At 38.4% G+C, this 72,089-nt stretch overlaps 6 protein-coding genes and 2 pseudogenes across 8 annotated transcripts; 5 read left to right on the forward strand and 3 right to left on the reverse strand.

The window, feature by feature from the left end:
• Positions 1–16,062: 16,062 nt before the first annotated feature.
• On the reverse strand, positions 16,063–16,892 carry LOC143188738 (uncharacterized). The gene is made up of 2 exons (XM_076393162.1): positions 16,786–16,892; positions 16,063–16,672 (listed from the first exon to the last, which is right to left on the reverse strand). The coding sequence occupies exons 1-2, from the start codon at positions 16,890–16,892 to the stop codon at positions 16,063–16,065; spliced, it is 717 nt and encodes a 238-aa protein (XP_076249277.1).
• A 1,009-nt stretch (positions 16,893–17,901) lies between these two features.
• On the forward strand, positions 17,902–20,307 carry LOC143188739 (uncharacterized). Its single transcript, XM_076393163.1, has 6 exons — positions 17,902–19,022; positions 19,099–19,637; positions 19,677–19,826; positions 19,899–20,150; positions 20,196–20,216; positions 20,300–20,307. Exons 1-6 carry the CDS (start codon positions 17,902–17,904, stop codon positions 20,305–20,307), a joined length of 2,091 nt encoding a protein of 696 aa, XP_076249278.1.
• Positions 20,308–20,338: 31 nt separating this feature from the next.
• On the forward strand, positions 20,339–20,837 carry LOC143188740 (uncharacterized; annotated as a pseudogene).
• An 89-nt stretch (positions 20,838–20,926) lies between these two features.
• On the forward strand, positions 20,927–23,191 carry LOC143188742 (uncharacterized; annotated as a pseudogene).
• A 7,519-nt stretch (positions 23,192–30,710) lies between these two features.
• Positions 30,711–31,849, forward strand: Mrpl48 (mitochondrial ribosomal protein L48). 2 transcript variants are annotated; one of them, XM_076374833.1, is made up of 4 exons: positions 30,711–30,854; positions 30,953–31,036; positions 31,171–31,304; positions 31,373–31,849. In XM_076374833.1, the coding sequence occupies exons 1-4, from the start codon at positions 30,849–30,851 to the stop codon at positions 31,653–31,655; spliced, it is 507 nt and encodes a 168-aa protein (XP_076230948.1). In that variant the 5' UTR covers positions 30,711–30,848; the 3' UTR covers positions 31,656–31,849. The 2 variants fall into 2 exon arrangements, with proteins under 2 accessions (XP_076230948.1, XP_076230947.1); XM_076374832.1 differs by having other exon boundaries at positions 30,717–30,872.
• Frtz (WD repeat-containing and planar cell polarity effector protein fritz) lies at positions 31,813–38,720 on the reverse strand. 2 transcript variants are annotated; one of them, XM_076374831.1, is made up of 15 exons: positions 38,470–38,720; positions 38,160–38,289; positions 37,906–38,083; positions 37,627–37,820; positions 37,395–37,495; positions 37,186–37,300; positions 36,905–37,114; positions 36,669–36,832; positions 36,497–36,604; positions 36,278–36,420; positions 36,024–36,147; positions 34,007–34,176; positions 32,277–33,937; positions 32,020–32,152; positions 31,813–31,951 (listed from the first exon to the last, which is right to left on the reverse strand). In XM_076374831.1, exons 1-15 carry the CDS (start codon positions 38,550–38,552, stop codon positions 31,866–31,868), a joined length of 3,600 nt encoding a protein of 1,199 aa, XP_076230946.1. In that variant the 5' UTR covers positions 38,553–38,720; the 3' UTR covers positions 31,813–31,865. The 2 variants fall into 2 exon arrangements, with proteins under 2 accessions (XP_076230946.1, XP_076230945.1); XM_076374830.1 differs by having other exon boundaries at positions 36,212–36,420.
• Positions 38,721–40,750: 2,030 nt separating this feature from the next.
• Positions 40,751–44,798, forward strand: LOC143188745 (uncharacterized). The gene is made up of 7 exons (XM_076393169.1): positions 40,751–40,779; positions 40,984–41,005; positions 41,200–41,310; positions 41,380–42,094; positions 42,151–43,750; positions 44,156–44,635; positions 44,708–44,798. Exons 1-7 carry the CDS (start codon positions 40,751–40,753, stop codon positions 44,796–44,798), a joined length of 3,048 nt encoding a protein of 1,015 aa, XP_076249284.1.
• A 1,710-nt stretch (positions 44,799–46,508) lies between these two features.
• On the reverse strand, positions 46,509–47,151 carry LOC143188754 (uncharacterized). The gene is made up of 2 exons (XM_076393181.1): positions 46,596–47,151; positions 46,509–46,546 (listed from the first exon to the last, which is right to left on the reverse strand). Exons 1-2 carry the CDS (start codon positions 47,149–47,151, stop codon positions 46,509–46,511), a joined length of 594 nt encoding a protein of 197 aa, XP_076249296.1.
• Between the last annotated feature and the right edge of the window lie 24,938 nt (positions 47,152–72,089).

The raw sequence follows: 72,089 nt of genomic DNA on the forward strand, positions 1-72,089 counted from the left end.
TATTTCTCCACTATGACTCGAAACTAGACCATACGCCAATTCCAGCGAAATAATGCGTAGTTTAACGTTAAAGCCGACGTATGACGTGAAATTCGCAATATCTCATCCAGCGCCTCGATATTTCACCACTATGACTCGAAACTAGAGCGTACACAGATTCCAGTGATATAATGCGTAGTTTAACGTTAAAGTCGACGTACGTCGGGAAATTGGCAATATTTCAGCAAGCGCCGCCATATTCCACTAATGTGACTCGAAAATAGTCCATACATCGATTCCAGTGATATCATGCGTAATTTAACGTTAAAGCCGACGTATGACGTGAAATTCGCCATATTTCAACCACCGCCTCTATATTTCTCCACTATGACTCGAAACTAGACCATACACCAATTCCAGTGAAATAATGCGTAGTTTAACGTTAAAGCAGACGTATGACGGGAAATTCGCAATATTCCAGCAAGCGCCGCAATATTAAACTAATGTGACTCGAAACTAGGCCATACAGCGATTCCAGTGATATCATGCGTAGTTTAAAGTTAAAGTGGACGTAAGACGGGAAATTCGCAATATTTCATCCAGCGCCCTGACATTTCACTCTTATGACTCGAAACTAGGCCATACAGCGATTCCAGTGATATAATGCGTAGTTCAACGTTAAAGCAGACGTATGACGTGAAATTCGCAATATTTCAGCAAGCGCCGCAATATTCCACTAATGTGACTCGACACTAGGGCAGACATCGATTCCAGTGATATCATGCATAGTTTACAGTTAAAGTCGACGGAAATCGGTAAATTCGCAGTATTTCATCCAGCGCCTCGATATTTCACCACTATGACTCGAAACTAGACCATACACCGATTCCAGTGATTTAATGCGTACTTTAACGTTAAAGCCGACGTATGACGTGAAATTCGCAACATTTCATCCCGCGCCTCGATATTTCACCACTATGACTCGAAACTAGACCATACACCGATTCCAATGAAATAATGCGTAGCTTAACGTTAAAGTCGACGTATAACGGGAAATTCGCAACAATTCATCAAGCGCCGCAATATTTCACCACTATGACTCGAAACTAGACCACACACCGATGCCAGCGATATAATGCGTACTTTAACGTTAAAGACGACGTATAACGTGAAATTCGCAATGTTTCATCCAGCGCCACGATATTTCACCACTATGACTCGGAAGTAGACCATAAACCGATTCCAGTGAAATAATGCGTTGTTTAACGTTAAAGTCGACGTATAACGGGAAATTCGCAATAATTCAGCTAGCGCCGCAATATTTCACTAATGTGACTGGAAAATTGGCCATACATCGATTCCAGTGATACAATGTGTACTTTAACGTTAAAGCCGACGTATGAAGTGAAATTCGCAATATTTCAGCAAGCGCCGCAATATTCCACTAATGTGCCTCGAAACTAGGCCATACAGATATTCCGGTGATATAATGCGTAGTTTAACGTTAAAGTCGACGTATGACGGGAAATTCGCAATATTTCAGCAAGCGCCTCGATATTTCACCACTATGACTCGAAACTAGACCATACACCGATTCCAGTGAAATAATGCGTAGCTTAACGTTAAAGTCGACGTATAACGGGAAATTCGCAACAATTCAGCAAGCGCCGCAATATTTCACTAATGTGACTCGAAACTAGGCCATACAGCGATTCCAGTGATATCATGCGTAGTTTAACGTTAAAGTCGACGTGTGACGGGAATTTCGCAATATTTCAGAAAGCGCCACAATATTAAACTAACGTGACTCGAAACTAGGCCATACAGCGACTCCAGTGATATAATGCGTACCTTAACGTTAAAGCCGACGTATGACGTGAAATTCGCAATATTTCAACCAGCGCCTCGATATTTCACCATGATTTCACAATGATTATTATGACTCTTAGTATGATTGTGACGAATATTATGATCATCACCAAGATTATTATGGTGATTATGTTTGTTACGATTATTATGGTTATAATAATGGTTATTAAGGTTATTTCCATGATAATTCTGTTTATTATTACGATTGATACGATTATTATAGTTAGTATAACTTTTACTATGATTATTACGGCTATTATGATTGTTGCTATGATTATTAGGAATATTATTATGATTGTTATGATTGTTGTGGTTATTATGACGGTTACTATCATTATTATGGTTGATAGTATGCTTATTATGATTATCATTCAGATTATTATGGCTTTTATGCCTATTATAATGGTAATTACGATAGTTTCCACGTTTATTATTGTTATTGTTATAATTATTATTATTATTGTGTTTCTTAGTATGATTATGATGATTATTATGATCATCACTAAGATTATTATGGTGATTATGATTATTACGATTATTATGGCTATAATAATGATTATTAAGGTTATTCCCATGATAATTATGTTTATTATTACGATGTTATGATTAGTACAGTTAGTATAACTATTGCTATGATTATTTCGGCTATTATGATTGTTGCTATGATTATCCTGATTAATATTATGATTGCTATGATTGTTGTGGTTAATATAACGGTCGTTGTGATTATAATGGCTATTATGCTTGTTGCTATGATTATCATGATTATTATGATTATTGTAGTTATTATGACGATTACTATGGTTATTATGGTTGATAGTATGGTTATTATGATTATCATTCCGATTATTGTGGCTATTATGATTATTATGGTTTTTATGGCTATTATAACGGTAATTATTATTGTTTCCACGTTTATTATTGTTATTGTTATGATTATTATTATAATTGTGTTTCTCAGTATGATTATGACGATTATTATGATCATCGCTAAGATTATCTTGGTGATTATAATTATTAAGATAATGCTGGCTATAATAATGATTTATACGGTCATTTCCATGGTTATTCTGTTTATTATTACGATTGATACGATTATTATAGTTAGTATAACTTTTACTATGATTATTACGGCTATTATGATTGTTGCTATGATTATTAGGATTATTATTATGATTGTTATGATTGATGTGGTTATTATGACGGTTACTATAATTATTATGGTTGATAGTATGTTTATTATGATTATCATTCAGATTATTATGGCTATTATGATTATTAGGATTTTTATGGCTATTTTAATGGTTATTATGATTGTTTCCAAGCTTATTATGGTCATTATTATGATTATTATGTTTCTTAGTATGATTATGACGAATATTATCATAATAACTAAGATTATTCTAGTGATTATGACTATTACGATTATTATGACTATAATAACGATTACTAAGGTTATTTCCGTGACTCTTCTGTTTATTATTACGATGTTATGATTATTACAGTTAGTATAACTATTGCTATTATTATTACGGCTATTATGATTGTTGCTACGATTATCATGATTATTATTATGATTGTTACGATTGTTGTTGTTATTATGATGGTTACTATGATTATTATGGTTGAGAGTATGGTTATTATGATTATCATTCAGATTATTATGGCTATTATGATTATTATGGTTTTTATTCATATTATAATGGTAATTATGATTGTTTCCACGTTTATTATTGTTATTGTTATAATTATTATTATTATTGTGTTTCTTAGTATGATTATAATGATTATTATGATCATCTCTAAGATTATTATGGTGATTATGGTTATTACGATTATTATGGCTATAATAATGATTATTAAGGTTATTTCCATTATAATTCTGTTTATTATTACGATGCTATGATTATTACAGTTAGTATCACTTTTGCTATGATTTGTTACATTCCGGGTAAATCATTTCGAAACAAAACGCGCTGAAGTCGAATGCCCCGGTAACCTGGTATTTTGACAACCTCAGCAGTACGATAACCCGGGAAGGTGTCAAATGTGAACCGGCGACTGACCCAGTATAATTCGCGTTAGAATAAGATAGGAAATAGACAGCGAGAAGATTAGAAACTGCGACCTCGTTAGTATACATTACTTGAGGAATATCGTAGTCCAAAATTAATAAAAATGATAGATGGTAACCTCGCGACTACAGATCACGCGCTGTAGATTTCGCCGAGGTAAGCATCAATTGCTACAGGACTTTCGGCCCCCTCCATTTGAACAAATTCCAATCAACCCTTTAAAACCTGTCGGAACTTTCAACTCTTGCTTTCTCCGTCCATTAAACTCAAGTAAGGAATACGCCCGGAGGTCACAGTTTGTAATCTGTGTAGTGTAACGCGACGATAAACCGGGAAGCCAAACTTGTATGTCTCCTAGTAGCCGAGCCATTGGTTCCTCCCGATTTCGTATCTCCAAAATTAAGGTAATAAGACATTGTAATTTATATGCAACTTATAATAACGTTTCAGTCTCCGAAACGAGAACTCTAAATAAACTAATTGTACATGCATACGTGAGAAGTTAAGTGAACCCAATTCTGAATTTCCGAACGATCCCGAGGAAGGCAATCGAAGCCTAAACCTCACAAATACTGTACTATCCCCGGTAGCGCACCCGGGACGTAACAGAATTGGTGGCAGCGGAGGGATGCTCGAAAATTCATAACATATTGGGTTAAAAGTTCCTCACTTACCTGTCACGTATAGCAGTCGAACCAGAAACGTTATTGCATGATCAAAACCGTTTAAGTTTATAATTTGTCTCTCTCTATATATATATATATTGTTGCGTATTAGATAAATATGACTTCCGAAAACGTTACAATGTTCGGTTTAGCGTCAAATCTAAATACGACCAATACTATGATGCACTCGATGGCAGAGTGTTTTTCAATTTATCAAGCCACAATGCATATTCCTTCTTTCGATGGAAGCAGTATGGCTTTAAAAGATTTCCTACAAGATGTAGAAAACGGAGCTGCCATCGTGCCGGCAGAAAGCGAAGCTGCGTTTGTCAAAGCGATCCTATCCAAATTGCGCGGTGAAGCTCGCGATAGCGTTTATAGTAAAAACTTTCCGAAACTAGATGATCTAGTGAAACACTTAAAGGATAGATATTCTCCTCATAAGAATATGCAGCATTATCTTCGCGAAATAGATGCATGTCGTATGAAACGACGAGAATCAGTAAACGCGTTTTACGATAGATTACGTATGCTAATTGCTGGAGCCCAAGCTGCTCTGGAAGAAAAATATAATAAGTCCGCGGTTAAAGAGATGCTACTATTAGTACATGATTTGGCCTTGGATGCATTTATTTGTGGGTTACCGGACGAAATTTGTACATCGGTTAGATACAAAAATCCTAAAACACTGGATGAGGCCCTTAACTTTGCAATACAAGCAGAACGATATTTAGACAAAGATACTGTGCATTATGATGGAAATCTTCCACGTCACAACTCACCAAACTCCTCACACCCCAAATCTCTAAATTTGATAAACTCCCAGGCCGATGAATCTCCACCTCGAGTTAGTATTCTACGACGTCCGCTTACATCACCTAATTATCCGATGTATGATTTAAATCCATATCAACCTTATCCTCATTATCCTTTCCCTATAGCATACCCTTCATATCCTTTCATTCCAACACCTCCAAATTTTCCGACTAATCCACATAACTCACGAGCAATAGAACCCCGTCCCACATCTTCTCGACCTGTGTCTCCTTACCGAAATCAAAATAATCAATCTTTAAACTCCAATTTTGGCCGTCGGAACGACGCGACGATGAGCCAAAACCCGAAGTCGCGTCAGTCGAGAGTACAATTCATAACCGAACAGGACGAAAGATCCTCCGAGCAGGAACAGACGAAGAATCCCCCGTTATAAAAATCTCTAGTAAAACCTTAGCGTCGCGTCAAGGAAAATTTTTATTAGATACGGGCTCAGAAATTAACGTTGTAAAATTAAGATCGTTACATCCAGACACTCTAGTAACACATGATGAAATCCTGACAATTTCAGGTATTGCTAATGAAAAATTGAAAACTTTAGGTATCGTTTCTATAAATATTCAGGAGACCCCTGTAAAATTTCATGTATTGCGAGATATTCCGGCCCTTAAATCAGACGGGATTATCGGGAAATCCTTTATGCGAACAGAAAGAGTCGAGATATCATTTAATCACAATACCATGGTGACTCAGTCGCATCCCATAAAACCAATACATTTTATTGATGAAGAATCAAGGTCGGCAACCCCTTCCAAAAACCCTTGTAAGAAAATTTTTACGATTAAAGCTCGAATGCGACAACCCATACCGATAGAAGTAAAAAACAAGGACATACATGAAGGTTATCTACCTCTGATTGACATAGAGGATGGCGTATATATAGGAAACGCGGTTGTTACTAATAACCAAGGCACATGTTATGTTCTGGCCATAAATACTCGTAACACCGATATCGACGTAGAAATTCCCCCACAAGAACTTATTCCTTTCGATCATTGTACATTCTCAGACGAATCAGAAATGTATTCGGATGACTGCAATCTTGGAATTACATCTGCAAGTGATAGATATTCCGCAGTGGTAGACCGTCTCCGTTTAGATCATTTAAATACAGAAGAGTGTGAACAGGGTTTGGGTATAGTCAAAGATTTCTCATCACTATTTCATTTGCCTGACGAAACTTTACCTTCGACTTCGCTAACTCAGCATAAGATTCCGACCCGCGATGATATCCCAGTTCATACTCGACAGTATCGTTTCCCTCCTGCTCAAAAACAAGAAATAAAACGACAAATAGATAAAATGTTACATAATGGAATAATAGTCCCTTCGTCATCTCCATACAATTCTCCTTTATGGATCGTGCCCAAAAAACCTGATGCTCATGGAGATAAAAGATGGCGAATAGTTATAGATTTCCGCGCACTCAACGAAAAAACTATCGGTGATGCTTATCCCCTTCCTAATATTACTGATATTTTAGACCAATTAGGGCAAGCTTGCTACTTCTCAGTGTTCGATTTGGCAAGGGGGTTCCATCAAATCGAAATGGACCCGAACGATCGTCACAAAACTGCTTTCTCTACAGGCGATGGTCACTTCGAGTATTCTAGAATGCCTATGGGTTTAAAAAACGCTCCCTCAACCTTCCAGCGTCTTATGGATAACGCAACACGGGGATTACAGGGGGTAGAATTACTTGTTTATATAGATGATGTAATTGTCTTTGCCTCCACTCTAGAAGAACACGAACGAAAGGTTCGCAGATTATTCCAAAAACTGTCGGCAGCTAAATTATCTCTACAACCTGAAAAATGTGAATTTTTAAGAAAAGAAGTCACATATCTTGGTCATATAATAGGAAGCAACGGTGTCCAGCCAGATCCCAAGAAAATTTCAGCAGTTGCAGAGTTTCCTGAGCCAAAGCACCCCAAACATATTAAACAATTTCTTGCATTAGCGGGATATTATAGACGATTTATAAAAGATTTTTCGGGAATTGCACGCCCTTTAACGCGATTATTAAAGAAAAATGAACCTTTTAAATGGGGGCTAGAACAAACTAATAGTTTCAATACCCTTAAGCAAATACTTTGCAGTAAACCTATCTTACAATATCCCGACTTCAATAAACCTTTTACTCTTACGACGGACGCGTCTGATTTCGCAGTCGGTGCAGTTCTTAGTCAAGAAGTAGACGGTTACGACATGCCTGTATCATATTTCTCGCGAAGTTTAGGAAAAGCCGAACTCAATTATTTCACAACAGAAAAGGAATGCCTCGCAGTAATTTATGCCATCAGACATTTTCGACCTTATCTGTATGGACGACCCTTCACATTGGTAAGTGACCATGAACCCCTTCGATAGATAAGTTCAATTAAGGACCCGGGTCAAAGGTTGATGAGATGGCGGTTGAAACTTCAAGATTATGAATACACTTTCAAGTATAAGCCCGGAAAGTTAAACTCCAATGCTGATGCATTTTCGCGAAATCCTGTCGATGCCCTTAGAAACGATTCTTGCGCAAAATTATTTCCATTAACCCGTCGGGCTATTAACCAAAACATTGCATCAAATCCTTCACAATCGGTTGAACCTTCTGTACCTGCTAGACAAGGATCTTCGAAATCAGCCACATTCCAGGGTAACCCTTCGATAAACCCACCCATGGTTAAACGAGGCAGACCAATCGGATCCAAAACTCGTCCTAAGGTCCCTGTTTCTCTAAACGAAAGTTGTATAGCAAAACGAATTATTGACAGACGAAGACAGCAAAACGATAAGCCCCTTCTCCAATCACAAAATTCCATAGATATAAATAACAGTCCCGTTGAATCTACTGACGAGGATTCCTCAAAGGAACCACCGCCTATTTTGCGACAACGGAAAAGTGTTTTCCCAAACCTAAAACGTCCACATTTAACTAAAATATCCATTCCATCTCCACCTAAAAGCGTTTCCCCGATTGGTAGTTCCCAAGAAGTTATTCCTCCTACTACCACAGATACTGCCGAACCAGAACGTCCTACTATACTACAAGAAGATTTTTGCGTTATGATGAATCCTCCATCTGATGATTCATCTGACGACGAAACAACAAATTCGAAGCTAACGACAGACGAACTACAAGAATCTTTTTCAAAATTTGACAAATCTTTAAAAGACCATCAAGACTGGATTAATAAATCATCAGAATCTCGATCCGGTACTGAAGTTCCGTGTACCTTTGTATCAGATGGAGAAAATGATGAAGAACTTTTAGAGACTTTGGAAACCCTTGACCCTTTTACTGATGAGGACGGAGACAGAGAGTTAAACAATCGAATAGATAATCTTTTGAAAACAATAGGTAATGACACATCTCTACCTGGTTCAGACGCACCTCCTGACCATTCTAAATTACAACCAAAAGATAAGGATTCCGACGCTGGCAGCAGTCACTTTAAATTCACGATACCAAATTTGGGATCCTCTACTCCTTTCCCGTCCTATCAATCGAGAATGCGACCCTATATTAAAACCCCCGAACTTTCAACTATCATTCAGGAGGAAGAACCAGAAAATGAGGAAATCACCCCTCCTGATCAGTCACTAGTAATCGGAAAAAATCATACAACCTCTATTCCAGCCGAACAAGAACTCCCACCTGTAACTATGTCGACAAACAGTAGAAACTCAAATTACCCGTATATTACCCTAAATGAACATATACCTTTCAGCACTCCGCGTATGGATAGCACGTCTTATATAAACTCCCCATGTGAAGTTTCTAACACCCGAGAAGGAATTCTTTACCATAGAGATAATATTGTCCATTTCATATCCGCTGATGGTGAGATTTCCTCGCCAATAAGCAATCTTCTAGTAGATACAGGATTAATAGACTTTGAAAATATCCGTAGCACTCCATTAACCTTGGGTAAAATTATAATAACTCCTCGAGGAAAATACAAGATATTTAGTATTGTTGTGAAGCAAAATCACTTTGATGAAATGGATCCACTAATTCTTCGCGATTGTTTAGGAAATTTTCGTATGACATTATTAAATAACCATATAAATTCTTTCCGTATTTCAAGACGCGATACGCCATTTACCGACTTATCGACTCACGAACTAACGACGTTACTATTAGACACCTTTAATCAAGACGAAATCGCCATAACTGTATGTTACGGTAATACACAGGTTCCACCGGACGAGCTGAGATCAGAAATTATTTCGGAATATCATTGTAGTTTGGTTGGAGGACATAAGGGAATCACAAAAACTTACAGGCGTATACGTGAAAGATTCACATGGCCAAACATGAAAAACGATATACAAAATTTTATTCGCAAATGTAAAAGTTGTCAGGAGCAGAAATTAGTTAGAGCTCGCACAAAGGAACCTATGATTATTACAGATACTCCCGTTAATGCATTCGATAAGGTCTCTATTGATACCGTAGGCCCTTTACCCACTACACCAGATGGAAACCGTCATATTCTCACCTTACAAGATAACCTAACTAAGTATTGTATAGGTGTTGCAATTTCCGATATAAAGGCCGAAACCATAGCTGACGCAATGGCTCGAAATCTAATTGCTATCTATGGAACTCCAAAAGCAATCCTTTCCGATCGAGGCACATCCTTTATGAGCAATCTTATCTACCATTTATGTAAAACCTTCCGAATCAAAAGATTTAACTCGTCAGGTTATCGTCCCCAAACCAATGGCTCACTAGAACGTACTCACATAGTTTTATCTGAATTCAGAAAACATTATACCAAGCCCTATGATGACTGGGATCTCCTTTTACCTTTCGCCATGTTTTCCTATAATACTTCTGTACATGAAGGTACACAATTTTCACCGTTCGAACTAATATTTGGGAAACCTGCTAGAATTCCATCGTCCTTTGCAACAGATGAACAATTGAAAACTTATGGGTCATATCTTTACGATCTAGTTACACGCATGATCGAGTTACGCAATATAGCAGCCATAAATTTACAAAATTCTAAGGCCGAATCAAAATTACGTTATGACGCGAAAGCTCGTCCGTTTGCAGGAAAGCCAGGGCAATTCGCTTACGTAATCCAAGAACCTCGTATAGGAAAATTTTCTAAATGGTATCACGGTCCATACAAAATTATTGCGCTCACTCAGAATAACAGTACTATACTAGAATCCGAACCGGGTTCCAGGTTTCAGAAGCACGTGGACAAACTAAAGCTTGCGTATCTTTAACATCTATATTCAACGTGTAAGAAATGGAAATCAAGCTAATCGTCTGGATTATATGGGGCACCCGACTGGTCGCTGCGGGGAATGATTATGTGCTTACGAAATTCGACAACAATCCCGGATTATATTATGAAAAACTGAAGGACCTCCGTCTCACAAGAGCACATTGGCGGATCGTTACCTTTGTGAACGTAACGGTTTTCCAAAGGCAACGACCAGAAGGCATACAACACCTCGAGAGAATCTACGAGGATTGCAGGAAACATTTGGATACTCAATGCGAGGGTATCCTCCGCCCGCACTATTTCCAAGGACGAGCAAAACAGATACAGGAGAAGAGAGAAGAAATTCAAGAAATTCTCGAAGAACTCAGGTTAGAAGCAAGAGACCCTATGAAATTACCCATGTCCATAAGGATGAAACGACACGCACCCTTGTCAATAATTGGAGATATTGGACGAGCCTCGTTTGGTACCTTAACAGAAGACGATGCTGACTACATAAATCAAGAAATCGACAATTTATACTCCGATCAAAAACAAATAGCACATCTACTACAAAATCAGATGCATCTCATCCAGAATCAGTTTCAACATGTAGACAACGTCTCACAGCAACATGCTATAGCTATCAAAGAACTTTCGGTAACAGTTACAGAAATGGCGAGAAACCTTTTCTTAATAAGAGAAAAGGTAGACTTTCTGAAATATACAGCAAATTTGAGTCGATGGATCAGTATGATTCAGGCAGAGCTCGACCGATTCGAGGAAACCACAGATGAGACAATAGCCATAATACATGCCGCACGAGGAAAACGTTTGCACCCAAAACTTCTTACTTCTCAACAGTTACATGATATTATGAGCTCCATAATACAAACCATAAAGAACCTTGATTTTCCTTTATCAGAGTCTCATTTTACAATTAAGGACCTGACAGAAATCGCCGTAGTTGACATCGGATACCACCAGGGACGTCTCCTTCTTGCAGTCTACATCCCACTCTTGGATAGGCAGAGTTATCATCTTTATCGCATGCACTCCTGGCCACACCCACAGAAGCGGAATGGAACTGGATCGGCATATATATCACCCCGGGCACCATATCTGGCATTATCCAAGGAGTACCGAAATTATCTTTTAATTACTAATAATTATCTATCTGGATGCGTGAATACTCCGCACCATCACATCTGCCTAGTTGATCAACCTGTCTATGAGACCGCCACTACTACTTCTTGTGAGTATCACCTTCTTATACAACCATCCATGGAAGCTATTCGTCATTGTGACATCCGTGTAGTCCAACACCACGAACCCTATTGGGCTCGCGTGCGTACTTTAGATGGCTGGCTTTTTTCCTTTGATGATCCAGAACCTCTTCAAATTTTATGTGATAACCAAAAGAGCACACAAATCACCCTAAACGGAGCCGGTGTACTACAGCTTCGAAACGGATGCACAGCCCGTTCATCACACGTCAGTCTTTTTGGGATGAAAATATATTCCAATGAGCAAGAATACTTTTACGCTCCGAACATTACATTAAATCTCAGCATGATATCACCTGTTCTAGAAACACATGCCGAAATAATTCCATCTGTAACATTGCCTATAGGACCAAAGTACGGATCAACGGAATATTGGCACGAGGTTGGTTCTGGGAAATCCTTGTCTGATATTGAAAGGGATATCGGACAAATTGTGGAACACCATAGAACGCAAAGACAGCAACACGCAACCCTGTACACCGGCCTTGGCATAACAACGTTACTATTTATTCTGAGTCATACTTTTGTGTGGTATGCAGCACCTCGGCTAAGGAGGAGAGTATACAAGTGCATGCGACCTAAGGCGGTCAACGAAGTCCACATGGAAGAAGGAAAAGTATCATCACCGGAAGAGATCGTTTCTCCTGACAGACCTGGACCAGCGCAATACGAGGAGGTGCATCAAACATCTACGCGTCAAATGCCCCTTCAGTCCGTACGATTAGCATGAGTTTCGTATGTACCTCTCTTATAGAAAAACCACAATTTAGTCTAAGTAGCGAATTAACTAGGCCACGGGTCGACACACGAGTTGAGCATTATTTGACACAATTCTAACATTTAGATTTCATTCTTCACCTAACAAAATGGCTGAACCCGGCCTGTGGGCACAAACAAAAATTTCATTTAGTCAAAATACCACGTTACAGAGACATTACGGACATGGCATACAAGGCAAAATTTTCATTATTCATTCAAAACAGTAATTATATCACCGAGGACGGTGATTTCTTTTAAGGGGGGAGGGATTGTTACATTCCGGCTCAATCATTTCGAAACAAACCGCGCTGAAGTCGAATGCCCCGGTAACCTGGTATTTTGACAACCTCAGCAGTACGATAACCCGGGAAGGTGTCAAATATGAACCGGCGACTGACCTAGTATAATTCGCGTTAGAATAAGATAGGAAATAGACAGCGAGAAGATTAGAAACTGCGACCTCGTTAGTATACATTACTTAAGGAATATCGTAGTCCAAAATTAATAAAAATGATAGATGGTAACCTCGCGACTACAGATCACGCGCTGTAGATTTCGCCGAGGTAAGCATCAATTGCGACAGGACTTTCGGCCCCCTCCATTTGAACAAATTCCAATCAACCCTTTAAAACCTGTCGGAACTTTCAACTCTTGCTTTTTCCGTCCACTAAACTCAAGTAAGGAATACACCCGGAGGTCACAGTTTGTAATCTGTGTAGTGTAACGCGACGATAAACCGGGAAGCGAAACTTGTAAGTCTCCTAGTAGCCGAGCCATTGGATCCTCCCGATTTCGTATCTCCAAAATTAAGGTAATAAGACATTGTAATTTATATGCAACTTATAATAACGTTTCAGTCTCCGAAACGAGAACTCTAAATAAACTAATTGTACATGCATACGTGAGAAGTTAAGTGAACCCAATCCTGAATGTCCGAACGATCCCGAGGAAGGCAATCGAAGCCTAAACCTCACAAATACTGTACTATCCCCGGTAGCGCACCCGGGACGTACCAGATTATTACGGCTATTATGACTTTTGCTATGATTATCATGATTATTATTATGATTGTTATGATTGTTGTTGTTATTATGACGGTTACTATGATTATTATGGTTGATAGTATGGTTATTATGATTATCATTCAGATTATTATGGCTATTATGATTATTATGGTTTTTATGGCTATTATAATGGTTATTACGATTTTTTCCAAGTTTATTATGGTCATTATTATGATTATTATTATTATTGTGTTTCTTTGTATGATTATGATGATTATTATGATCATCACTAAGATTATTATGGTGATTATGGTTATTACGATTATTATGGCTATAATAATGATTATTAAGGCTATTTCCATGATAATTCTGTTTATTATTACGATGCTATGATTATTACAGTTAGTATAACTATTGCTTTGATTATTACGGCTATTATGATTGTTGCCATGATTATCATGATTATTATTATGATTGTAATGATTGTTGTGGTTATTATGACGATTGCTATGATTATTATGGTTGATAGTATGGTTATTATGATTATCATTCAGATTATTATGGCTATTATGATTATTATGGTTTTTATGGCTATGATAATGGTTACTATGATTTTTCCAGGCTTATTATGGTTATTATTATGATCATTGTGATTATTATGTTTCATAGTATGATTATGACGAATATTATGATCATCACTAAGATTATTATGGTGATTATGATTATTACGATTATTATGGCTATAATAATGATTTATAAGGCCATTTCCCTGGTTATTCTGGTGATTACTACGATTGATACGATTATTATAGTTAGTATAACTATTACTATGATTATTACGGCTATTATGATTGTTGCTATGATTATTAGGACTATTATTATGATTGTTATGATTATTGTGGTTATTATTACGATTACTATGATTATTACGGTTGTTAGTATGATTATTGTGATCATCATTCAGATTATTATGGCTATTATGATTATTATGGTAATTATGCCTGTTATACTGGTTATCATGATTATTTCCAAGTTTATTATGGTTATTATTATGATTACCATCATTATTATGTTTCCTAGTAAGTAGTATATATATGAGGGTTCTGAACAGGCTGTCGAGGGGGCTGACGTCACAGAGGGGGGACGGACGGAAGTGACGTCACACCCGATGACGTCACGACTGATGACGTCACGACTGATGACGTCACATCTGATGACGTCACGACTGATGACGTCACATCATTGCTATAGGTTGAGAACCATGCATAACTGTTTTACCGACGGAGAGTTGATCGATAAAAATGTAAAACTGTTTTACCAATAGAAAATCTATCGATAAACATGTGAATCTGTTTTATCGATGGAACATTAATCGATAAACATGTGAATCTGTTTTATCGATAGAAAATTGATCGATAAACATGTGAATCTGTTTTAAAAACGAAAAGAATTGGTCGATAAAATGCAAATGGTTGTTCAGCAAGAACATCGTTGTCAGTTGATTCAGAGGTGTTATATGAACATAAGGTATAGTTGGTTACAGAGATTGTTTCCCCAAGAAACTTCATCGAAGAACGAAATAGAAGTGTAAGTATAGATATGCATAAAACTTCTTATTCTAATATAATGTTTTATACAAATCAAATATTTTTATTTTTATTTTTATTTTTATTTATTTCTTTTTTTTTACATAACATTAATTTATTGTTTTTACCATTTATAGTGTTTGTGGAGAAAAGAAAAAAATGATTAGTGTCAGTAAATTTGAACATTTTACATACTTGGTATGTATAAACATCCACGTCTTTTTCAAATTTTGAGCGAACTTACGTGATGTGATGTTTTAACACTCTTTTTATTTTTAATCTTACAGAAGAAGCCATATCCCCCAGTTACAGGCTACATCAATTTAAATTATCGAAGAGCTATCAGTAGTTATCGATGGAGATGCCAGAGAGATTTAATTTTACATTTGTTGTGGATTAAGGGGGAAGATGCAGACGTTTGGAGGCTAAGAAGATTATTTGGAATGGATTATTATTATATCGATTGGGGAGAAGAAGAAGAAGAATGATAGATTGTATGCATGTATGAAATTATTCCATTTTTCAATAAATGGATTTAAAATATTTTAAAAAAAAAATGTTATTAAGTACATGAAATTAGTTATTTAAAATATAATAAAATTTAAAAAAATTATATATATTAGTTCCACTTATTACGAATTGATTGATAGAAATGTAAGCATGAAGTGGGAAGGTAGAATGTGATAGGTAATTAAATACATGAAATTAAAATTTAATGTTAATTTTTATTAAATGTTTTTTAATATTATTTAAATGCATAAAATCACAATAGAATTTTATACAGTATTAAATATTAGCAGTGTAGACAAGAATATTTAAAGCACACGCTAGTAGTTCACAATCAATCAAAGAATCGTCGTCGAAATATTTACTGTTACATATCATATTAGCAATACATGACAAGTTCGTTTTTGGTGTGACACCATTTTGTTTCAAAACATTTACAAAATTTATAAACTGAATATTAATACGATGTGTATTTTCAAATAGTTGTGACCGCATAAGATTAATACATTTTACATGATTGAATAAATTATTCAACGTTTCTATAGTGTAATATAAGGAGATATTAGCTAGACTAAATTTTATAAGCTTAACATTATGAATTTTGGTAAATTCTATTACAAATTCTTCAATCCATATTGGTGGGGAATCTGAACTCACGGATAGAACACATTCTTTAATTTCTGCACGTTTTTCAATGAGTGCATCCCATATTGGTGCAGGTAATAGAAGTTGAGTGCCCCGATTATCACCAAGAATAATTTCAACGGTTGATATGGGTCCAACTGCGATTCCAATTTCTAAATATTTATAGGATGTTGATGTCAGCGGGTACCTTCTTCCCAAGATACGAACAGGGCGTGGGTGTGACGGTTTGAAAGTAGAATTAGAACTAGAAGAAATCAATTTTTTTTTATAAGATACATATAAATTTAATATATATATATATATATATATATATATATTAAATATATATTTAAGATAAAGAGTAAGATTAATACATACTTCACATATTTAATTTTCTTAGGAGACGATGCATTATCTTTGGTTGATTCGTTGATTGGAGTATAAGACACAGATTCATTATTTTCTTCATAATATTGAGAACACATTTTGATTTAATTCTATTTATAAAAACTGTATTCAGGTATACAATTAATAGTAGTTAATACAATTTTTCGGTTCAAAATATTTCAAACACAATTAACTCACACGTGTGACACGAAGTTTACAGATTGAACTTTATATTTTAGCACAACATTTAACGAATAACTCAGGCAAGTTCCCGTAAGAAATGTTTTCAGTTGGCTTCCGACCATCGCAAATATGCTTTACTCCTTCCACTTCTATTTGTTGTTATGAGCTATGTGAATGGCTCATCACATCAATTGGGAGGGGGAAACTTCCTACTCTGATTCGTATCACACATGGAGCGCGAACGATCCCCCCCCCACCGCCACCACCACCACCACCACCACCACCACCACCACCACCATTGCCACACCCATTGAATTCAGTCTCCCCTTCCCTTACTTTACCATCACAACTATTCGTCAATATGTTCTACATCAATTATAATTATACATTTAGCCAAATTGTATAATAGATGTCTAATATTTCGTCGTAATTGATTAGCAATACATCTATATATCACTTGCAATCGCATAATGTAATATGAAAAAAATTTATGTTTAGTATTTATGTTCTTATAAATTGTATAAATGAATGTTTGATTCAATAACAGCTGTTTAGTCATACATCTGCATTGTATTTATAACCATTGCATAATACATGAAAAGAAGATGTAAGCATTGTATTTATACTGATACAGTAAGTGTTAAAATAATTTCTAAAAAAAATACATTTTTTCTTTTTTTGCTTAAATAATTTTTAAAATGCATTTGTAATATATTATATGATTTATTTAGTTTCTCGAATTGCATGTGACTTCTCGTCAGCATAATGTCAGCATAATCTAAAATCATCAGAAATTTTATATGAACAAACAGATGCAACGTGATTGCGACATATGACACCAGTTTAAACTGTGATCAGAATATATAAAAGTAAAAATAAAAGATTTGTGTGTAATGTGCTGTTACTTTCAAGAGTTAACAAATCATGGACATGGATGAATTTGTTCTTACTGAGCACGAATTGCGGGAACAAGCCGTTCGTTTGAATTGTCTGGATGAATACACTGCATGGGAAGAACGTTGCAACGAATATCTTGAGTCATTGGAACAATATTGTCGAGTAAAGAAACGCCCCCGATTATCAATTGGTACTCAACAATCTCTGATTGCTCGAATTGCACAATTTGAAAGTTTTAAACTAGTGACGCGTACTCGTTTCATATATGCAGGTGCAGGACATTCAAACAATGGTCTCTTGTGGTGTGAATTAGAAACTGCATTCGAAAATTGTGTATTGACAGGTGTTGTGATAAACTTAAATTATATCGATCCACGTAATTTCCTTCATGGTGCGAGAAGTATAGTGCTTTTACATGTAAGACATGCATTGGTGAAGCACACTACACTTAAAGTGAATACGATATTTAATGGGGAATTTATAGCAGGTGATAAATGTGAAAGGAAAAGCTTAAATACCAAAAACTGTGAATTATGTCGCGCATCAGATCTTGAAGAGTGGTATAAACGATGTATTGTTGAATGTACAATAACATTGTTGGAAGAATTTCAGGAACGTGATAGTGGATGGGCATTGTCACGAATACTGAATTTAATAATCAATTTAAACAAGTATAATCCGATGCATGTTGGATGTCATTTCAAGCTACCGCGAGAAATACTACTTAAAAAAGCAGTAATTTCTGTAAAATCCTATGACGTTGCATGTTTCGCATGGGCTGTGGTAGCCGCTTTGTATCCAGCTAAACAGGATACATCTCAGCAAAGTTCATACCCATATTATAGAACAGTGCTTAATTTTAAAAATATCGAATTTCCAATATCCATGAATGATATTAAAAAGTTTGAAACGCTGAATAATATCTCTGTGAATGTATTCAGCATCGAAGAAAACATCAAGAAAACAAAGAAGGATCTGAAGCAAATCATCGTTCCATTACATCTCACTAATCAGAAGAGGGATAGACATGTGAATTTGTTGCACATAGAGAATGATGGCATAGGACACTTTGCATGGATAAAAAATTTGTCTCGACTTGTTGGCACACAATTAAGCAAACATAAAGAAAAGAAGTTCATTTGTGATCGGTATGTATAAACGTGTAAGAACATTAAGATTTTAATTTTATGAAGAATAAAAGATTATATATGAATACTCTTACAGATGCTTACACTTCTTCAATTCCCGTGAAAGGTTAGATGCTCATCAGAATGATTGTCAGAATATGAATAAATGCACTGTTCTGCTACCCAGCGAGGACGATAAATGGCTCAAATTTAACAATTATTGCAGAAAGGATCGGGTTCCGTTTGTGGTTTATGCAGACCTCGAGTGTGTTTTAGAAAAAATTAAGGATAGTGTTGAAGATGAATGTATATCGCATGCATATCAACATCATAGGGTATTCAGTATTGGATATTGTGTGCATTGTTCTTATGATACATCATTATCATCATATCAATATCGTCGCGATATAGACTGCGTTTCATGGTTTATTCAGGAATTAAAGAATTTAGCACAGACTGTTAAATCTATATTATCTAATGATATCTCTATGGTGCACCTAACGAAAGAGCAGTGGGGTGAATTTCACAATGCTATACATTGCCATATTTGTGAGAAACCATTCGATATCAACGAAACACGTGTGCGAGATCATTGTCATTTAACAGGGCGCTATAGAGGTCCTGCACATGTTGATTGTAATATAAATTATAAAAATTCATTCCATATCCCGATAGTCTTTCACAATTTATCTGGATATGATTCGCATTTTATCATCATGGAATTAGCTAACGCATTTGAAGGTTACATTGATTTACTACCTATAACCAAAGAAAAGTATATTTCGTTTACAAAACATGTAAAAGATGTAACAGAAGAAGAATTAGGTTGTCGAAATTATATAAAATTACGATTTATCGATTCGTATAAATTTTTAAATACTAGTCTTGATAAATTAGCGTCTTTTCTCAGTAAAGATAAGCTAAAAATTTTATACTCTAATTTTCAAATGTTATCCAAAGAAAAATTTGATTTACTGACGCGAAAGGGTGTCTTTCCATATGAATACATTGATTGCTTTGAGAAATTAGAAGATTCGTGTTTACCATCGCGGGAATCTTTTTATAGTTCGCTGACTGATGAAATAGTATCCGAAAGCGATTACGCACACGCTGAGAACATATGGCATTCTTTCGAGATTAAAACTTTAGGTGAATACAGCGATTTGTATTTAAAAACAGATATTTTATTATTAGCAGATATTTTTGAAAATTTCCGTGAAAGTTGTATCAATAGTTATGGTCTAGATCCAGCTCACTATTACACATTACCTGGTTTTACATGGGATGCTATGTTAAAGCATACTAAAGTTAATTTTGAATTGCTCACTGACATCGATATGGTTTTGTTTATCGAGCGGGGTATACGTGGTGGCTTCAGTCAATGTTCTGGGAGATATGCGTAAGCCAATAATAAGTATATGTCATCCTATGATCCATTGAAATCATCATCGTATCTCATGTACTTTGATATAAACAATTTATATGGATGGGCAATGTGTCAACCATTACCATATGCAGGATTTCAATGGATCGATAGTGTTGAAAATTTTGATGTATCTTCAATTGTAATTGATTCATCGATAGGTTATATTCTTGAAGTTGATATAGAATATCCACAACATCTACATGATGATCATGCTGATCTACCGTTTTGTCCAACACGTGCCAAACCCCCTGGTAAAAAACAGGATAAGTTATTGGCTACATTATACGATAAGGAGCGTTACGTTATACATTATCGCAACTTACAACAGTGTATTCATCATGGTCTCCGCATTACAAAGATACACCGCATTCTCCAATTTAATCAATCACCATGGCTTCGCGATTATATAGAACTCAATACTCAATTTCGAACACATGCATCAAATGATTTTGAAAAAAATTTGTATAAATTAATGAACAATACAGTATTTGGTAAAACAATGGAAAATGTTCGAAATCATGTTGATGTAAAACTTCTGACAAAATGGGATGGAAGATTTGGTGTAGAGGCAATGATCTCAAAACCTAACTTTCATAGCAGAAGTATTTTCTCAGAAAATTTAATTGCAATTGAGTTGCGTAAACTTATGGTCAAATTCAATAAACCAATTTACGTTGGTATGGCCATTCTAGACATATCAAAAACATGTTTGTACAAATTCCACTACGATTATATGTATCCATTATACCAACGAAATTGTAAAATTATGTATACCGACACAGACAGTTTAATTTATTATATTCAGTGTGAAGATGTTTATGAGATGATGAAACGTGATATCCATAGATTCGACACCAGCGATTATCCAATAGACAATGTATATGGTACACCGCTTGTCAATAAGAAAGTGCCTGGTTTGATGAAAGATGAAAACAATGGTTCAATAATGACTGAATTCATTGGACTTAGAGCAAAGATGTATGCTCTGAAAGTGTTTGGTAAATGATAAATTTCGATGATTACAAACATTGTTTAGATGATGCATTTGAAATAACTCGTCGTCAGTCATGCATAAGGTCTAAATTGCATAAGGTATACAGGGTGTCCCAAAACTATGGGACAAGCCGAGACATGCATATTTTTCATGCAAATAGAAATCGAAAAGTCCTGTACCGTTTTGCAATCTGGAGCTTCATCTTCGAGATATCGGTGATTGAAATTCAGGTATTGGACTTCCGGGGCGCGCTGTTCAAATCCCAGTCAGCCGAACGTGTGACCACACACACGCGAGTTCGAACGCGAGAAGCACGCGTCGGTGAACATACACACGCGTATACTGCTGATGTTACAGATGTTAATGCACTTCCATGGTATGAACTGAACAGTTACTTAACTTTTTCACTAATTGTAAGTCATAATAAATGTTCCAAGAGCAAAGGCAACTCATTTTGTAAAAACTCCAAGTACGTCCTGGCTGGCTGTAGAAGTGTGAAGAACCGATATCCTGCTGTTTTACCGAAATCGCTGTATCTGGCTGTCGACTGTACACGCGCCTATTGTCCCTCGGCAGTGGACAGGGGTAACATAAGAATCTGGTCACCACGTGTACTAGCCGCCGACGCGCCGGAGTAACGTACAGATTAAAAAAAAATAGCTTATTGTTCAGAACGAAGACGTCTGAACTCTTAAAAGGTGTCCTTTTGGGGTGCTTTTCCAAATGAAGCAAGCTGATATTTTCCAGACACTCCTCGAGAAGAAATAACTGCATGTCGTGAGATAAGTGGGTCTTTACCTCGCTCGTACCCTTCTTAGATTCTATCAACCAAGACACTTGGCACCGTCGTAAATTTTCCACACAAACAGCTAATACTTTCTATGCTGTATTTTTACCATTTCTCTGCCTGCTCTTTTCAAGTTTCTCAACCAATCTTCGTTCATTTTCCAGCTTTCTTAAGTGTTAAAGGAACCAATAATGTTCTTTCGAGGTATCCCCTTGACTTGATCTGTTAACATGCGGATTCTAACAGTCAGAATCATTCTTTGAGCGAAACCGAGAGCATCGTAAAAAGATTTCTGAGGACAGACATTATTGGTGTCCAACTAACTATTAGCTTAGTTATTATCTAGTTTTTACCCTTAATTATTGTTTAGACTTTAGTTTAAAGTAGTGTGTGGATTTTAGTGTGTGTCATTGTGTAGGTTTTAGTGCGTTATTTTCTAAGTTGTAGTGTACTAAGATTAGTGTTTTGAACTTACGTCGAATTAAAAACTCGAACGTTAAACAATGTTCTCCAACGAAGAGTACTACGATATGATGCTTGCATTAGGTGAATTATGACTTACAATTAGTGAAAAAGTTAAGTAACTGTTCAGTTCATACCATGGAAGTGCCTCAACATCTGTAATATCAGCAGTATACGCGTGTGTATGTTCACCGACGCGTGCTTCTCCCGTTTGAACTCGCGTGTGTGTGGTCACACGTTCGGCTGACTGGGATTTGAACAGCGCGCCCCGGAAGTCCAATACCTGAATTTCAATCACCGATATCTCGAAAATGAAGCTCCAGATTGCAAAACGGTACAGGACTTTTCGATTTCTATTTGCATGAAGAATATGCATGTCTCGGCTTGTCCCATAGTTTTGGGACACCCTGTATACTATAACAGAAATGAAAATTGCTCTCAGTCCATATGATGATAAGCGATATATTATAGCTGATTCAAATGATACACTACCTTGGGGGCATTATAAAATAACATTGTAACGGATAGAAGTTTCACAATAATAGATTGAAATTATTTTATGAAAATTGATTTATTTGCATTTTTGTTTTGTTTTTTATATTAATATTGTAGTAAAAACATCTTTTTATGTTTACAATACATTATTTTTATGTATCCATGAGTTGTGTGAATTATCAAATCCTAACCATTTAACATATACTTTATCATCCCTCTTACGCAATACTTTTTCCACTAAATACACATCGGGGTTGATAACGCGCTGTAATTCATGTTCATAAAATCCTCCCGCAATAGGTTTTCCGCATGAATCTTGTAGCAGATAAGTTACAGGATTAGTTATCTGTACTTTGATTATCTTGAACACTTTAGCTGTCCAATTTGGTGTATATCCTTTGTCGAAAACGGTTTTGTATTTGCTGATGCGTACAGAGTCACCAACCTTGAATCTCGATGGAGCAGCAATCTTTATATTGTTATATACTGTGTTCAAAAGCTTATTTGCAATTGTTGGGGTAACATCACATAGCCGCATTCCAATAGTTCTATGTTTTCGCATATTGTATTCAGCCACAAGACTTGGTAATGCATCGATCCATCTATATGTTCCATTGAGTGTAAACAGTTTCCACATATGATGTTTTAAAGTACGATTAAAACGTTCCACGATGGATGCCTTCATCACTGAATATGTTGAATAGTGATTAATATTATGTTTTTTTAAGAATCTCTGCACATCTGCATTGTAAAATTCTTTTCCTTGATCGGTTTGTAAATTTTTTGGACATCGATCTCGAATTATTTTTGCGAATGCTTTGGCTACTTCGAAACCATTTTTTATTTTGAGTGGTACAACCCATGCATATTTGCTTAGCGCATCTATAACTGTGAGTATGTAATGATAACCTTCATTGAATCGTGAGTATGGACGCATCTCAACCATATCAGCTTGCCACAGATCATCATATCCATGTACGATAACACGTCTGCGGAGGAAATTTCTTCGAGCTGACGCATGCAACTCCTTTACAAGCTGTTGCTTTTCGAGGCTATGCTTTTCCTTAGATTTCATTGATTTGTACATTGTTGTTACTACTATGGTTTGTTATATAATCTTCCTCTTGAGAATGAGGGTTTAATACTTGCAATACTTGTCGAACATCATTTTGCAGTATTATTAAATTGTTCTGAAATGTAGCCAATCTTTGTTCAAATTCCTGCTGTATCTGTTGAACATTATTCTGTATTGTTATCACATTGCTTTGAAATGTGCTCAACTTTTTCTCAAATTCCTGCTGTTGAATCTTTAAGATTGATATGCATTGTTCCAAGTACTGTTTATTGACTGCATCTGTGTTGACCTCTGGCTGTGCAACATTTCGAATTTTGCAGTATTTTGCATTAATGTTGGATCCAATCATGCAGAGCGCATTATCGCGTATATAATTTCGAAACATGCTACTCCATTTATAGTACTCTACTGGTGAGGTCTCATACTTTCTAAGTGATACCCCAAACTTATTGATTGACATTTCGTTGTGAATAAATCAATTATCAGCTTGCAGTTTAATTTATAATGAGACCTGCTTAGCGAAGTTCTTCGATAATCGATAGAAACTCGTTGTCATGTGAATTGTTACCCGCTTGACGCGATGCTTCTAACAAACGCAGGCGATCTACTAATTCATTTGGATCATCCCAATGTATATACAGTAATGTTGCGGACGAGAGCCGCTCTCGGGTCTGGTCGCGACTCTCGTCCGCGACTGGTAGTCGATTCGGCTTCCTTTGCTCTCGGTCGCCGAGATAATTGGTACAGGACCGGGGAAGCAAAAAAAAGGGTCTCGCTCGAGCTCGATGCCCGAAATCAATGACGTCAGAAAAGACAAGGATAGCATTAGGGATTTAATAAGAAAAATTGAAGTTCCTTATTTGCAAACAGATTTTCACGTAAGTAACACCAATCGATTCCTTGTGCTCTCCCGATAAAAATGATGTCAAATACGACATGATTCCTATTATTTATAATAAAGATATTTAAATAATAAACGTTGGAACCCTGCGACGGTTACGGAGAATCGTCAAAGTTACTTTTCTATCAGTTCTTTACGAGCTAAAAATGACATAAACAGAATTTATGTATATTATATTTAATCGATGTCGGAAAGAAGATATTAAAAATAAAAAAATAAAAATTTCTAAACATTTAAAACGGAACTTATATACATACTTTTTGTATTACGCTTTCATTTTCTTAATAATTTCAGTCATTAAATAATTAAACACAAAAATATGAGGGAATACATAATAGGGAGTTAGCCCTACGACGAGAGCCGCGTTCGTCGAATCGACTACCACTCGCGAGCGAGAGTCGCGCTCGGGTCTAGTCGTGCCTTAGAATCGACTACCATTCACGGACGAGAGCAGCGCTCGGGACTGGTCGTGCTTAAAATCGACTACCACTCGCGGACGAGAGTCGCGCCCGGGTCTGTTTACGAGCATGACCTTTCGTTCTACAAACCAAGTTTTATGTATCTTTGTTAAAAATAATCGGAATCATGTCGTGTTTGACATCATTTTAATCGGGAGAGCACAAGGAATCGATTAGTGTTACTTGCGTGAAAATCCGTTTGCGAATAAGAAACTTCAATTTTTCCTATTTAAATCCCTAATGCTATCGTTGTTTTTTATGACGCCCCTGTTCTCGGGCGTCGAGCTCGAACGCGATGGTTCCAAGAATTGGTTTCTCAGCGGCACGTATCAAACGAGGTAGTGGGGATAAACCACGGCTCTCGTCCGTGTAGACGAAACGGCTCTCGTCCGCAACATTACTGTAATCGATTTGGTTATTGTTTACTGTCATAGCATTTGGTATCTGCTTGTTAACTGTTATGACATTTGGTGTAGTAAGTTCAAATCATCTACCTGTTCGGCTCTTAATTGTATGCGCAAGTAAAGGAGCAATTATATGTTTATATTTGTAACCTTTGTTACCCATTATGGGGCTTTGAGAGTTATGATCACGCTTGTGTGCATTGGTTGCCATCAATATGCTCTTATATTTTTGCTTATCAGTATCAGTGTACACTGCATCGTCAGGAATTCTCATAAAAATTAATTCATATAAACCTGGTGTACCAATGTATTTTACACCATCTATAAATATATTGTCATCCTTGTCTATATTGAATTGTTTGTCACCAAGCATTGCATCATTATCTTGGAAATGTACACCATATACATAATCTATGGCCGTATTTTTATCACTACTTAAAAGTGCACCCATGTATTTGATACCGAATGGGCCAAAATAGCTATGAAGTGTTTCTCGACCTTCAGATGTCTGTAGCTGCTGTCTAGCTGATGTTAGAATCGATTCATTAGTAGTTTCAAAAACATCATCATCGATAGTCGGTGATTGTACCACCGGATCTACTGATATAGAAGAAATCGATGACTTGGTTCGTATAACATTTTTTCGTTTCGATTGAATTGGTGTAGAGGTCATGAATGATTTATCCGATGAATATTTCCGTTTTATATTATTCACTTTTAATTGTACAGGTGTTACTGTATTATTCAATTTAGTATTCGAACTTGATAACAATGATTCATCAGCGTCCATTGCAGAGACATTTTTCACAATCTGTTCATCAGCGTCCATTGTAGAAGTATTTTCCACAATCTGTTTCAAGGGATCGACAAGTGGTTTAAAATATCTGTTCAATGCAGCATCTTCATCCATCTTGCCTGTTTTCAAAGCTCGATATTTTTTTCGAATTGATTCACTTGTGTTACCTATTTCCTTTGCAATTCTCTCACGGTCCTTAATATCTTGACTATCAATCATTGTTTGAACAGAAACGTTGTTCTCACACGGCGTGACAATTAACAATTGATTGTATTATGGTATTGCAAATTCATTAAATCCTCTCCTGTAACGTCCATTAGACATCGAGCTATCCTTATCAATCATAACAAAACCATACTTATGTTGCCAACAACTATGACACAATGCTTTAAAACCATCAAAAGACATGTCTGTATTTACATGATCATTATATACATGTTTTAAGTTAGTGCCATCCTGTTTAAACAAAATCAATAGATTCGCATTATCTCGTATAAGATGTTTGGGAATTTTTGCATACGTTTGACAGAGATAGAAACAGTCTACCTTTGAATGTCTCCCCATTGCAAAATACTCTCTTATCGTATCTTGTTTGTCACATGCTACGTCATCAAAAATAAAAATTGAATTTGGAAGCGATTCCTCTGGTGAAATAACATCACAATTATTTGAAAATTTAAAATAACCAATTTCATCTTTCGATGCCAATAAATTCTCCAAATACTGATATTTCGGCTGCTGCAGGGACTTTGAATACCCATAGACATTCTCAAATCGTACACCATAAGGGCTTTCTAATAAACTTATTAACACATTGGTCTTCCCACAATTGGATGGACCACAAATAATCCCACGTATAGTGTTTGGTAACATATTACCATGTCTGCATTCCATGTTCTTGCCAATTATTTGAATTCTATTGTCGAAATTTTTTACACGTATAATCATTGGTTGTCTCACGAACCGCATGTTTTCAAGATTCTGATACATACGCATTCATGTCGCTCTTATATATGCATGCATCAAATTAAAATTTGTTCAGTAGTCGAAATGTTTCTCATCATATCAGATGACATTAACATTCATGATTTAACCTCTGAACAGTTGAAATATATACCAAAGAATATTTTATTGCACAAGTTTGGTACATATATTGACAATTTGTGGGATAAGCTCCCGGAATGTATAAAAGCTGATAAGGAGGTTCAAGAATATCGCCGGTGTTTGGAACACTACAATCGTCCTTGGCAGCAAACACATATTGATGGTCCAGCACCACTGATTAAAGACTGTAGTGAATGTCTTCGGCAAAAGTAAAAGCTGGTAGTGGGTTTTTGAATCGAGCAATAAACGCTCTTCCCATTGAATTGCATATTCCTGGATATCAATTTTGTGGTCCAGGAACTCATCTTTCGAAGCGATTATCAAGAGGTGATTCAGGCATCAATCCCTTGGATGCTGCATGTCGTGAGCACGATATTGCATATTCGCATAGTAACAATCTAGGTGAGAGACATACAGCTGACGATATACTCGCTGACAAAGCGCAAAAACGTATCACTGCAAGAGATTCGACTCTGAGTGAAAAAGCTGCAGCTGCAGCAGTTTGGGCTGCTATGAAAACTAAGACGAAACTTGGAATGGGAATGAAAACAAAAAATAAATGTAAAAATAAGACTGGAACAAAAAGAAAGCGGATACTCCCAATTGCAAAACGTAGTGGTATTTTACCTATTTTACCATTGTTAGGTGGTCGAATAAGAAAAAAAAAAACGTCAAAAAGGCGCTAAGTATGACCATAGGCGTAACAACTGATGTACAATTAAGGGAACTCGCCAAATGTATACATATTCCATTCTTTAGAGGTGTTCATATGCGCAATGCTTTACCATCAAATGGCGTACATCGAAATGAGAGTGGTATCATAAAGGACAATGCCGAAGGACCTGGCACACATTGGGTAGCTTACGCAAAGAGAGCACATCGAGCTATATATTTTGATAGTTTTGGCAACCTTCGACCATCTAAAGAATTAATAGATTATCTTCAGAAAGATGTCGTGAAAATTGAATATAATTACACACCTCATCAACACTACAATCAACAAAATTGTGGCCAATTGTGTCTACAATTTCTACAAATGGTTGATAGCAAATTTAATTCTGAACTAGAAAGGGTTAATTCGATAAAAGCAGTGTTTTTCAGACTAAATCGCGTTACGTTAACTTTACAAATGAAAATCTTTATCTTCCCACCTAATAGTAAAAAATATATGTGTAATATAAATATAATTATAAGAGGTAAGTATCATAATGCATGCATCGATTTTGCTCTAAATCTAATAAGATCTTGAGATGTGAATATAAAATTTAGATATAAAGTTTCATTGAAATTCATTCAGTCGTTTGAATGTAATTGGGTTAATAAACATATGCGGTTTTTAAAAACAAGTTCTTTTTTTATTAGTTAAAACGTAATCAGAGGGTCTTAAAATGAGTTTTTCTGCAGAAAAAAATTTTCGAAATTTTTTTTCATTAGAATATTTTTCTAAGTTGGAAACTGAAAATATCCGGGCAATCGGAAAGCTCGCGCAAGGTGCGTGCCGCTTGCCGCTTGCTAGCGATTAGGATGTAAATATTTCATAGAATGAGACAGTGCGCATCACGATCCACCTTCTTCTCTCGACCTCTCGAAGCTGCCCGAAGCTGTCCGAAGTGCCGAGCTCACGGATACGCGGCCCGTGCGTTAGTATGCGTAGTGGAGGGGGTAATTCTCAAGATTTGCGTCCTCAGTCTGGCAGCACAGCCCGAACCCGATCCTCACACGAACGGTGTTGCCACGTTGTTCAGCACGGCTAGTACTAGAGTCGGCTGTAGCTCAGTGTCTAACCCCCTTAGAGTTTTCTTTACCTATTTTTTCTTCCTAGTAAAGTTCTTAAACATTTAAGCCTAGGCTAGTTGTGCTTAAAAGCAGCTAAATTGCAGCGTTTAAGGCTTAAAAAACGCCAATACTGAAAATAGATATTAATTGGGGTTTCTTCTGCATTTTTTTTCACTTGATAAATTTTTTAACGTTTGTAGTGTTGGTTCTGGCCTACGTGACGCGATTCTAGGGGCACGGAAAATTACTGTACACTTGGTCTTAAGTGGAGTTCTCTTTATTTCCTCTGCTCGTTGCACTCGCTTGAGCTTGTTGCGTGGCCTTCAGGGATTTTCATTTGAACCCGGGAAGGGTTCGTGCCCGTGGAGCGCTAAAGCACTCTGCTCGTAAAGAAATGAAACAATTTTAAACTCAAACTAAACTGTTATATTTGAACCAAGAGAAAACACGTTTTATTCGTTCAAAGGACTGGGGCGAAGAGAGCGTACCAAAATAGTTTCTCGCTAAATCCAATACATGTTTGTTAATTTTTGGTATCTTAGTAACAAGGAACCAATTACATAATTATATTATAATTAATAAACTCCAATTCGTTAAAACTATCATCAGCATTTATCGATTTCTAGCTTTCGAGTCTTTTACATCTTGGCGCTGGATATAATTCCTTAGAGAAGGGGAAAATGGGGAGATTTGAATGTTTAAATAAGTGTTTCTAAGGAGATATTGATTTATTCTTTACTCTGAAATATTCTGTAGAGTAATGTTTATAACTGGTTTCAAGCATATAAACTTATTCCAACTTCACCTTTGACGCCTTCTCTATTACATTCAATTTAAACTTCGCGCCTTGAAGTTAGTGTCACACGTTGTCACACAACACTGAATACTCCGGCCATTAGCTTTAGCATCACTGAATAGAGTATGAACTGAATGAAAACTACCAAAACTTCCTCATTCTACCGCCGATGGCGCTGCAGTTGAAAATCTTCGCAACTTACACCTCTGTGTGAATCCTGATCAATGCTGTTCTGCTATTCAGTACTGTTACTGGAATCTGCTGCATTCAAGTTGAATAAACGATAGTCGAAGTTACATATGATAAACATTAAAGCTATTTGTACTGGAACATTGAATATCAATTTTCAAGTTTTAATTTTACTTAATATTAAATGGCGGTAAATAGAATTAGACAAGTAAACAAATTTCTTTTAATTAGCTAAAAGTTATGTTGATCAATACAATCAATTACAATGCAATAATATTATATGTACAGGTTATAATGTGTAGCCGTAGCCATCATGCATTAACAAATAAAACTTTCAGGTATTACACCATATATATGCCACCTTATTTACAGGTTAGTATACAATATATTCATAGTATTCCCTTGTTTAAGCTCATTCCTATATTTATCATTGCTTGAAAGTATATGAAGTAAACAAGTTTTATTTTGTATTGTACATTATTATACTGTCATTCTAAATATTATAGGTGAAAAAAACCGAAGTTCCTCTTTATCCAACATTAAATATACAAATTAGGGGATATGTATTCCCGTTGCTTGAAAGTTATCAAGCTTTTATTTCTAAACTTACAGATGTAATGGATATTGATGTTGAAGGCGGGTAATGTTATAATTTGTTTCAGACTTATTGTTTTATATTTTAATGATAATATGTATTTATTTTCATAGTTTTGCATTTCCTCATCAAGAATTTAAGATAAAGAAATATAAGACACGAAGTTCAGTAGTCGAGTCTGAATATAATCTCAAATTGTATGAAAGAGATATGCAGGTGTCGAATATATCAGCTATAAAGTGCCCTATTTTCATTAGAATATTAGAAGCAACTTTACCAGAAGGAATATCTTTACATATAAATATGTATGATCCTGAAATACAGAAGAAACGTTACATACCAGATAAGGAATTACTTGATCTCAAATCTGAATTGGATAATATGAAGAAGAAATAATATAAGATTTTTATGTATGAAAATTGAAACATTTGAGTGATAAAAATATGTACTACAATAGATAAGTTATTTAATGTCATAACAAAAATAATTTTTATTGTATAAAAATTATATACAAAAGGTGTGTATACATATTCTCATGAATCAATTTAAATGTATGAAAATCCAGTCTTCATTAAAATACTATGATTTCATTGCAATCTTGTATCTTTATAAAAGCCCAAAGTGAACAACTTTTATTTTAGAACTATCTTCTTGTTTTAAAGGCTCTTTTACTTTATCATTAATATCATCTTCTGCAAACCATAAGATTTATTAATTATTTATTGGAAATTAATTTTATTTACGAATCTGTATTACATACTTGAAAGTGGTTGGAAGTCTTTTAGGTAATCTTCATTACCAAGACATAATGGAAGACTTTCTGCAAGTTCCCGTTTAGGGTCTGTCAAGTGTACTTGTGTGACTGTAGAGCATTTCTGATTCTGCGATTGACTCTGTAAAAACCATTGATTTGATGAAAATAGTGACATAATAAAAGTAATTATACTTAATTTATTGCTTCATATAAATTACAGTCTAATAGTTAAACATTTTACGCCTATACATATGTATACTTACTGTACCAGGTACTAATATATGTGTTACAGTATCTGAAAATTTGACTTTTGGTTTCTCATTTGTTATTATCGCATTCGTAAAAGTGGGAAATGGGGAAGAGGATATACAATTAGAACTGGAGGTAGATATAATAGGTAATGGTGGTATATTAGAAGATACTTTCATTTCTTTAGTAACTTTAACATTTGTACTACTTTGTGACAATAATGTTTTTGAATGACTATTGTCAAATCTGCTTTGCATGTTGTACATAGAAGAAAACTGTGAAGTATTAAATTTTGTGTTATTAGCAGTCGAATGAATATTAATATTGTCAGAATTTCCATGAAATGAAATATAATCAAGATCATAATTAAGTCTATATCTAGAAGGTTTAATATTATTATATTTATGTTGAGCTTGTAAAATATTAAACGTGGAATTCTGCCTTTGTAATAAGTGTGATGTAATGTTTCTCGTTTTTATAGATGAAAATTTTTGGATAGATTCATCGATATCTGTCAAACTAGATGTATTTCTTGATAAGGGAAGATCTCGTTTAGTGAGATTATGAAAGTAGTTTGTAAATGAATTTATTAAAGAAGGTGGTGGAGGAATATTAAATTCAACCTGTTTTTCTTCTGTAAAATGTGGTTCATTATTAAAGTTCTTTGAATTGCTACTACTAGATCCTTGTATTTGATTCTCAAGAAAATTAAATGAAGTTGATACAAAGTTATTATAATTACTATGAAAACGGGGTGTTTCATGTGATGTGACAGAATCAGAAAATGTTTTAGATGTGAAGTTATTTATTGAAACAGTTGATTTTGTATTTTTTAAGGGAGGCAAAAGAATTGTAGATTTAGGTTTGCTAATTATTAAGTTGCTAAGAGAACATTCATATGGATTTTGAATATTTGTAGCAAGTGTACTAAAAGATGTTGACATAATATTGCTATCCATATTATCTAATGAAGATCCTAATAGATCAGAAGAAACATCAGTTGAATCATGTGTTGGATTATTAAAAGGAGTTGACATAAAGCCATTCTCTTGTCTTAAATTAGCTGTTATCGCTTCATCAGAAATACTATTTAGAGGATATTGCATTTCATTGATTATAGATTTATTCAATGCACTATCCCCAGAATTTTCAGCAAATTGATCACATGTTGTAATATTTCGATCATTTATTGACAAACTTCCGAATGAAGTTGTCATTAAGTCGTCAGAAATATTAAAGGATTGTGAACTATTAATAGAAGTTACTGTGGCTGTTGGTTTTGGATTCATATGAATTTTGTGTACTGGTTTACTAAATGATGTAGATGCAAAAAATGTATTTAAAAGTGAAAGATGTGATGAATGATTAATAGAAGTTGTAAGAGTATTGCTAGGTACATTGAAAGATGTTAAAATTAAATTATGGTCAGGTTTTTCACTAGGCGTGACATGAGAAAATGACGTAGGTAAAAGGTTTTCAAGACGATGTACATGGAGAACTGGTAAGGGAGGAATTTGACTATTAGATTCTGTGCTACAGCTATGATTTCTAGAATCCTTTATATCAATTGATTTTTCTTTAGAGGAATTTTCACTCTCATCACTGTAAGATTCTTCTCCTTTATCACTTGTTGACTCTGAGCATAACGAACACGATGCTCTAGAACATGTAGAATCTGAAAATGTTATATCATAGTATTTGCTACAACACAGAATGTTTCATAAAACATTTTATCAATTCTTACGTGAACTAGTACAACTGCTCGATCTACTGAGTATGCGTTCAGCAATTTCTTTCGCTGCAGTTGCCATTGTTACATCATTTACAATTAATGCATAAAAATGTATGTCCATAAAAAGATCGTGATCATTGAGATCTATAGCTAGCCTAAAGGCTTTTTCAAACATTTGATATCTATATTATTTAGAATTAATATGATATGTAACAATAAATATGTTTTAAAACTCAAATATGTAAGAATGTGTGGTTTTCTAAGATTTCAGGGTTGAATTGGGTCGAAAACTGGAATTTACATTCTCATGGTCTACATTTCTATAATACTTGACATAATTCTTTTTTATCGAAAAAAATTTCCGCCATAGAATACGAACTCGGGACAAAAAATAAGAAATCTGCGCTTGCCGGTATGTTATAGTCGCTGTTAACCCATTCGCAACCGATGACAGATTGGTATGTCAAATATGTACTAAAATGTAGAAATATGGTTGTAAATGGGGTAAGTAAAGTGTTCCCCTATCTGAATATAACCAACTACGTCATTCTTCCAAACTTTACACTTATTATTATCGAAATTGCCTTAATATAGGTGGCTATAATTGCAGTTACTCTTATTGCAATTATAGTAGACCTATTACTGTATCGAATTTAGCCGAAACCGGTGAAAACCACGCGTAAGGCACCGCCTATTAGTCAATTCGACCACAACGTACCGTTGAGAAGTATTCTTTAATATTCCAGATAACACTACTTTAAACTATTTGTTCTCATTTTTCACAAAAATTAGGTCTGAGTTTGGGTTATTTCCACAAAAAGTAGGGTCTATGGCACAGAAACCGAATACCGCAAATTTTCATTATATGTTCATTATTCGAAATCGATCAGGAACATACCGTACGGGTCATTCCACGCGAAATCGGGCACGTTTCGGAGCAAGTTCTTGTAATTTGCTCAAATTTGAATATGTTGTAGTCTTTAACGATATTTAAACGTACCCCAAAGGATTTTTCAAAATTTTGAAAATTGTTGATTTTACAGCTGTTTGAAGTTAAGTGCTAGCTTTTTTTTAAAAAATTATAGCTATTGAACTAGTAAGCGGACTCGACTCCAGCGGAGTAGGCTGCCAGCGACGACGCGCCCGTCACAGCAGTGCGACTCGACGCAGCGTCAACTTTCGGCAATTTTCACAGGGCCAATTTTAAAATGTCCATCTTTTTGAAAGTTTGTCCATCAAGGGGAAGGATCAAACTATATTCTCCTTTTTTTCAGATTTTTAAAATCGCGCATCATATTAAAAACCTGCATTTGTTTAAAATAATTGCAAAAAAGATGATTAAAAAACAATTTTTTTTAAATGAAATAATTTTTTTTACAAATTTCAATATTTTCTCTATAAGCACCGTAAAGCTCATCTCCATCCGCTTATTAGTTCAATAGCTATAATTTTTTAAAAAAAAGGTAGCACTTAACTTCAAACAGCTGTAAAATCAACAATTTTCAAAATTTTGAAAAATCCTTTGGGGTACGTTTAAATATCGTTAAAGACTACAACATATTCAAATTTGAGCAAATTACAAGAACTTGCTCCGAAACGTGCCCGATTTCGCGTGGAATGACCCGTACATACTAGTATGTTGTGAACAAGACAGGTAATTCTTAACTCTGTTAAACTCGAGTCGACTGTTTGTGTTAGGTAGGATATAAACAGGAATAGGATACGCTTATGTGTAATGTAATGGAAGCAAAGTAGGGAACAAAGGTAGGTCATAGTAGTGCTAAGCCGTTTATCACGATGCTAACATGACTGCTGAGTATGATTTATATGCAGTTAGATAATTTTGAGATAAGTTCGTATAGCACATCATATAATACTTTTGGCGTCCTGCTGATTTACAATATGTATTTACATTCTTTTGAAAGTTTCCCTAATTAAACTCAATTTATATCAGTCCGACCCAACCCGACCCGAATTGCAGATACCCGTGATTTTCGAAAACCTGTACTCTTCTGCAAATATGTAATACCTCAACAAATGGTGAAAATATCGTCTTGTCAAATCTCTTATCTCGTCTCCATATTCTTCTTTAATAACTTGACTTATTGGCTTAACTGGTACATGGAAACTACCAAGTGCATGCTGTACAAAATCTGGAACAATGGATTATTTGTATCATCTACAAATAACTAACCAATATATGAAATTGTATCTTACTTTCACGTTCTGGTGTCAATGGTAATTTAAATAAATAATTCAAGATTTGGTTTAATGCTTGCATACATGCGCGAGGGTGAGTATCCCAATTCATAGATAGCAATAAAGAAACTGCTTGCTCAACTTGAGACAGGGATAAATATCTTTTAATTATCATATCACCAGAAAGAGAATTTCCTTCCACCAGTTTTATCACACCTATGGGGCCTCTATTAATATATTATATTGACATTACTTATTTTTATATATTTTGTTTACTATATGAAAGAATGTTTTATAACATACCGTTGAAAAATTATTAACAATAACGAATTTCCATAATTATGTGAATTAATGTAACAATTTAGATTATTATTTTTGTTCCATTCCATGCATAATAATGCTGGTTGAATTCTGTTATAGAATATTAATTAGTAAATTAATTGCAGTTTTTTTGTTAAATAAATCTGAAGTATACCTGAAGTAAGAAGATAAGTCAAGGATACTAGCTGGTGTTACTTCTTCACTTAATGTCTGATTTTTAATACATGATAATGAAATATCAAAATGTTGGAATTGACCCTTATCATTCCCAATGATAAATATTATTCCATCACTATGCCATGATGCTAATGTAGGTATCTTAAAAATAAATATTTTATTAACATATCGAAGAGCAATTGATTTTAGTTTTTACATACATATTTAACTTACGAAACTTGCTTTTACACTGGCAGTAGTAGTTCTGATTTGATCGTAAATTATTACAGAACCATCTATGCAACATAGTAACAACAATTCTTGATTAGGTGAAAATTTTATGCAACTTGTATGTGTAGGTAAAGGTACAGAAATAACTGCTATTCTTTGAAGTTTATCTTGCTGGGATACTTCATATGTACGCCATTCTATAGTTACTTCGCCCTATGTTATACTTAGAATGTACATGAATAGAATAGAAATAATCAGAAAATTAACTGATGTACAATTATTACCTTTCTTGATACCTTTTGTTCTACAGAATGAATAATATTGTCATGCCATGCATCAAATATTATACACAAGGGATCAAATTCACTATGTATATAACAAATTAATTCCACCTTTGCTCTGGAAGTAAGAACATATTATATTCAACTATATTTACCATAGAAATGAAAGTGTGAATTTAATAAAATTATAATAGGAAAAAGAACGTTTGTACCCTATTAAACGATAAAGATGTATATTTGCACGATCATGTTCTTTCACAGAAGGACTCCATGGATAAACTTCATTCATTGCAGATTTCCACCAAATTAGTATCTATAGTATGTAAAAATTTACTCTATATTTTTAGTTAATAAATTTTATGTAGATTATGTATAAAATGCATTGTAGATCTGATTAGAAAAAGTAATAATGCGCACAAAAATTAAATATATGAATTTATTTACCAAATCATTACATTTATTGCTCTGTACTTTTTTATCCAACCTGCGACCATTAGAACCAAACATATCAATTGTAGTTAATTTCGGCTCAAGTTTATTAATTTTATCAAAAATATGCCGTCTTGATCTTGTAAAATATATAAGAGTTACTTGATTATCATTATAAGTACAGAGTATATAACTGTTAGTAATTATCGCTACAAATATAAAGAATGAGATATATAATAACTGATTATTTAATATACATAATTGAAAATTACTTAAAATTTAGTTAATAGTTACCATCTGATATGTGATCAGATAATTTTCCTATAAGATATTTGTCAAAAATTATTTTTTGTATATCACCGGTAGCAATATTAACTTGTATTTTTATTAACAGAGCACTAGTTAACATCAATTGTAAAACACAATCATTGTACCACTGACAATATACAACTGAATTGTCTTTCAATTGATCCTATAACATTAATTTAAGATATCAAATATAACATAAAAATGTTTTTAGTTCCTATCAATTCCTACTTATTTGTTACCTCTAAATATTTGATGGAATCTTTTAATTTATTTCCTTTTTTATTTGTTGGTACATATATCATACCACGTTTCTGACAATATGACTTTTTTCCTTCCTGATGTAAACTATCAATGCGTTTATCGTGATATCTGCAATTATAGTATAATATTACTAGCATTTTTGTACTCTTTAACATAAAAATTGAATCTTATTGAAACTCAATTTTTATTATCTACAGTTATAGATTCTCAAATGTTAACATATGTATTTTTATTAATGTATATAGATATTAACAAAAATTATATAATTACATAAAACAAATTTCTTACCTAAATGCGCCAAAATCTGTATTTCTTATATTAATGTTATCATCGAAACTCCACAAGTTTACTTCACTAAATAATGTAAACATTATAACAGATAAGATTGTCACAGTACTATATAAAATGTATTCTTTATTACTCTAAAATAAAGGATATTAAGTCCCACTACATACGAAAATTACTATAACTATAATATAAAATTCAAATACACAATTTAAACATAAAAATAAAATCTACCAGTACTTTGTTTACACAGATCAAAACTCATTCTTCACCATTTTGTTACAGAGTGCTGTTTTACCGCTGGTATTTCTTTCGATCGCTTCCACCACCACCGGACTACCACTGACCATAGACTGATTACTATGGGCCGATTCGTCGCATGTCATAATGTCGTAAATGTTATTATTCATAACAATATGAATAATAATATATAATGTAATATAATAATAATGACGTGTTAAAATATATAATAAAGAGCACAATTAAATGAAATAAAAATTTTTTAGCAAAGGTAAGTAAATAATACAAGTAGTACTATTGTTTAATTAAGAATTTATTTAACTTCTATTAAATCTAGCTTATTTTTGTCTTTTTACTTTTGTAGTACTAAGCAGTTTTATTGTTTTACATATTGCCTCATTCTCATAATAATATAATAAAAAAGGCAATTAGTAATAGTATTTGTTTTATGCATTTCGCATGGAAACGTAAATGGATAATTACAAATAATTTCTATTATTATGTAGTCTAAAGTATTATGTATTACATATTTTAAATTGTATCGCCGCCATAGAATATTTCTCTGTCTCTTCTAAAAGTGTAAGTATTATAATATTTGGATTACAATTTTATAATATTCTAATTCTTTAGTTTTTAAATTTATTAGTGTAGCCTTGGGTTTCATGCACTCTCTATATAATCACATAAATATAATTTTTCCTGTATTGGAATTGGGTTTCTCTTTTATTCTTTTTATTGCAATATCTGTTATATAATAAATTATGCACTCTAAGGTTCTTTGGTGGAATAGTAAAGTGCTATCTAATGATTCAAATTTAAATACCAAAGCATGGTCTGCTAAATCATGCTGTCAGTTACATTATTTCTTACACTCCAACAATTATCAATGATAAATGTTAAGAATTCACACTCATGCTCTGACGAATTTGCATTTCTTCCTATACTAAAATTCCATATTTTACTCTTTCAGGAGTTACATCAAATTTGCTTTCAATATTTAAAAAAAACTCGGATCAAATTGACAATTTACATTAATTATACTTAAGTATTTTTTATTGTACTGTGCATAGATAAAGGTACATACCTTGCGTGGTCACGCCAAGTTGAACACAGCATTTTAGCTGTGCATAGTTGTGTCATCTTAAGGGGTTAGGGTAGTCACGTGACTTTACGAGATTTCTTGGTCGGTATCTGCCGTTACAGTTTTCTTTACAGAAATAATATTATCCACAGACATGTGGCTGGCTAATGAATGCGAGATGCAGCCACACTGTGATTCCCCCTCCATTATACACACTACTGCACGAGCCGTATGTACGTGAATTCGGCCCTTCGGATCACTTCGGATAGCTTCGGAAAGACGAGAGAGAAGGCAAACATCAAATCTTACTCTTGCGTTTCTAAAACGCTATTATGGTTTGGTCCAAGTCGCCCGCAAGCGGCATTGAGCGGCGCGAGTCACTGGTGAAATATTTCGAGCGTAAACTCTGATTTGATCTGCAAAAATAAATCAGTTTAATAAAAATTATTTTTCGAATTTATATAATTTGAATGTAAAAGATGATATACTTACAAGTTTTACACTTTCTACGTTCTTGATACCAGCCTTTAAAAACAATTAAAACAAGTTCATGATGGTTTCCTATTAATTTACTTACAGACAATAAGGGTAAAAGGATTTTACTTATCTCTTTGTATATGTGGCGAATTATTTCCAAATGGTTTTTGCTTCGGGTCTGGTCTGGGTTAGGTCTGGGTTAGGTTTGGGTTGAATTACAGTCCGCGATCGCTGGCGATCGCGGCGCCTGGCAAGCGTTCGCCTTCTTCTGTGAGGACATTATGACCCGGAAGGAGGCGGACGAGCGCGAGCGGGAGGTCGCAGACCCCGCTCGCGCAGAAAGAAGAGGGGCGCGTCGGGCAGCGGGGCGGCGGTTACGTGCCGCCCCAGCCACAGGTGGGGCTGGTCCCCCCTGACCTGCTCGCGCGTCCCTCGGCCGGGCGGAACTGCTATCCGCCCGGCACTAACAGGCGGTTCCCGCGCATAATGCCGCGGCGGGCTCGGCTACTGAGCCCGTCAGCCGCGCGCGGGACCGCCAGGGCCTGAGGTCACCGGGTTGGGGACCCGGTGGCCTCCTGTCAAAAGGCCCAAAAGGGGCGTCGTCGAGAGTGTGGCCCTCTCGGCGGCGCCAATCCCAAAAGGGAAACGAAGTGGTCGCGGGCGCTGGGCGCGTAGCGCGAGGCGTCCGCGGCCACGTGGGGAGGTTACACTCCCCACAGAAGAAGGAACTCCGCCGCGCTGGTAGCGGCGGAGGGAAGCGCGGGGGGCTCCGGTAGTGTTCGAAAGAGTTCCCGGAGTCCCCCTCATGCGCTGAAGATGGCCACCGTGGAGTTTTAGTGGGTGCAAGCCCCACACTACCCCGGGATTCCCCCATCCCGGGGTGTGCGTTAGGCATTTCTCCACGTAAAAAAAAAAAAAAATGGGTTGAATTACAGTGCTCGCCCGCCACCGGTCACGGCCCCCAAGAAGGCGCCGCGCATACGACCTCCCCGCGCTCCAAAAAGGGCTGCGGTCAGTTTGACCGTAGCCCCGGGGAGCGCAATGACGTACGCAGAAGTCATGGCGCGTGCAGTAGCCGGCGTACGTCTCCAAGATGTCGGTATCACGGACATTAGATACCGAAAGGGCCGCACGGGTCCTCGATCCTTGAGGTCCCCGGCCAAGAAAGCGCCGCTGGCGCAGATCGACTCGCTGAGAGGCTGACAGAAGTTTTCCGCGGCACGGACGTGAAAGTGTCCAGGCCCGTCAAATGCGCCGAAGCGCGCATAAGCGGCCTGGACGAGTCCGTGACCGCGGAGGCGGTGGCGGCCGCCGTCGCAGGCATCGCCAGTTGTCGCGCGGACGAAGTCCGCACCGGTGTAGTCCGCCGATCCGCGTCCGGGCTGGGCACCATTTGGATACGGTGTCCAGTCGCGGCCATGAGTAAAGTCGTGGCCGCCGGGCGCATCCGGGTCGGTTGGACGTCGGCGAGGGTCGAGCCTCTGGCTGCACGTCCCCAGCGGTGCCACACGTGCCTAGAGCTGGGGCACGTGCAGCAAAAATGCCCTGAAGAGGCAGATCGCCGCGCCAGGTGCTACACATGTGGTAGCACCGAGCACATGGCGCGGCAGTGCTCGGCCCCGCCGAAGTGCCCCGTATGCACTGACCTCGGCCGCCCAGCCAATCACAGGCTGGGCGCTAGGGCCTGCGCGCCGCCACCGCCGCGAAGGTGCAGGAAACCACACCCTACACCCGAGGCGTCCGGCCAAGTTGGCCCGGCCGCCTCGGCAACGAGGGACAAGGAGGAACCACGGGCCCCTGAGCCCGCACCGATGGAAGGAGGATCCGGCCGTGGGGAGGCCATAGAAATGGCCTAAAATTCACCCCCACGGCCAAAATACTTCAAGCCAACCTCAACCACTCGGCCGCGTTGCAGGACCTTCTGCAGCAGACGTTGGCCGAGCTTGGTGTGGGGTTGGCAGTCGCGGCGGAGCCATACCGTGTCCTCGACCGCCCAAATTGGGCGGGAGACGACCTTGGCTCCGTCGCGACAATAGCCGACGGCTCCGCGGCCCTCTGCGCTTTTGCGCACGGCCGCGGGTATGTCGCGGCAACTTACGGCGGCCTAGCGGTGGTCGGCATCTATGCCCCGCCCAGTGCCCCCCTCGCGACGTTTGAGCGGCTGCTGGACGAGGTCAGAGACGTCGTGTCCCGCTCTCCAGTCGGCCGCACCTTAGTCCTGGGCGACTTCAATGCCAAGTCTACGGCTTGGGGTTGTCCCGGGACAGACGCGAGGGGACAAACGGTGCTGGAATGGGCGGCAGGCGCGGGGCTCCTACTCCTCAACAGGGGCTCCGCAAGCACATGCGTGCGGTGGCAGGGCGAATCGATAGTCGACCTATCATGGGCGACGCCCTGCGCCGCGCGCTGTGTCATCGGGTGGAGGGTCGCGGAGGAGGTGGAATCGCTGAGCGACCACCTCCACGTGCTCATGCACGTATCCGCTGAACATCAGGACCCCCACCAAGCTCGTCGCCCCAGGGGCGGACAGCCGCCCCGCAGATGGGCCGCCAAGAAAATGGACGAGGACGCGTTGATGGCCGTCTCCCTCGCGATGGCCTGGCCGGAGCCGCCGGCTGGGCCCGTCGCGGACGTCGACAGCGAGGCAGTATGGTTCCGGGAGTCTCTGGCGGCGATCTGCGACGCCGCCATGCCCCGGACCGGAAAGCCTCGCAAGCGGGCCGTGTACTGGTGGTCGGGCGAGATCGCCGCCTTGCGCGCTGCAAGGGTGGCGGCTCGACGCCGCTTCACCAGGGCCCGCAGACGTGCCAACCGCGACGTCGCGAGGGAAGAAATGCTGTACGAGGGCTACCGAGAGGCAACGGTGGCCCTCCAGGCGGCCATCAAAAAGGCCAAGTCCGAGGCCTGGCGCGAGCTCCTAGACTCGCTAGACCGTGACCCATGGGGGCGACCGTATAGAATCGTCTTAGGGCGATTACGCCCTGCGGCGCCCCCGGTCACGGCGAGTCTCAACCCCCCCCCCCCCCCCCCCCCCCCCCCCCCCATTCTCCGGCGTGTCGTGGACACACTTTTTCCGGTCGATCCGGAGGAGCCACGGCCGCCGGAACCGGCGGACCCGACCACCTGGTCCGCCGAGTTGGGGGTCACGCAAGGGGAACTCGCTGCCGCCGTCCGTCGCTTGGAGGTGCGCGACACCGCCCCCGGCCCGGACGGAGTGCCCGGACGTGCCTTAAAACGGGCACTGCGCGTCCTCGGGCCCCGGCTGCTGAGCCTATTTAATGGCTGTCTGCAGTCGGGGCGGATACCGCTTCTGTGGAAGCGAGGGCGGATGGTCCTCGTCCCGAAGAAAGGCAAGCCCGCGGATTCACCCTCCGCGTACCGGCCCATCTGTCTCCTCGATAAAATCGGCAAACTATTCGAGCGCGTGCTCGCCCGCCGAATCGAGGAGGCAGTGTCCCGTGACGGTCCCGGCATAGCCGACTGTCAGTTCGGCTTCCGTGGGGGAAGATCGACGCTCGACGCGAACGATCACGTCAAATCCCTCACAGACACGGCCGTCTCCCAGGATGGGGTTGCGTTGGCGATCAGCTTAGATATCGCCAACGCATTTAACTCCCTGCCCTGGGGGGCAATAAGGGTGGCACTCCGAGAGCACGGGGTGCCGCCCTACCTTCAGGCCGTGATGTCGGAATACCTGCGGGACAGGGAAATCGAATTCCCGGGCCGGAACGGCACCCAGCGGAGGGTGCTCAGCCGGGGCGTGCCTCAGGGTTCCGTGTTAGGACCACTCCTATGGGACCTGGGGTACGACTCCGTGCTGCGCGGGCCCCTCCCCACCGGCACGAGCGTTGTCTGTTACGCCGACGACACGCTCATCGTTGCCGTGGGGAGGGATTGGGCGAGGACTGTCCGCCTGGCCGTGATGGCCGTAGCCCTGGTCGTCGCCAGGATCCGAGCCTTGGGGCTCAGGGTCTCGCCGCAAAAGACGGAGGTGGTCTGGTTCCACGGGCTGCCTCTGTCGCGGCGTGCCCCCCAGGCTCGGGTCTGGGTGGGTGATGCCCCCATCCAGGTCGAGGGAAGGTTCAAGTACCTCGGCCTGGAAATCGACAGCCACTGGCGCTTTGAAGAGCACTTCGACTGCCTAGTCCCCCGGGTTGTGGCCACGTCGACCATGCTTGGTCGACTTTTGCCCAACCTAGGGGGACGGATGAGAAGGTACGCCGCCTATATGTGGGAGTGGTGCGGGCCATGGCCCTCTACGGGTGCCCCGTACGGGCCCATGGCCCTCTACGGGTGCCCCGTATGGGCCCGCGGCCCGGTGGTCAGCCGGAGCGGTTGCGCCGCGTGCAGAGGCTCATGGCCATCCAGGTCGTGCGTGGCTACCGCACCCTACCCCACGAAACGGCGGCGGTTCTGGCGGGTGTCGTCCCCTTCGACATCCAGGCGGAGGCACACGCCGATGTGTATCGGCGTTTGCAAGCCCTCCGTCTGGACGGGGACGCCCCGCCAGACGCGGCGGTCGAGGCTGAGATGAAGCGCCAGTCCCAAAGATCCGCCCGCGAAATATGGCGGCGTCAGCTCCAACGGAGCGGCGCCGACCGACAGCGGGCGGTAGGGGCAGTCCTGCCCAGCTTTGATAGCTGGCTGGACCGTAGGCATGGTGGGCTCACCTACCGAATGACCCAGGTGCTCTCCGGGCACGGATGCTTCGGAGAGTACCTGGTGAAGATAGGTGCGGAGGCGATGGCCGGGTGCCACCAGTGCGGCGCGGAGCTGGACTCCGCGCAACACGCGCTGGAAGAGTGTTCAGCCTTTGCGGCTCAAGGGCGGGCGCTCCGGAGGGAGATGGGTGGCGACCTCTCCCTCCGAGCTGTTGTAGCCGCGATCGCAGGCGATCGCGGCGCATGGCAAGCGTTCGCCTCCTTCTGTGAGGATATCATGACCCGGAAGGAGGCGGACGAGCGCGAGCGGGAGGTCGCAGACCCCGCTCGCGCTGAAAGAAGAGGGGCGCGTCGGGCAGCGGGGCGGCGGTTACGTGCCGCCCCAGCCACAGGTAGGGCTGGTCCCCCCTGACCTGCCCGCGCGTCCCTCGGCCGGGCGGAACTATTATCCGCCCGGCACCAACAGGCGGCTCCCGCGCATAATGCCACGGCGGGCTCGGCTACATGAGCCCGTGAGCCGCGCGCGGGGTGGCCTCCTGTCAAAAGGCCCAGAAGGGGCATTGTCGAGGGTGTGGCCCCCTCGGCGGCGCTAATCCCAAATGGGAACAAAAAGTGGTCGCGGGCGCTGGGCGCGTAGCGCGAGGCGTCCGCGGCCACGTGGGGAGGTATCACTCCCCACAGAAGCAGGCACTCTGCCGCGCTGGTAGCGGCGGAGGTAGCGCGGGGGGCTCCGGTAGTGTTCGAAAGAGTTCCCGGAGTCCCCCTCATGCGCTGAAGATGGCCACCGTGGAGTTTTAGTGGGTGCAAGCCTCACACTACCCCAGGATTCCCCCACCCCGGGATGTGCGTTAGGCATTTCTCCACGTTAAAAAAAAAAAAAAAAAAAAAATGGGTTGAATTACAGTTGTGCGCCATAAAACCTATGATCAAAATTCAAGCATAGTGAAAACGATTTCCAATGAATTTATGTTCGATGAAAAGTATACGTAATTGACTTATCTTTTTAAATGTGTTGCAAATATTATTGCCTCCTTTCTTCGCGTTCTACGGCAGGATTTACGTTTTTGATACTGGCCTGTGAAAAACAATTAAGACAAGTTGATACTGATTTCCTATTAATTCACGTACAAACAATAAAAGTAGAAGGATTTTACTTATCTTTTTGTATCTATGGCGAATTATTTGCAAATCGGTTTTCCTTCGGATAAAGTAAGAAAGAAACAGCTGGAAGTAAAAATTAGTAGGAGAGTGTGAAAAAACCCTCCACCACCCCCGTCAAAGACGGTCCTCATCACTCTCCATATACACTTATTTGCAAATATATACAATTATAACTTGAGGCCATGGAACAGCACTTCATACGCGCTGATTCGCACTGACAAGTGCGATTGCGACTTTCAATTGCAATCGGACAGCACTTTATATGTACTGATTTTCACTCGCTCGGAGGCGGAGTCGCAATACCACATGGCATACTTTTTTACGTATACCATGGAACAGCACTGCATGCGTGCTGATTTGCACTCGTTTGTGCAATTGCGACTTTCGATTGCAATTGGACAGTACTTCATATGTACTGATTTTCACTCGCCCGGAGGCGGAGTCGCAATACCACATGGACCTTTAATTATAATATTTTGTTACCTTTTCTTATCCATCGTTAGATGTACTTTGTTTTTCAGTTGTACGTCTAGTTAGTTCTTTTACGTACAGAGGCTCTCTTGTCGGCTGGCCTCTAATGTACCTACTATCTACAATTTCTGCTAGCACACAGTCTTCGTAGAACCTCTTCAATTTTTCTTCCATTTGTATTTCCCAGAATTTGTCGTCTCTTTGTACTTTTGTGATTTTCATTCCTTTCGGGGTCCATGAACAGAAGAGAGCATCTTGTTTATTCGTTATGTGCAATTGTCCTTGCACTTGATAATAATAATAATGATTTTTATTCATCTCTTCACCCCGATAAATCCGTCGTATCGCAGGAAGCTGCTGTATTGCTTCGGTAGGCGATAAATTCTTTGCCGATTCTGGACATTTAATTTCAATTGTAGTGTCATCTTCCATGAGACCGTCGGGCGTCGCACCCAAATAAGGCACAACGGCATCGATAAAGAGGCCACACGGTAAAATAGGAATTCCCAATTCTACTTCTAGTTGCCTCAAGGCATTCACCTCGTTCTCTTTTCCGTATTCCAGGGAATGTAAATTCTGTACTTGCGGATACATTATACTTTTCAAAGTATTTATTCACGGCGTGTCCCTTCGTAATCGGCATATCTTGCCGAAATTAGACGCAGTTAATAATTTCTTTCTATAGGCCAACCATTTTTGACTATTGGCCTGATCACGAGTTTCCTCTTCGATCTTGTGTCGCATCCTTTGCCATTCGCGGAGTGTTGCCATGTGCCTCTCACACTCAGAAGAGTACACCGTCTCTTCCATGTCTGGCTTTTCCGCACTAAGGCCGTAATCCTTGTCGCATGCCTGCTTTTCATAGCACGAGGAGGATGCTTTCGCTTCTCGTGCATATTTTATTGCCATCTGCGATGCACGTTTACGTCGTTCTTCTAGTTTCTTTACGATGGTTGTTGTTGGTACGAACTACCCTGGTACGAACCTTTTCGTCCAAAGTTAATTCTCTTGCCTCCGATGAATTTAGCAATAATGTTGTTGAAGCTTTCCGCAGCATTATTGTTTAATGTATATAACAAACTTTCAGCTTGAGCGAACAGCGGCTGCATCGCCTCCTCAATGCTTTGGTAAATACCCGTTTCTTTCAGTTGCGGAACGTAATTGATTTGGTTGGGGTCAGAATATTTGTTGCAAAAATATGCCAACTTCTGACACTCCTTGTGTTCACCGAAAACGTGGCTCGGCACATTTTTCAAATCTTCCTTCAAATTTTTCATTTGATCAACGAGACTTATTTTCTCCTTGAATCGGTATTCTGCAGCTTTGTGTATGCCTGTGCGCAAGCGGAGGGCATTCTGTTTTACAATGCCTCTCAGTTCCTTGTATCGACCTTTTGCAACGATTTCGTTTACTTTTCTACCGAAATTACGTAGAAGGTGATTAGTGCATTCAATTTTCCGGACATGCACCATGTATTCTTTATATGGATCATTATCCAGTATCTTTTTATATACACTGCTGTCGCCATCGGCAACTAATATAGAGTATATTAGGCCGTGCATTTCTACGCTGCATTTGAATCCCTCCACAATAGCAGCACTTTCCATGCCCGTTGAGGTCTGATTGCGATCCCAATTTTTGAAGCAGCGATGCTCGCGCGCTTCTTCCATCATCTTAGCTGCTGTGTGGCAAATCATGCAGAATTTATTTTTTACACTGATAAATAATACTTTTTTCGTATGGTATCCAACGATGGCTCCTACACCGGAAGGAGAATTATAATCTCCACCCCGATACGACCTCTTCATCCAGCTGCCATCTGCGACAACTGCGATCCACAGTATGTTAGATTCTGGGTGTACGTCGCCTCTTGCTATGGCCAGTTCTCTCTCTTCTTTTCCAGCATCTTCCATTTCTCGCTGTGCGGCCAGTTCGAAGACATCGATTATATCATCTTGACATTTCTCGTACATTCTTCTGGACATACACGACACGTTCATGCCAGACATTATCTCTTCTAGTTGATTATATCCGCCGCCTGTTACCATTGTCGTGGAAACAGCGCTGCGATTGATGTCCATAATGCCGTCATTTTTTCGGAGACATGATATGCGCTCGTTCTGATTGCATATTTGGCACTGCACGTTGTAGACTTTCTCAAGTCCGTTTTGTTGGAATCCAACTATTTGAAAATGTTCGATGCCGCAACTGATATTTGAATGTTTTGCAAGTTTTTTTATCTGTTCGAAAACATATGCAAAATCAACAAAGTCTATGCCTTGTGGAATTGGTTGTTCCAACTGTTCTGGTTCTACTCTTTCTACCATCCAGTTGCATTCTGTATCAATATCATTTTCATCTTCATTCATTTCTTCTTCGGTTTCCAACACTTCGTCCAGGATCAATGTTTCTGGCATCTCATTATAGGCTGGCTGCTCACACTCATCCGGCAGTGGTGTAATTACTTGAACTCTCCTATTGATGTTCAGGGGATGCTCTTCTCGTACATCGAAGTCAACTTCCATAATATCTTCAATGACTTCGATATCTTCGGAATTTCTTGAATTTTCTCTAGATGCTTCGCCTTTGTCGTAGGCACCGGTAGAAGCACCTGTTTCAATACTGCATACGCTCTGATCGAGTGGTAGATTTAGCGTACCATTATCTACGTTTTCATTCATCATAAGGTACGCTGCATTCCTGAGGCGTTGTCTGCAAATAAAGTTTGGCTAATGAGCCATGTGTGCATACACAGAAATAGATAAAATATGTAGCAGAAAAGAAAGAGTAAATAATTCTGTTTAAATATTCTGTGTAAATGATAGTCATCACATGCTATACACATGCAGTGTAATTCGAGGGTGAGTTATTAAAATAGCTCCAGGTAAATGATTATAAGGATGAGGAAAATAGCAGAATATATGTATATAAGCAATTTTAAATCGTATATATCGTACGAGAAAGTCAACAGAGAATGCCTTGCGATAGTAAAAAGTTGGCCTTCACTGTAGTAGTGTGAAAAGGAGTGCAGGGTATTTGAAGTGCCATAAATATTATTGGGACCAAGGTTACGAGTGAGCTCTGGAAAATGTCCCGAAGACTGGGCCCAGGTTAGAAAAACTCGTTCTTTCACGAGGAAAAGTTTCGAAGTAAGCGCGACGGATGAATAGTAAAATGCGATACACCCATGCTGTCTCTCATTACATTGTGAATGAAGCATACGAGACATTAGAAATATCGTTGAAATGAATGGATAAAGGCAATAGTCACCATTCAATGGTGTGGCGTACAAACGAAAAGCAAACAGTTTCACTTGATTCCTGTTAAGCTAAAACAGTCAGCCTGTTCAAGGGATTATTTCTGCAATCTGTAGCTGAAGGTCCATGCTCAGGTCACGGGCAGGTCCGTCAATATATTTATGGCTAGAGAAAAGTCAGGATAATACAACGGTTCGAACGACCTATCCTAAACCCAGGCGCACATTGACACGCAGGCGACGCGACGTAGCATAGGGCAGTATAGGCTGTGTAATGGTAGGGAGAGAGAGAGAGAGACAGAAAGAGAGCGCATAATTAGAAGGCAAGCTAGTATGGTATGGACTAAATGACGACTTGAACAGTATAATAAACCCTGGACTTCGAAAAATCCGATTGTTTCGAAACAAAACTCTCCAAGGATCATTTATTGGACATTGCAAAACAGAAAAAAGTTTTCATTTCTAGAATAGTGCAGGTACTATGAGCCATTCACTATGTATAGTGAAGTAAAAATCGTAGTAAAAGTTTAATTTACCAGTTTTAAAATATAATCACGAATTTACTTGATTTTCTTGCTTCTTTATCTTTAAAAAATGCGAGATACATATTAGAAGGAATTGTTCGATACGTTTCTGGTCTTTCTGCCATAGAAAGAGAAACACAGCCAAAGTACAGATGGAAAAGAGATGGACGGCACAATAGGGATGAAGTGACGACACGTGTTGCGCTACGCATAGCATGCAATATCTGTGTAAAACGTCCGGGATAGTTCTTGATATATTCCAACAATATAAATATTACAATATTCAACAATAAAGAGTATCATGCTATTACTGCATTACAAACTACTGCTCTCATGCGAATCTGTAATTAAAACATAATTTACCTTTCTCTCCACCTTTTCTTCATAGACAAACGCTTCGTATTCGTTGTAGGTTGACGGCCTTTTCTCTTTCCTTTCACATAGCCCTTGCCTTGTCTTCCTTCTTCGCTTTCCTGTCTTACTTCCACATTCATTTTGTCCACAATCACACTATATAACTATTCACACGCGATTAACACGAAAGCAGCGTATGTAACAATTCATACGCTATTCGTATTTGAAAGCTCGAATGCTTTGTATGTCTTTTCTGTAATGCATAAAGCAAAGAACTGAGCTGTTCCTCCAATGCCCAATGCTTTCACGGATTTGTTTATATTACAGATCGCTAAGATACTGAAAGGAAGAACACAAGAGCGTTTTCAAGAGCACAGACACACGCGTCTCTCTGTTGCATTAGTATCAGAGTACAATGACACATTTATATAGAATACATATGTACGAAAATACGTTTCGGACGGAAATACGCATAGGAAAGAATTGTTTTGTTATCCCATGCATATGCATACGACTAATTTTGTTTTTCGGTATTTGGTTTGTAGGTGATCTCTACATCCTTTGACATATTGTACCCCATATCCCCACATTTCGCACAACCCCACATTTCCCCAACATCAATATTTTCCCCTCTGTTATATTATAAATATAACAATAAGGAAGGTAAAGTGATTCTTCTCCACTTGCCTCGGAATGGAGAGAGACTCCATATTCATGCTTGAAAATGTCATAAATTTTCAAATTGTCGCGTATGCAAACCTTTACGTGTACCGATGACGTATCGCTCGGGCCATGGTGCAAGTGAGACATAAAATAGTGAGTGAGTGAAAAAGGCACTTTGAATCCTAGAATCTTATGGGGAAAGTAAGAATCAAGGGTTGTCCAGCGAATTCTCTCTTTAGGTAGGTATGTGTGTGTGTGGGGAAATTGGAAAGTGAGGGAAGATATACCCCAGATAGCACACGACATCTTAAAGACGCCTATTTTATGTCTATTTTAGGTCTGAACGTCTTACGACCTAATTTGGACGTTTTCAAGACGTCTCATTGTGGTCGCCTCAAAGACATCTGGAATTTATGTCATAAAGACCTGTTAAAGATGTAAATTTTAAACATCAGTAAGACGTAAATTTTAGACGTCTTAAAGACGTAAATTTCAGACGTCTTGAAGACATTTATTCTAGACATCTGTAAGACATCTGAAATTTACATGTTAAAGACGAAGTAAACGTCGTACATATATTGGAAATTTATATCGAAATAAATGTTGGAATGACACCTGAAACTTAACATATTTTAAATAGGTTCTACAGATTATTAAAACGCATTCTTAGAGCATAAAATAAACAAACGCGTCTTCATAATTTCCTAATTTTTTGTAATTCCCATTATTTAGTTGCTACACATAAAGATTTTGATCTCAAAAGTATACAGTATTATAATTATATAATAATACAATTTAATCGCAAAAGATCACATGCATATAGTGTTCTTTTATAGAAAATAAGATAAAAAGGAACAGATTTTTATTTTCAAGCAAAATCATTTATTAATACTGTACCTGATTGATATTAGTACTGTACCTTCTTCTAATGTGACATCAACAAAGGAAATACTGTTGAATCTGAATCAAGTTGCTTTCCCGAAAAATATAAAAACTAAAGAATGTCATTACAACAAACAAGCCTTCATTATGTGTTCCTGGTGTCGATCGTTTTTATGTACGATAATTATCATTTTGCATCGTATATAATGTCATCATAATAATATTAATGACGTAAAAGAAAGAAAAAAGAAAGAAAAGAATTTATTCATCGACCGAGATTCCATCTCGGACTCCTACCCGATTACAAGCCGCGCACCGTGTCATGTACCTATTCTATATTACGCGAATCGATGCCTACATTACAATAGATAGAGATGGTATATGTATCTTTAATTTAATTATATCGTTAAAACTATCGAGTATCTAAGACTAATATTTTACACATATTATTAGGTAAATGTATTCTACGAAAATCAACCAACATCTACCAAATCTACCAAAATCAACCTACAAAAAATCGTTAAAATCGAAGAAATTTATTGGCAGTTGGGGTCCTTTCCTTTTAGAAAATATTTCCTGTAAATCTATGTCAGTAGTGTCATACAGAGTGTATCACGTAATTCTGTCCCTACATTTTTTCAGGTATTTTCAACAATATTACAAAAAATATTAATCGGCTTCAAGTCAAAAATATATAAAATTTTCCAAAAGTTTTTGTTCGGTAAAAGATCAATATTGCTTTCGGCAATATTTTATATCGCAACTTGTAACCGATGAAAAATGTAAAATATATCTTAAGCGTAACCAGCAGACGTGATCAGCAAGCGCAGCTGCTGGACTATGCTGGATGCAGCGGATGACCGCAGCGCGACGGCTGGATGGGATTAGAAAATTAACGTATACCTACTCAAAACATTTTTTTTTAGATTATCAGAAATATTTACAAAATCGTGAAGACAATTACGTGGTACGCCCTTCAAAATTTAATGCATATTATATATTATGTGAGATATTAGTAGATCTTATTGCAAATAAATTTTTTGCTGTAATACAAATTTTTCGATGTGAAAATGTGCAACGGTTTTCGGATAACTACGTACGTCGCTGATAAAACTGTTAATAATTGCGGTCGCTATAGTAATTAAACAGTAATCAGTCGAAATCGTGGAGGCGCGGAATCGCGGAATCTCCGAGCCGCCGAGACGCGGAACGATCATTTGTTCAGGCGTCTCTGGTCAATAAAGAGCAGTGAAAAGTGAAAAATAGGAAAAAATCAATTGTTGCAAGTGTGCTGTTAAAATAAGAAATTTTGCTGCTACATTAGGTAAGTTTTTACTTTATATTTATTTCTGTTTATTTAAATATGTCTTTCATATTAGTGGTAAATTTCCTTTATTTTAGCGTGTTGTGAAAATCCCCAAAAATATTAGTTGTTGTTGGTGGTGGTACTATACTAAGCTACATTTGTGTAAGTTTTTGTTTTATAATTTTATTGTTATTTGATATTTTTGTTGTATAATTTTATTTTATTATCAAAGTTTTTATTTTCTTTTAATTTAAGAATGGCAAAAAAACGAAATATGCAGAAATATTATATGCGTGGTAAAAGATCTTTGCTTGCATCGTACAAATCTTTGCATCAGGAAGCTTCCACATCATGTAATACAGGATCTTCAAATATTATTCAATTAAATGTTTCCTCAGAAAATTCTTATTCTAGTCTAAATAACAGTAATGAAAGTAGCTTTGCTTCTTTAGATTTGATACAGAATACTGAAAATGATTCTGCAGAAACTCAAGAGACTGAAGAAAATCCCAATATGCTAAATCGAAATACAGGTCCCGTGGAGGAATTAGATGAAAGTTTTCATGCTTTGCTAATACAATGGTCTTTAAAACACAATATTTCGCATTGTGCAATTAATGATTTGTTGAATTTGTTAAAAAAGCCTATTCCGAATAACTTACCTTCAGATGCAAGGACTCTTTTAAGAACATGTAGATCAGTAGAAACGAAACGTGTAGACCCAGGAAATTATTATCATTTCGGCTTAAAAAATAGTGTTCTAAAGCTAATTAAATTTATAGATATTGGTTCTATTAATGATAACACCATTCAAGTTAATCTTAATATCGATGGTTTACCATTATTGTTTAAAAAACGGTTATATAACGGGCATTTGGCTCGTCCGCGAGATTCGTAATTTGTTGGTATACGTGACCGACCGAAGGTGGCCTTCGGTCGGAGCATACGTTGTCCTAGCAGCAAAACACGATCAGCTGTCGTATGACTTGTTTTTGTCGTCAAAATTAAAGTTCAAACAAAGTAAGCGTTGTCGAGCAACGGTTTTGAACTCCAGGCTCGATGTCGAGTGGGGACATCGGAGCCTGAAGGAGAGAGAGAGTACATCGTACTACATTAGCACGAGACAAAAGATAATTTGTGAGCGCCGCGTAGTGGTAAAATTTGGCACGTCTTCCGCTTCGCGGAGACACGCGCGGCTCTCGCCCCAGTCGTCTTACGACAATCAAGCTTGACGCAGTCAGTGCGACCGTTCGTCAAGCGCATCTCAGCTCGCCAGTCTCCAGATTTCAAGTAGTTTGGTTACCAGACACTTGAAATCTCACTAGCTCTCAAAAGCTGAACCTCTGTCGCCGATAGACTAAGAAGCTCTGCTCGATTCGTACGTATAATACGTACGAAAGAGCACCTGTTTTGTTTTAGGAGACAATTGATCGAGATTTGCACTCTTGGAATCGGGGCCTGCCCTGATTCTCTGAGTCTCGTTTCGTCTCGGAGCAACAAAGGCCGCTGCCTGTTGGATCCCTGAGAGACGGGCTACAACAGAGAGAGATAACGTACGTGCCTATCACCTCTGCGTTACTCGTGCTCTGCCACCCCGTTTAGAAGCAACCCCCGTGTGACGAATAGAAGCACACGGTAAGGTGAACGGAGTCGCGGAGCCTCTGGCCGTCCTCAGCCTCCAGGACCAGCAATTCGCTGGTTATAGCGTGTCCCTCCGCTCACGAATCCCTAAGTTACTTGGATTCGTACGGAACGAACCTTTCCAAAAGGTGCAAGGCGAAGAGAAGAGGTCCCTTCTCCTCTCTAGCCACTCGCTCATCGACTCCTTCTTCGCACCAGAAGAAGAGTCGATAATACAGTCCACTGCATTACCTTTGCGTTACTGGCAAGGTTTTGCTATCCCCTCCAAATAGGCTCGCGAGCGCAGCCTGGAGTTGGGAATCTTTGGTATAGCCAGACTTACACTCTTGCTTACCGCCGCGGTTCTGCCGCTATCTCTTTTTCAGACGCCAACGTCGCTAAGAGGAGCGCCGGCGTCACCACCAGCCACGACCACAGGGCCTCCGATCCACCGTCCACCCGAGCCGACGAGGACCGGAGCAGCACCCAGCCCCCTACACAAAAGTTTAAATAAACGTCGCTTCCAAGCCCTTTTCAGGGCCGACAAAATATAAAACTTGTGTTTTCGTTTCTTTCGCATTCCCTCCATCTCACCTCATCCGGACCTCCGTTGGATCCCTTATTTTAAGCGATTCCAACAACTAATTCATTTGGCAAAAAATATTCCGGTAGAATTTAATAGGAAACCTAGAGCCTTGGATGAAGTAAAAAGATGGAAAGCTACAGAATTTCGGCAATTTCTATTTTATACGGGTCCAATAGTCCTGATAAAAAATGTAAGTAATGATAGATACTTAAATTTTTTATCGTTGCATGTAGGATTGATTATTTTGTCAAATGCCAGGTATTTTAATTGTATTGATTATGCATCTGAATTGTTAAAATATTTTGTAGTAACTTTTAGAATGCTATATGGTTTGGAAAACATATCTCACAATGTGCATAATTTGTTACATATAACTCAAGACGTTAAAAATCACGGGCCACTGGATAATTTTAGTGCTTTCCCTTTTGAAAATTTTTTACAGAGTATTTTAAGATCTATTAGAAAAAGTGATAAACATTTGGAACAAATTGTAAAACGATATATAGAGACATCCACTTTTCTTGAAAAAAAACCTGACACTATGAAATATCCTTCTTTTAGAAAAGAACATTCCGAAGGTCCATTAACAGAGCATATTACAGCGTTAAAACAATTTAAAGTTGTTGATTTTAATAATTTTATTCTAAAAGTTACTGATCCTGATAACTGTTGCTGTCTCAGTGACGGTACTATTATTGTTGTGAAAAATTTAATATTGTCAGATGATGATTATAAAATACTTGGCAGAAAATTTTTAGTCTTAAAGGATTTTTACGAGAAACCTTGCAAATCCTCAAAATTAGGTATTTTTTTAGTAGAACCGTATAATTTAGGGCCTTTAGAAATTTTTAATATCAAGTACATCGCCTATAAATGTGTAAAATTAGAAATTGCCGAAAAACTTGTTATCTTTCCACTGATCCATTCTGCTTATTGCTAAGTTCAAACGCTTATTTTTATTAATCGCTTCTTCCATAGTGTACATAGTATAAATTGTAAATGCCAATCACCATTGACAAGAATTTTTTGTTCTATTCATAAATTTAACGTGTTTTCATACAGTAATTACTATTACTATTTATCTACAATTCAATATTAACTTACCACGCATATAATGACTGTATTATTCCGGCATGCCAAACATACATTTAGTAGCACAAATAAACACATTCTAAATATTTCTAAAATTGAAGAATGGAGAAAGAAACGTGGACCATTGTTGAATTTGTGGACGATGGTAGTGTCGAAGCAGTACCATCAACATGGATACAGAACGATGTATGTCATTGGCCACCTTTACCACAAAATCGGCTGATAAATGCCATCAAAAAGTGTGAACCATTAGAATTATCCTGGCCAACACATAAAATTAAAGTTTTCAGAAATGGCACTTTCAGTAAGTTAAAATTATTATTCAAAACAAATATACAATTAATGTAATTACTATTTAATACTTGTAGATGATTATTCCAAAGCCAGATTGAAAGCTAAAACTGCTGAAGAGACCAGCGATTTGCAGTCTGAAAACGATAATTTGCTAAAAAAAGGGAAGCAGAAAGAAAAGTGGGTATCATCAGTATCAGTATCATCGGATAGTGATGAAACAGTTATTGGCAGTTTACCATCACCTCCAACAATTAAAAAAAAGAAAACAATAAGTATGTACACAACAGTTTATAAACATTATTAGAACACTTACAGTACATAATGTTTATTCAACTCAAACAAGGCTTACAAACAACACCTAAATCTTTTTCTTATAACACTGTTCGACAAATTTGGACTTTTTTTTGATTTTGTAAATATGAATCTGCAAACCTTTTGTGGTAATATTTATTATATTATAAAGATAAACGTATAAAATTATACATAGTATAACTGTTATAATACAATCACACGACGTCACGCGGTAAACTTAAATCCTACACCTTTTTTACAGAACGTACAGTTTTTGAAAAAATCAATTTCGAAAAAAATGACAATTTTTCAACTTTGGAACTATTTTGTACTTTTACCGTAATAGTTATTTAGTTGCTCTTGACACGAAATAATCCTGTTTGACACGAAATATTCAAACAGGATTATATATATATATAATCAAAACAGGATTATATATATATATATATATATATATAGAATATATAACTGTATATATAATATATATATATATATATATAATCCTGTTTCTATATATATATATATATATATATATAGAAACTATTTCGTTTCTATATTGAAAACAAAAATAATTTTGTGAATTCGCCTCCTGATATGCTTTCCGTAGTAGAAAGCTTGCTCTATCGCGTGGTATAGGCAGATTTTTCTCTAAACCCTCGTTTTTTTAAATAAAGTGAAAAATATCAACTAAACTGGGTGCATTCTGGCTGTCCTTTTCACGTTCATTATTATTTAAACATATTTCGATGTTTATAATCTAATAACTACTATATCCTTTTTTTCGGGAGAGTCCACAGAATTATTTTGTGTCAAGAGCAACTAAATAAGTATTACGGTAAAAGCACAAAATATTTCCAAAGTTCAAAATTTGTCATTTTCTTTCAAAATTGATTTTTTCAAAAACTATACGTTCTGGAAAAAAATCTGTTTGTCGATTCGTATTCAGCATGTCAAAATATATGAGAAATGTTCATTCAAGTTTAAAAAATTAGATACTTGTTGAACAGTGTAATTAAATCATTCAATTGTTTATTATAATTAGAAAAAATATTCCGTTTTTTAGCTATTGCTGAGTGCCCTATTCAGGGTGCAAGTTTCAATCATGAAATTACTAATAATAACAGCTCCACCCAACCTTGTGTCATTGGTAAAGTCATTTATTTGACTAATTAAATAGTAATTCATATAGAAAATATAACGCCTGAAAATTTATAGGAAATGGAGAAACAAATAATTGCCAAAATTATGCTGGCAAGAATTCAAATTATAAGGTTCTTCTTGAGCAGAACCATTTAATACGGGGATTGCTAACGGATGTACTGCATGAAATTGGAGAAATAAAAAATATGTTGAAAGAAACAGGAAATAAATCTCAGGATAAACCTACCTTTTTCACAAAATATTCTGAGTTAGGATTTCCCTTAAACACAAAAGAGGCTCTTTTACGTGTGGAAATTATTTTAAATGATGTAGCTGATTTTGAAGATGCAGTATGAACATATATAAAATTAAATTTAATTTGTGTTTCAGTGACTAATCTATTTTCATTCTGTTAGCAGAATATAAGTCATTTTTTAATTTTAGGTGCAAGAATTAGCAAAAATAGGGGGAAACAATAATTATGAATTTGTGAAGCGGGTATTCAACTCTTTAAGTACAAACGACCTTGCATTGGAATACAGCTGGTTGGGAAGGAAAGGCAAGAAAGAGTTTCATAGCCTAAAAACATCAAATCTCATATTATGTAATTATCACCCTTAAAGTATATTCTTATTAATGTTATAATTTTTATAGAGTTCATTCTAAAATATTCTATCGAAATTTGTATTTAAGGTGCTGCAGAAAAGGCAAATGTGGCACAAAACAGACGCCAAACCGAGGTGTCGATTCAAACATGGCTACGAAGAGCATCGGACAGGAGAGCAACAATATCAAAAAAATTCTAATGTTCATGTTATTACAATAACGTTTATTGTAATAATGTTTGTAATAATATAATATTGTATTGTTATGTTGCATAAATATAATACTTTAAATAAACATTTTAATTCTGATTAAAAGTTTTGATTTACCTTTATTAATTGAATTTTTTATTTTTCTTAATATGATTTATTTTTTTTTAAAACAAACGTCTGGAAACGTCTTTAATAGTGTCTTAAAGATGTCTTGAAAACGTCTTATAAATATCTTAAAATCGTCTGAATAATGTCTTTATAATATCTTACAAAATGTCTAAAACATGCCCTGAAAATGTTTGAAAGGTGCCTATAAGATGTCTTGAAAATGTCTTAAAGACGTACATAAGATATGTTAAAGACATCTGGAAGACGTACGGTTTTGTAACATACGACATTCGGAGGATGTTTCTAAGACATTTATAGGACATCACCGACGTCTATACGATGTCGTCAATATCGGGAACGGACGTCTTTAAGATGTCCATTAGACATCTTTGTGCTATCTGGGACCGAGTGTCTCATTATATTTCGGTATACCTTGGGTACCCGAGAGATCTTAGCAATACATTACAATAGGACACCCCTTATTTCTTTCCCCACTACTTTCCTCCACCTCGCGCGAGGAAATTCGCCAACAACCCTGCGTGGCAAGGTTCCGAGCGACAGAAGAAAAGTGACCACAGAACAAGAAACAACGTAAGTACCTACGTTTACTGTCTCTATCTTTTCCACTATATACAAGTTTTAAATTTCATGGTCAAAGTTACATTGTATTTAGGCATATTTCGTGTGAACTAGCATTATTGCCATTGTATTTTTTCGATTTGTTGTGCAAAATCTGCTGTGCCAGCCAAGATGTGTTGGATGTCCGTTTTACGCGCGCTCAATAATTCATCCCTTCATTAGCAGATTCAATAACAAAGTAATGTTATAATTCTCTCAAAATATGCCTAAAGAAAGTACGTTTGGGTCTGCGTTACATGGGTTCCTTTACATACATTTCTTTGACATACTTTAATTAGTTTAATATAAATTTTGTACTTTGTTGTTTGAAAAAAAATAAGAAATTGTATGTAAAGAATTACGTGAACACACAGCAATTGAATAAAAATAATACCTTCATTATATCTTCTATTTATTTTTAGATGGAAAATAAACAAATTGAGACGACGGCGGCAACGACGGTGGTGGCAACGACGCCGACGACGACGACGACGACGACGACGCCGACGCTGATGATGCCGACGACGACGACGTCGGCACCGGCAACGACGCAGCCACCAACGCTTGAGTCGCTGGTGGCTTTAGAGGAGGCATGGAGAAAAAAAGGTACGTAGATCATAGGCGATCTTATGCTAAACCGCTGAGTAATTTATCTATTCATTTTTTGTTCAAAAGCGAAGTAAACTTCGTGAATAACATGTATCTATTTTTTATGTTACAGTTCCGAGACTTGAAAAAAAAATACAGACAAACTACATATGGGAGAAGCCGTGGTCGGCGGGGTCGCGGCGGCAATCGCGGCCCTGGCCAAGGTGGACGAGGGAGAGGAAAAAATCTAATTATAAATTATTATAATTAAGCAATAAATTCATGAAATTAATGTATTTCTACTAATGTCTCCTTTTATTTTGTATATACCCAGACCTAACCCAGACCTAAGAACATATAAATATCATAAACAATTGATATTCTTTATTTTTAGTTTATTATTTGTTAGCGTCAACGTATTTTTAAGAGAGAGTTTGGGACGGATGGCCGAATGGTGATTAGCCTTTGATGAATTTATGACAGGGTCTTAGTTTACGAATGGCTGATTGAGGGTGCATGAGACTAAACAGTCCCGTTGGCGACCGATGGCTGATGGCTACGTTGGGCCTCTCAGATATCGGGCGTTATGTGACTGTTTAGAAGAAGAGCGAGTGTTTGGAAAAAGGCAAGCGGCCCGACACCGTATTGCTCAAGAATGGGAATATTGTTCCTAAAGGATCTGGCCACGGAGTGGGGAAGGCTATGCCTTTTGGTAAGAGGACTGTGACGAACCCCACGGCACTTACCCCAGAATCTTGAGAAAGGAACGAGCTTCGACTAAATTTCTAACATCAGAAGTGGGATCTGATATCTTCGCGTCTGTGCGGTTATCTTTAGACATTTGAGCGACAAGTCGTCTTATATTCTAAGTTTACCATGGAATCCGCCGGTGAAACCGCGAGTTCATCGAAGAGTGGTGTTTCTGCTCTTGACGCATTGGTTCGTCAAGTTATTGAAAAAATAGCTGCGAGTGCTACCAATGCGGGGAACAGTGTACTGTCTCCGAAGTTAGTGGAAGTGGTGCCGGAATTCAACGGTAGTGATTTGGGACAGGTCGCGAAAACATGGTGCAACATAGTTGACCAAATTATACACGAACATACTGAACAGCAGCGTCTTTCTCTCGCGACTCATGCATTGAGGGGACCTGCCAAGGATTGGTATCAGGAGTGGAACGGTCAACCGCGTAATTGGAGCAAGTTCTGTGAAGATTTGTGTGATGTGTTTGTGTCACAAAAGAATTTGCACGAAAGACTCTTGCGGGCGGTGACATATTCCAGTGATGCTGCGACGACTTACGCCGAATATGCACGCATGAAGTTGCTGTATTTACAGCAAACCCGTACTGTTTTCAAACCAGAGGAATCAATTGAGCTTATAATAGGAGCAGTGACTGATCAAAATGTACGTCAAGCTCTGCACAACGCTCGTTTCAAGGAGACCTCGCAGTTGATTGCTGGATTGACCCAATTTATGAAGCCTGAAAAGGAAAAGAAGAAGGAAGAAGAGTTTAAAGAACGACACCACAGACCTCGGTTTGCGAAGAAACGTTGTTATACGTGTGACAGCGTTGACCACTTGCAAATGGACTGTCCTAAAAGGTCCAAACGCGACTCGAAGGGTGTTGGGAGTCCAAGTAGAAGGAGGACAGATTCGAAGGATGACAGGAAGAGGTCCACTACAACTTGTGGCTTTTGTTCGAAGCGGGGCCATGAGGAGACACATTGTTGGGCAAAACAGCGGATTCAAACAAAATCGCAAGAACAAAAGAAGTCGCAAGCGAACCTCTGTTATTTGGAGAATCAGAAGACTACGCCTATTCTAATTAAAGACACTCTTGTGCATTGTTTATTGGATAGTGGAGCTGATTGCTCCCTGATTAAAGAGTCGGTGGTTGGTCGATTGTGTTCTAAAGTGATTCCTCATTTTGTTTCGGTACGCGGATTCTTGCGTACACACAGTCGGTCGTACTTGTGTCGTCGTACAGACGGAAAACGTTACTGTAGAACTTGAGTTCTTTGTGGTGAAAGACAATGACATTGTGTATGATGCTGTGATGGGTACGAATGTACTAAAACATCAAGACGTGCGGATGGTTAGCTGGTACGAGTGGACCTTTGTGAGGACCCAAAATCATCCATACCCCATTGCAATGTAGCTGAGATTCACTGCGAAGAAGGTTGCGCACCACTGAGGAACCTTTTGGACAAGTACCAGCACATGATTGCGTCGAATGATTTGAGCCGATGCGTAACTACGGGAAAATTACGTATTGTAACGAAGGAGGATAAGGTAGTAAACTATCATCCGTATCGTTTGTCGCATACAGAGAGAGAAAAGGTACGTACGATAGTCGATGAATTGTTGCGTAAGAATATAATACGGGAGAGCGTGTCATCATTCGCCAGCCCTATTATTTTGGTAAAGAAAAAGAACGGTCAAGATCGAATGTGTGTTGATTACCGAGCGTTAAATCGAATTACTGTCAGAGACCGTTATCCTTTACCGCGAATTGATGATCAATTGGATCTTTTGGGAAAAGGTGAATATTTTACCACGTTAGACATGGCGTCGGGATTTCATCAAATTCCGGTAGCAGATGATTCTATCGAAAAGACCGCATTTGTGACTCCTGACGGCCATTATGAGTATTTGAGGATGCCTTTTGGGCTATGCAACGCTCCGGCTGAATTTCAGCGTGCAATAAATAAAGCGCTAGGCAATCTGAGAAACACCATAGTTCTTGTGTATATTGATGATCTGTTAATACCTTCTCGGACGATTGACGAGGGGTTACAGAATTTAGAGACTGTTCTAGAGGCTTTATCAGTAGCAGGTTTCATTCTGAATATAGAGAAATGTCAATTTTTCCAGAAAACTATTGAGTATTTAGGCCGCGAGATAGCGGCAGACGGTATCCGACCCGGGAAAGAAAAGGTAAAAGCTCTCGCTGATTCACCTATTCCGACCAACGTTAGGCAAGTGAGACAATTTGTTGGACTAGCCAGTTATTTCCGCAAGTTTGTTCCAGAATTCGCTTCGAGAATGGCATACGTTACGAAACTGCTTAAGACAGGTCAGCCGTGGTCCTGGGGACCTGAACAAGATGCCGCTCGACAATATGTTATTGACCAACTCTGCTCGCAACCCACATTAGCAATTTTCGAACCTGCTAGAGAGACGGAACTGCACACAGATGCAAGCTCGATAGGATACGGGGCAATATTGTTTCAGAAGGTTGATGGGCATTTCCGCGTAATTGCTTATTTCAGTCGTCGCACGACTCCAGAGGAATCGCGGTACCACTCATACGAGCTGGAAACCTTAGCCATTGTTAACGCTCTTAAATATTTCCGTGTCTATCTTCTAGGCATTAAATTCAAACTTGTTACCGATTGTAATGCAGTGAAGGCCTCTAGTACCAAAAAGGACTTACTACCACGAATTGCACGGTGGTGGGTATATTTGCAAGATTTTTCATTCGAGCTCGAGTATAGAAAAGGGAAACAAATTGAGCACGTTGACTTTCTAAGCAGAAATCCTCCGAAAGATTATCGTGTTAATGTGATTTGCGAAGGGTCTTGGTTAGAAGTGGCACAAAAGAACGATGAGGAGACGCAAGCGATAATAAAACGTGTTCGCGCGAATAAATCCATAATTAGTGATTATGATATGCAACAGGATGTTTTGTGTCGGAAAATACGTAAAGATAATGGATGTATTATATACCGGAATTATGTGCCGAAAGGTAGTCGGATCGGTTTACTTCGATTATATCATGATGAGAATTGTCACGTAGGTTTCGATAAAACATATAACAAAATTGCCCAACGATATTGGTTTCCGCGTATGCGATGTTTTGTAAAGAAATATGTAGATCATTGTATCACGTGTACAGTTGCAAAGCGAGAATCGGGCCCTAAACAAGGGTTATTGTTTTCTATTAGAAAAACTCCTGTACCGTTTGACACCATACATGGAGACTGTGTGGGTCCTTTCGTAGAATCTAAAGATGGATATAAACATATATTGATTCTTGTTGATGGATTTACCAAATACGTACAACTCATTCCTTTAAAATCTTTAACTGGAACTGAAATTTTGCAAGTATTTCGAGAACGACTTACGCTGTTTGGTATTCCGCGACAGATAGTTCTTGACCGTGCTACAAACTTTACTTTTAAGTCTCTAACAGCTTTCTTTGACAAACACGGGGTTCAGCTACATCTCATAGCCACAGGTGCGCCGAGGGCAAACGGACAGGCTGAACGATATGTATCAACGGTCGTAAATTTATTAACAGTCGAAGTATCAAAAGAAGCTGACTGACCAAATAAATTGGCTAAAATTCAGTTGTCTTTAAATACTACTGTTCAGAAATCAACAAGATTCTCTCCTATGCGGTTATTATTTGGGTTGGAACGAAGTGTGGGTAATGCAGTCTTAGCCGAAAGGGAACTACCGGATACTAGTGACGAAATAGATTTAAATAGAGATAGGGCTCTTGCGACAGAACGTTTGCGGAAGAATGCGGATCTACATGATGAAAATTTTAATAAGAAACGTAGAAATAATATAATATACAAGGTAGGAGATACAGTATTCGTCCGACCAGCCGACACTCGACGAGCGAAACTAGACCCAAAATTTGTAGGTCCGTTTGTTATAGAAAAAATATTAGAAAATGATCGTTTTGAAATAGTGGAGAAAAGCGGAATAGTACAGACGGTACCAAAAGATCGGTTGCGTGCTTGAAAGGGTGAATGGGCTGGCGACACTAGTTCAGTAAGCGAGGATGAACCGTGTTAGCGGGTGAATAAGAGTGTATTCGTGCGAGTACATATCACTAAGAATGGGCGAGCGTATACTATAACTACGTTATTATTTTATTTTATTATTTTTGCAATACTCTGTCTAATAAATATTCCTTTAGCTAAATCAAATCTCTTAGAGCATGAGATTCTGTTGTCGTTATTGCATGATAAGTAGCATCCTTATTGTCTGTTATAAAATTGTGGTCTAAATCAATCACAACAGGGTATTCATTGGTATGGAGTTGTGGAGATTACAATGCCTGTGGAGAGATAAGATTTGGATCGGCTGTCTTTGCAGTATAGCGTTAGGCAGTAGCTGCAACAGGGTACGCACAGGTACGGAGTTGTGGAAGCTACGATGCCTATAACAAGACAGTGCCTTTATTTGGCTGCCTCTGTTGATTGTGTTTGGTGGTAGCTTCAGCAGGGCGCATGTAAGGCGTTGGACTGTTGTTGCGGCGACACCTGAAACACTGGGCGAGGCTGGGCCTTTAGTTACCTCTGCTGATTGTGTTTGGTGGTAGCTTCAGCAGGGCGCACGTAAGGTGCTGGACTGTTGTTGCGGCGACACCTGAGACACTGTGTGAGATGAGGCCATTGGGTGTCTTGGAGAATGTGTGTAATGATAACGGTAAGAAACAAATGGAGTGTTGGACTGTTTCCATAACAACGTGTGAGATCTATTGAACATAAGGGTTTGGGAGCCATCTTTGTTGAAAATGGTCGTAGTGGGTAAATTAGTTTTGACTTTGCCGAACTTTGAAATCATTAAATTTATGATTGTCAGATGCTTCCCGAGAGCGTGAAGCAGGTCAGATTGGCCGTGTTAGCGTCAATGTCTTTTTAAGAGAGAGTTTGTGACGGATGGCCGAATGGTGATTAGCCTTTAATGAATTTATGACAGGGTCTTAGTTTACGAAAGGCTGATTGAGGGTGCATGAGACTAAACAGTCCCGTTGGCGACCGATGGCTGATGGCTACGTTGGGCCTCTCAGATATCGGGCGTTGTGTAACTGTTTAGAAGAAGAGCGAGTGTTTGGAAAAAAGTAAGCGGCCCGACACCGTATTGCTAAAGAATGGGAATATTGTTCCTAAAGGATCTGGCCACGGAGTGGGGAAGGCTATGCCTTTTGGTAAGAGGACTGTGACGAACCCCACGGCACTTACCCCAGAATCTTGAGAAAGGAACGAGCTTCGACTAAATTTCTAACATATTGCATGTAGAATCGCTCTTTCTCGATTGTATCAGCTTGTACATGAACTTGTTTTAATTTAATTTTTCATTCACAATACGCAGAAAATGTCATCGTTTGATCTTTAAACTCATCTCTCCAAATTTCATAAAAATTTTTGGAGATCTGACCGAAGAAACTCCTTCCGAGTCGAAACGTGAAAATATCTACAGTATGTCCCACGAAATCCTGGACAGTCGATTATTTGGTAACCTATTAAAGATACGCAAAAAGTTTTTATGTGAAATTGAATGGCAAGAGGGGGCTGATTTATTGGCCATAACGATTTTTTGGTATCATTATTGTTTACAGAGATATGAAAGTTAAGTTTGGTTTTTTAAATGGGATCATATATTTTTTGTTTGATCAATAGATAGTGCATTTCAAAACGAATTCAGCAACATACAGTTTCAAACTGTAAGCATGAAACAGACGCTGTTGTAAACTAGCAAGATCGCTGCCGAAGTGACATTTTTGCAAATATCTCACGATTTAATGATTTTTTCACTCATAGCACATCAGAGCACCCTTCCTTGAATTAGCACAATATCGTGGAAATGCGATTTTCCTCAATTTAACACTTCTTGAAAGAGTAAAGTGTAATTTTCGTTGTGCACCCGTTTTGACACAAAAATAGTTCAACGATTTGCCGTTAGAAGCGTTGATGGTACATCTCAATCAATTTGGTCATATTACTATCAGCATCGATGAAAATACAGATCAGTCGGTAAATATAATTTAGAATTTGACAGCTGAATGGCGTATTCATCGAATACACGAATGCAGACGCAAGAAAGGCTTAGTTGCCAAAACGTATTGAAAGTTTAGTCACGCTGTTGCCACATATACAGGGTGTCCCACAACTATGGGACAAGTCGAGACAAGCATATTCTTCATGCAAATAGAAATCGAAAAGTCCTGTACCGTTTTGCAATCTAGAGCTTCATCTTCGAGATATCGGTGATTGAAATTCAGGTATTGGACTTCCGGGGCGCGCTGTTCAAATCCCAGTCAGCCGAACGTGTGACCACAAACACGCGAGTTCGAACGCGAGAAGCACGCGTCGGTGAACATACACACGCGTATACTGCTGATGTCACAGATGTTGAGGCACTTCCATGGTATGAACTGAACAGTTACTTAACTTTTTCACTAATTGTAAGTCATAATAAATGTTCGAACACATCTCCTTGTCTATCAACACACTTTTGAAGTCTTCTTAATAATGAGTCCTGTACACTAGCACACACTCCGTCCAGTTTAATTTCCTCAAACGCATTTTGGATCCTGTCACGCAGCATGTCGACACTTTCAATCTCGACCCCGTAAACTTTTTGTTTCACGTACCCCCACAAAAAAAAGTCTAAGGGAGTGAGGTCGGGAGACCGTGGTGGCCACGCCACTGGACCTAATCGTCCGATCCAACGACCTTCGTATGTATCATTTAAAAATTCACGAACACTTCGTCCAAAATGAGCTGGTGCTCCATCCTGTTGGAAAAGCGTAGTATTCCTTACAGCTAATGGAATATTTTCCAAGAGCAAAGGCAGCTCATTTTGTAAAAACTCCAAGTACGTCCTGGCTGTTAATGTCTCCGGGAGAAAAGCTGGACCCACAATGTCATTACCTACTATTCCTGCCCAAACGTTAAGTTTCCATCGATATTGGAAATTAGTGGACCTTGTCTCATGTGGATTTTCATAACTCCAAACATGAGTATTGCGTGTATTAAAAGCACCAGATCTCGTAAAAGTGCTTTCGTCTGTCCATAGTATTCTTTGCAAGATATTCTCATCTTCTTCGTGTTTCTGCAGTAACCATCTGCACAAAATCATTCTCGTCGGTAGATCAGCAGATTGTAGAGACTGCACACGGTACATGTGGTATGTATATTGTCCTTCGTCTTGTAAAATTCGATGTACAGTCGAGCGTGGTATCCCAATTAATCTTTCCATCTGTCGTACACTCGTTTGGGGGTTTTCTTCTGTGTATTGAAGGACACGTTCCTCGTTTGCATTACAACGCGTGCTCCTTGGTCTTCCTGTTTCCGAACGGTCACGCGAATATGGGCCATTCTGCCGGAAGTTCCACATGATGCGCGTTAACACTTTTCGCGTTGTAGGTTGTCTATTTACAAATCTTTCATTATACAACCGTACTGCTTCACAAATGTTGCCTCTGCATTCACCTAATGCAAGCATCATATCGTAGTACTCTTCGTTGGAGAACATTGTTTGACGTTCGAGTTTTTAATTCGACATAAGTTCAAAATACTAATCTTAGTACACTACAACTTAGAAAATAACGCACTAAAACCTACACAATGACACACACTAAAATCCACACACTAATTTAAACTAAAGTCTAAACAATAATGAAGGGTAAATACTAGATAATAACTAAGCTAATAGTTAGTTGGACACCAATAATGTCTGTGAAGAATTATTCTGACTGTTAGAATCCGCATGTTAACAGATCAAGTCAAGGGGATACCTCGAAAGAACATTATTGGTTCCTTTAACACTTAAGAAAGCTGGAAAGTGAACGAAGATTGGTTGAGAAACTTGAAAAGAGCAGGCAGAGAAATGGTAAAAATACAGCATAGAAAGTATTAGCTGTTTGTGTGGAAAATTTACGACAGTGCCAAGTGTCTTGGTTCATAGAATCTAAGAAGGGTACGAGCGAGGTGAAGACCCACTTGTCTCACGACATGCAGTTATTTCTTCTCGAGGAGCGTCTGGAAAATATCAGCTTGCTTCATTTGGAAAAGCACCCCAAAGGGACACCTTTTAAGAGTTCAGACGTCTTCGTTCTGAACAATAAGCTATTTTTTTTTTAATCTGTACGTTACTCCGGCGCGTCGGCGGCTAGTACACGTGGTGACCAGATTCTTATGTTACTCCTATCCACTGCCGAGGGACAATAGGCGCGTGTACAGTAGGCAGCAAGATACAGCGATTTCGGTAAAACAGCAGGATATCGGTTCTTCACACTTCTACAGCCAGCCAGGACGTACTTGGAGTTTTTACAAATTGAGCTGCCTTTGCTCTTGGAAAATATTCCATTAGCTGTAAGGAATACTATACTTTTCCAACAGGATGGAGCACCAGCTCATTTTGGACGGTGTTCCTGAATTTTTAAATAATACATACCAAGATCGTTGGATCGGACGATTAGGTCCAGTGGCATGGCCACCACGGTCTCGCGACCTCACTCCCTTAGACTTTTTTTGTGGGGGTACGTGAAACAAAAAGTTTACGGGGTCGAGATTGAAAGTGTCGACATGCTGCGTGACAGGATACAAAATGCGTTTGAGGAAATTAAACTGGACGGAGTGTGTGCTAGTGTACAGGACTCATTATTAAGAAGACTTCAAAAGTGTGTTGATAGACAAGGAGATGTGTTCGAACATTTATTATGACTTACAATTAGTGAAAAAGTTAAGTAACTGTTCAGTTCATACCATGGAAGTGCATTAACATCTGTAACATCAGCAGTATACGCGTGTGTATGTTCGCCGATGCGTGCTTCTCGCGTTCGAACTCGCGTGTTTGTGGTCACACGTTCGGCTGACTGGGATTTGAACAGCACGCCCCAGAAGTCCAATACCTAAATTTCAATCACCGATATCTCGAAGATGAAGCTCCAGATTGCAAAATGGTACAGGACTTTTCGATTTCTATTATATTACAATCCTGCCCATCAGGAAAACTCGAACGAATCCAACTCCAGCCGAGATTTTGATTCTTACTAATAAGGGAACATCGCGAGGTGAAAGTCTCCAATTTTGATGAAACTTTGTAGGATTGTAGAATAGCCGACAATATTCGACACATATTTTTTTTATTGCTTCTAATTCACCTAAAGGGTGTGAAAACCACCCCCAAAGTTGGGGGTGGAAAACATATTTCGTGTAATATCTCCAAAACTAGTGTTTGTAGCAAAATGATATACATAGGGCGATTGTGTATTTTTGAACGACGAATCCACCTATGTAAACACTTTTTAAATATATCAATTTATTTAAAAAATATATTAAAAAATAGTACATTGTCGTTGTTTTCACTGACTACATGCTGATTGATAGTTTTGCAAATTTGTATGCAAATGCTATGAACCAAAATACAAAATACGGCGAAAATAGAATTTTGAATTTTTACGTTATAAACAAAATACTAGCATTCGTAGTTAGACTACATTTTGTACGAAATTGGGCCCTGAAACGAGTGGTTTTATGAAAAACATATACCCCTATAATGTTTTTGTCATTATATTATGATACATGTTGTTTATTGTTCACTAAATGTATGAATAATGACATTGCTAATGAATACTCGCAACGTCTTGCACTCGTTGTAAACAGTACGAGAGGTTCAGTGTGAGTGACCCTTGCATCGATGAAAATATAGCAAGTAAAGGTGGTTTACAAATCATTATTCTTCAATAGTTATTATTTACTATAAACAAACAATTGGAATTGTTCCATAAGTTATAGTTTAATCTACTAATTTTGCACGAAAGTACCTTAGTTGAGTGAGAATGAGGCAATCGCTCATAATCTGCAGGTGCCGTGTTCGAATCTCGTGGTAGCTTTTAATTTTTTTCATTTTCAATTTTTATTTTAAATAATTCTAATTTTCGTATTCCTTTTCACAGATTACAATTATACCACTCAACTCAATTCACCAATTTATTATTGGGACTAAGTTTGTCAGTTCGAAGGTCATTTACTACCATGTAGTATATTTTGAGTAAAAGCATTATTCAAATTTGGATCAGATCGAATCCAAAAAGTTGTAAATGGAGTCGACATTATTACGTAACATTGTAATTAGTCATGATTAATGAAAATTTATTATAAATGCGAAATTTTGTGTGAATCTCATACGAAAGTGTTGTTCCTTAGACCACTTTCATAATTTTGGGCACATATGTATTGTTTATGCACTGTCCTTTTCTATATTCCGTACGAAGCAAAATATCGACTCGAGGCGTATTCAGTAGAGATTTGATGGATAAAATTGTAATTGATGTGGCAACAGCGTGACAGAACTTTTCTACGATGCGATTTGGCAATTATACCTTCGCACTTCTCATTTGTAATTCAACAGGATAACGCTAGATGCCACATCATCAAATGTCTTGTGGCGTTCCTTAATTGGGAGAGCAGTTGCGTATGGAACCCGCACACGTTCTCTTGAGAGGATAGAAGGACAGAAGAAAACGTAATAATCTTTCTGCGAGGTTGAACACTTTTATTCGCTACTTCTTGCGTCGAGCGTAAAGGCGGGAATGATCCCGCTTCGCGAGTATCTTGGCGCGTGTCCTTACAAAAGCTTACCAACTACC

Source organism: Calliopsis andreniformis, chromosome 3 (assembly GCF_051401765.1).
Source record: "Calliopsis andreniformis isolate RMS-2024a chromosome 3, iyCalAndr_principal, whole genome shotgun sequence".
Lineage (NCBI taxonomy): Eukaryota > Metazoa > Arthropoda > Insecta > Hymenoptera > Andrenidae > Calliopsis > Calliopsis andreniformis.

What these genes read in the sequence shown, in the direction of transcription:
- LOC143188754 (XM_076393181.1), bottom strand. Translation starts at nt 47,151, where the DNA reads ATGTATCCGCAAGTACAGAATTTACATTCCCTGGAATACGGAAAAGAG. An exon ending in ACGTACAACTGAAAAACAAA is followed by an intron (nt 46,547 to 46,595) that starts GTACATCTAACG and finishes TTATAATTAAAG; the next exon opens with GTCCATGTGGTATTGCGACT.
- Mrpl48 (XM_076374832.1), top strand. Translation starts at nt 30,849, where the DNA reads ATGGCGGTAAATAGAATTAGACAA. An exon ending in ATATGCCACCTTATTTACAG is followed by an intron (nt 31,037 to 31,170) that starts GTTAGTATACAA and finishes TAAATATTATAG; the next exon opens with GTGAAAAAAACCGAAGTTCC. An exon ending in GATATTGATGTTGAAGGCGG is followed by an intron (nt 31,305 to 31,372) that starts GTAATGTTATAA and finishes TTATTTTCATAG; the next exon opens with TTTTGCATTTCCTCATCAAG.
- LOC143188745 (XM_076393169.1), top strand. Translation starts at nt 40,751, where the DNA reads ATGCCGCGGCGGGCTCGGCTACTGAGCCC. An exon ending in GATGGAAGGAGGATCCGGCC is followed by an intron (nt 42,095 to 42,150) that starts GTGGGGAGGCCA and finishes AAATACTTCAAG; the next exon opens with CCAACCTCAACCACTCGGCC. An exon ending in GGCTCATGGCCATCCAGGTC is followed by an intron (nt 44,636 to 44,707) that starts GTGCGTGGCTAC and finishes TTCGACATCCAG; the next exon opens with GCGGAGGCACACGCCGATGT.
- Frtz (XM_076374830.1), bottom strand. Translation starts at nt 38,552, where the DNA reads ATGTTTACATTATTTAGTGAAGTAAACTTGTGGAGTTTCGATGATAAC. An exon ending in ACAGATTTTGGCGCATTTAG is followed by an intron (nt 38,290 to 38,469) that starts GTAAGAAATTTG and finishes CTATAATTGCAG; the next exon opens with ATATCACGATAAACGCATTG. An exon ending in GAGCAGTTGTACTAGTTCAC is followed by an intron (nt 33,938 to 34,006) that starts GTAAGAATTGAT and finishes TAACATTTTCAG; the next exon opens with ATTCTACATGTTCTAGAGCA.
- LOC143188738 (XM_076393162.1), bottom strand. Translation starts at nt 16,892, where the DNA reads ATGTGTTCTCAATATTATGAAGAAAATAATGAATCTGTGTCTTATACT. An exon ending in AAGAAAATTAAATATGTGAA is followed by an intron (nt 16,673 to 16,785) that starts GTATGTATTAAT and finishes GATTTCTTCTAG; the next exon opens with TTCTAATTCTACTTTCAAAC.
- LOC143188739 (XM_076393163.1), top strand. Translation starts at nt 17,902, where the DNA reads ATGGACATGGATGAATTTGTTCTTACTGAGCACGAATTGCGGGAACAA. An exon ending in AAGAAGTTCATTTGTGATCG is followed by an intron (nt 19,023 to 19,098) that starts GTATGTATAAAC and finishes ATACTCTTACAG; the next exon opens with ATGCTTACACTTCTTCAATT. An exon ending in TTTCGAGATTAAAACTTTAG is followed by an intron (nt 20,151 to 20,195) that starts GTGAATACAGCG and finishes TTTTATTATTAG; the next exon opens with CAGATATTTTTGAAAATTTC.